The following is a 72,089-nucleotide window of genomic DNA, read 5'->3' as shown; positions in this document are numbered from 1 at the left end:
GAAGGAGGGTTTTTTTAACTTCTGTCTGTACATCTCCTGTTTCAACTTCTGCTTGAAACTGCTTGAAAGTTCAGCCTTTTGCTGTGTAGCGCCAGTAAGAGCCCATCTCCATAGTCTTGCTGAGCGCCCCATAGGTGGTGGAGGGCTGCTGTCTGAGGGTCCCTGAAGCTGTCCCTGCTCCAAGCTGGAAGTGTCACAGTCCCTCAATTTCACACAGAACCAATCATCCAGCTCCAGCCATCTCGGTGTCCCCTGCTCAGCTTGTTTCAGTTTGTCACCATCTCTCCTATAGTGGGCTGTGTGCCCCAAACTGGGTACAGCATTTAGATGTGGTTCAAACCAAGCAGAGGGGTATAATCATCTCCCAGCTGTGCTTCCATCTCTACCGCCTGCTGGCCATCTTGCAAGCCCACCACATTCCCAGTGCATCTGGAACACCCAGTTTCTGTCACTGGGTTAGTGATAAAAGTGTCCCTGTCAACATTTACAATGGGAAGATGTTGCAGGCTCTCAGGCAGGCATTTTAAACATGCACAGCCATAACAAGCAGCAGTAGTGCCAACGTGACTAGAACTGCTCAGGGCTTTTTATCAAAGATGAAAGGAAAGCATAAGGTGGTGCAAGAAACGACTTTGAGGCAAAGAGTAGGATTTAGGTTTCTGTACAGATGCTAAAGTCCTTGTTTAGTATAGTGCTGCAATAAAACCAGTGTCTAATGCTTAACTTTGGCAATTGTTTGTTTTCAAGGTGTTTAAGCAGTTAAGGCCACTTAAATGTGTTTCTCTTTCCTGATAATGCTGTCCTTACAAAGACAGCTAAAATGCTTCCAACCTATGAAGCAGTTTATCTGGGGATCTCCAAACACTTTAGAGGAATTAATTACAAAATTTTCCTAAAATTCCTCCAGTGCAGGTAATTGCTGTGTACCTCCTTTAAAAGTGTCAAGGTAAAGCTGTGGAAGAAGTGGGTTCAAAGTGAATTGGTAAGTCAGTGCCAGAATCAGTCCTGGAGCCTCTGACTACTGATTCCCTGCTCCAAGGCTTTCAGATTCTTGTTGTCCTTCAGCACTTTATTTTCAAAATCTCACGCTGGGATTTAGCCAAGTGGTAAAGGCAAATATACAGTTGATTTCCTCTCCTTTGATTTTGCCAATAATGCTCCCACAGGGGTGACTTGATCTGGGGTAAAGAGGAGGTGATGTGTATGAACCCCCACGATTCTCTCAGCACTGCAGCATTCAAAGACTGGTTAATGGTCTCTGTTTCAAATTCACTTCATTAACTGAAACAAGTTAAAATAGAAAAGAAAACTCAGAGAGGAAACTGGTACATCTTTACTGCTTAGAAGGAACACTTTATGGCTGTGCAAGTCAGTAGCTTGCAATCGTAAGTGTAAAGTGCAGATAACACCTGGTTTGCCCGTAACAGGAGCTTTTGGCAAATATGAATCATATTGGTTGACAGAATCTCATCTCATCCCACTTGTGGTCTCTGCAGCCCATGACAGGACTCATGCAAGCAGTAGGTTTGTTGGTAAGTGATAAGTTTCAGCGGATTTTCCATACCTTCTGGTACATTTTTCGGTTACTTGGTTGTCTGAGTAGGCAAAGGAACGTTTAGATGATACCTTGCTTTCCTGTCTGGTGGGAAACACTCATGGAGCATTTTGAATAAAAAATGCAGTGTCTAATGGGATTTTATTGCAAATGAACTGCAAATATGGGGACTTTTCCCCACTTTTTCTGTGACAATGGTTGTTCACCTCAAGGAAAAAATACAGATGTCTTGAATTTTTAACCACACAAATATGTTTCTACTGTGCAATTCCCAACTCCAATGAAATCTGCTAGGAGCACAATGGAAAAGTACTTTGACCTGCTTACTTTCACCAAGTGTCACTCATCTCTGTGAGCTGCCCTCATGTTCATATGTGCCCTGGTACATATGATTCTGGTTTTTCTGCTTACAACAATCCTTTATTTCCTCACAGACTTCCCAGAAAAAAAGGAATTGGAAATTCCTACACATTTTTTGTTCCCCTCTGCAAGTTTTCCTGTGTTTTTGTAGCCATGTTGGCAGGAAGTCCCTTCAGAATTTGTTTTTCTGCTCCAGCTTTCCATAAATACCTGTGTGGAAACCTGGTGATTTCTACAGCCTGTATTTGCACGACTATATAGATAATGTCTTTTAACTGTGCATCACTTACCCTACTCCAATCTTTATTCCTGTGTTGTGCCTCTACCTCAAAAGTTAGTGACAGTCTCTGACTCTTTGCCACTGCTGTGGCCATAAGAAGCTAGTAAAACAAAAAGAATAGTGTTTTTATGCTGTGAAATTTGCCATGAATATTGTGACCTAATATTCCTGGAAACTACTTAGCTTACTGCTCTCTACACATATTGAATCACTATTTGCACTGTTTCACAGAGTAATGTTTTCAATTCTGTACCAAAGATCCAAACACTGTGCTTGAATCCTCTTCCTTCTCTTCATTTTATCACCTTTCATTGTTTATTCCTTCCCTTTTTGTTCTACATGACTGAGAAAGAGATGTTTTCCCTATATAAATCACAATCTAAACTATTCATGTTGAATTCCTTATCAGTCAAGCCACACTACAGCACATTGTTTGTATCAAAATACATGTTTGTATTAAAATCCATATTCCTACAAGAGCTTTTTTCCCCTTGGCAATTCTTAACCATTCTTTTCACTCTTTTCTCTTTAGTCTTACGGATTCTTTCTATTGTGTGTTGGTGATGGCTATGTTATGTAATATTCCACAAAAAACTGCCATTGATCCAAACAAAAGCATTCTTAAATGCATTCTATTATTCACCGTTCTCTTCCTCATGTGTCAAACTGTTTTGTTCTCCTTCTGACCACAGCTGAACATTAAGCATAAACTGCCCTTGAGCATGTTGTACACCTCCTCTTTTTAAGTTCATTTGCAGCAACAGAGCTATTAAGTAAATCAGTTGAGTACTTTCCACTCCAAATGTTATTAATGAAAATTTAGCTACAAAGATGCATCTGCTTACTCTTGTCTTACCTTATGTCTTGAAATGATGCATTGGAGAGAAGACTTTACAGACACTGCCTTAGCTATGGGTTAGAAAAGTGGAAAATTGTTGTCTTGGTAAAGAGGTAAAAAAGAAAAGGGAAAGCAACATAAAATAAGTTTATTAGTATATTTTGGAGGATATATGAGTGCTTTTCAATGCTGGTGCAGAGTAACACATGAATGCAATGCAAATACCAGTCAATGAAATGCAATGCACTAGGATAACATGGTCACTAGTTTAAAACTAAATAGAGAATGGAAAAGTTAAACAAACAAAAAGTGTGCAGCCACAATGGAAACTTTCTTAGATTCAAGGGTGATGTCCTCCCACAAAAGATTCATCTTTGTAGCAAAATATCTTCTTCTGGATGTGCTGATGCATGTTGCTCCATGTGAAAAAGCTTTCAAGTAACTCCCTGTAGACTGATGTGAGTCATCTGTTTTTTATGTTCCTACACTTCTGCCAAAACTACTAGAAAGCCCTATAATTATAACTGGTGTGCGTGGCACCAGCGAGACCCAAATTAATTTTTTTTTGGATGTCCTACAGGTGGCACTGTAATTTCAGTGACATGAATAGTAAAGCATGGAGATCTCTCTGTATCTCCTTTACCTGACTCTGGACCCTAGATTTTTGCTATGACAGGGAAAGAGATCTGAGAAAATAAAGGAGAATCCCTAAGCAGCAGTATCCCTCCATCCTGCTTTGAGGAAACTGGTCTGTAATATTCGAGTGAGTTAAAAGGGAAAAAATAATTTCAAAGTATGTGATGGCCTGCCTTATTTTAGCAATATCTATCTCTTTGAAGAAGGGTGAAATTTAGCAGAGTGCATACTCTGGCTTTATAGACTAATGTGATATGTGAAATAAGGGCTGTGTAGATACAGCGATAAAAAGTTACTTGGATATTTATGCTAGATGTTTATTCATTCTTGAAGTCCATATAACTTTAACTAAAACTGTTGAATATATAAGCCAGAGAAGTACCCAAAAATACAAGGTCCTGAATTTTCATTTCCTTTTTTCCACAAGCCTAGTCAATATGTAACTTACAGAGGCATCTGTCTCATATTTTTAACAGGGTTATTAATTTTGTCTTACCACTCTGTCAGTTAGTTGAAAAGGAAATGTGGTGACTAAAGAAGGTGGATCTGAAACTATTAGATCCGTGTGCTTCTCTGCAGATCTTGCTGTCATCCCTGCTTGGATGGGGTTTCCTGGGACACACCTTGCAGATGACCCAGAAAAACCAAACCAACAGCACTTTATGTCCCATCTTCCCTTTTGTCCCAAGAGCTCCCTGGCCTTGGTGTGGCTGGGTTCAGGCTCTACCACGCCTTGGGGTTCAGGAGTGAAGGCTGGGGCCCCCAGGAGACTGGGACTGGAGAGGTGCTCTGAGGAATGTGTTAGCAAGAGAGGCTCTGCTGAGGCTTTGAGAGTGCCATTTGTCATTGGGACTGTTGCGTAATTTCTTCTGTCTCCCACAAGACTCTGCTCAGGAATGTATGACAGTACATTTCTTAAACCAATTTCTATTTGGGAAACAAACAAACAAACAAAATTAGCTATCTGGGAATATTTCTAATATTTTATTTGCATCTCTTATCGCATTTCCACGTCTGGGTTCTAGCATTAACACTTCTGGCAGGCAAGGCTTTTAGCACTTGCTTTGATGTCTGACTTGTGGTTTGTGTAGTCACGGCTTGTAAAAGAGACATGAGTTTCCTCTTTGGCAATTTCAGCATTGCAACTGAATTCTGTAAGAGTTTCCTCTCTGCTTTGCAAGGTGTATGGAGCTGACAGGACAAGCGTGGCTATTCGTCAGAATTCCTTCCTGGTAAGGTTGTGGTTAATTTTTTTTTTTTTTTTTTTGCTTAAGTGACAAATGTTAGTTCTGTCTAGTCACGTCTATTTTCTTTTTCTTTTTTAAAGACAATATAGTTTTAGCTGGTAAGAAACAATGCTCACTTTGTACAATAAAGGAAGTTCACAGGAGCAAGTAGCTGCCTGTTTTTAAAGGCCTGTGTAAAAGATCTCATGTTCTCCCATCCTCCTCTCTACTTTGGTTAAAAATGCAAATGGATCACTAAAAAATAATGAAATAATTAGAAAAAATATTTGTTGAGTGAGGACAAGGGACAACATGTATATGAATTACTCTCTTCTGGACAACTTTAATTCAGTTAAATTTTAAGATCCATCAAGGGACACTGTGACAATCTATTCATGGCTGTTCATGTATATCTGATATTTGGGAAGACAAATGTGTAATATGGAAATTGAAGCAATTCCCTTATTGATTTTGGGTTCCTAGAGAAAAATGTGCAAATACAGTGCTGTGTGAAGAGAATTTAGGGTGCAATATATGAGTAGATTTTATTGTGCTGTGATGACAGCACTGAGCAGAATTATTTCTGCTTTCAATGTGAAAAAAAATTTAGAGTCCATTAGTTTTAATGTTTCTCTCATACACATAAAATTGAATGAGTAAAGACATGGCTTAAGTACTGTGTGAATGAGCTTACCCATATAAAAGGACAGCTGGAATTAGAATCTCCTGTCCTTTGTGCTGAAACAGAAAACCCAAACCCCTGTCTTTATCTCTGGATTCGAGTTTTCCTCAACAAAATGTGCCTCTGGAGAAAGTGGAGATTAGCATCCAGTTTAATTATTCGCTTACCTACTTTCTTTCAACAAGTTCTTTTGAAGTGTAGGGCTCAGTAGTATTAATTGGGTTTCTTGGATGGTTTATTATCCCTATGCAGGAGCTGCAGTTCAGTTTGACAGGATATTTCCATCTGCCAGTTATGCCAATATTCAATGGTTTGTGACAATTCAAAAAGGAGAGAGAAATTGTTTTGTGATGCAAGAGGAGAAGAGATTCCCACAGTACCCCTCTCTTGGTGTTGACCCTGGTGGCAGAGCTGCACACAATGTGACCAGGTCTGAGTCCTGTGGCATGTGGAGGCTGTGTGCCTCAGGCCAGGCATGCTGAAGCTGTCTGCTTTCAAATGCTGCATCACCTTCACTTTGCCCAGCATGCTGCCTCCCTGCTGTTCCTTTTCCATCACAGGGTGGTGGAAAGCTCTCTTTCATGTTATAAATGGCAAGAGCTATTAATGCCAGGATGCTAATGTTCATGTGAACTTTGGGTTCTAGCCGTTTGCTACTTGTCCCATGCACACTGGGAGATCTGATTTCTTGCAGCGCTCTCTAGTTGCCAGAACACATTTCCTTCTCACCTCTGTGAGTGTATTTCCTTGTAGGTGCAGCAGCTGGGTGCTGCCTGCTCGGCATGGCAGGCTCTCCAGCAGCCCTGTGCAAGGTGATGGGAGAAAGCATCAAGCCAATACAGGCTGAAGGGCTTCTTCATTTTTTGAGATTCTCTCCTTTGTCCTTGTTGATTTCATATGTTTCCCATTGCCCCACAAATCCATCACTTACACCCCCCCCCCCCCCATAATCTCCCTAAAATAATGCTGATGTGGTTGTGGGTTAGTGGGACAAGGTTTGCTCTGGCTAAAGACACAGCTGCAGGGCACTGTAGAGACAAGAGTATTGTGCACTTACTTGATTCAATGGCATGGATTTGCAGCCTGCTGCTCACCAGCTTGTCGTGGGGGGATGTTAGGAGATTCTCAGTCACTGTTGGATCCTGTGGTAGGAGCAGTAACCAAGGAAAGGGCTGTCACTGCATGACAATCTGAATAGTTTCACTGTTTTGTGCACAGATCCGTGTGCTTGTTCTCTTCAAGGAGTTGAAAAACTCATGGGGGGCTGTTTACAGACCAGTGTAGCTAGTACTGGTTTCATGTCTGGAGAAGATGTCCTTCCTGATGCGTCACTTAATGCTGATAAAATCATATGGCATGTTGCACCATCAGTAGACAGGGAGATGGGCACAGAGGTAATGTTGCATGTGAAACTATACCTATTACCCTCTTCTGCATCTCAGTTCCTTCTTGCCTGAAGGAGAGCCACATTTTTTTCTCTTAAGAATTTCTCTGGAAAGCAGTATATGCAGTTACAGACAGCTCATCAAAGTGTGTGCACTGCGTTTATGCCTTAGCGACATGCCTTTCTAAAAATATTTCCCTTTTGCAGCCTCCTCTACTCTTTAATTGCTCACTTCTCTTTCCTATCATCAAGTTACAGTCTGGCTGTCCTCCAGTATCTGTTTCTTTTGCTTTTGCTGTGGCGCATCTCTGGCATAAATCTTGTGAATAGGCTATGTCTGTCCTCCTCCAGCTCTATCCCCTGCCTCTGGCTTAGCTGAGTCATGTTTTCCCCATGCTTGTGCTTTCAGTTGTCCCCATATTCTTCTGTCCTTTCTCTCCAAACAGCTCTTGTGGGTTGCTTCTAAGGGGGAAGAAAAAAAAAATCAACATAATGACATGGCCTTGACTCACCTTCTACTTCTTTAACTGCTTCTTCTGCAGATACAGCTTCCTCATCAGGGCAGAGCTCATCTTCCTTTGACTCCTCTACCTTGCTTTCCTCCAAAACCTCCTCTAGTCTTTCTCTCTTTCTCTGCTAGCATGTTCTTATTTCTTCTATTGACTACAATCAATGAACAAAATCCTGTCCACTCTGGCTTCATTTTATCCTGGCATTTGCCTTCAATTTTATCTGAAAATATCTTCTTGATACCTTCCACATGTGATTCTATCTGCCAATGTGTTCTGAAAATATGTGCAAAATGTCTTTCAGAAGGTCCTGATATCCCTCAACATGCTGTTTATGATCTAATCTCTATTGTACTCTGATCCATTCTCTGAACATTTTGCCCAAGTGATTTTATTCACAAACATCCTCCTATGAATAGATCTAATCCTAAACACAGAGTTGTTTTTCTGTTTGTTTGGGGTTTTTTTTCTTTTTTTTTTTCTTTTTTTTTGACCAAATATAGTGTTTGGCCTGTCTCTCTGGTATGTCATGGCTCACTTGAATCCAGCCAGCATGATCAGCTTCTACCTTTCCTAAGTCATACTTGCTCATTGCTGGCAATGATATCACACTGATAATGCTATCATAGTCTAAGGACTTCCTTTAGTTCTTTGTTCTTGTTTCCAAGCTATTGTTTAAATTTCACACAAACTTTCAAATGCCTTCACTCTCCATACACAGAAATATACTCTTATCCAAGTGTCACTATCTAATGTCACTTCTACTGAAATCTCCTATTGTCTGGTCTTGACAAAAGTAATTTCATCACCTCATATCAGTTCAGAAACTCACTGCAAGAATAGTTTTCCTGCTATGTAGGAAAATGATGAATCTCTTATCTTATTTATTTATATTTTTGAGCAGCATTAAACATACTGAACCTGAACTCTCATTTTGAACTCCCTGGGATCCCTCTCTTAGTTTCACAAGCATTTGAATGTATACCATCTCATTATATTTCAAAGCCCTTGCCCTGGTGCTAACACAAACTTTTGACATTGCCTGTCCTCAGGCTTACTGAGACCCAAAATATGATCCTGGTGGTTGTTGTCCTACTGTTATCTTGGAGTCTGTCTGATTCCTGCCTACATCCTCCTGCTGTATCTTGTCTTGAACCTGCCAAGAGCAATTACCTTTTCTTCCCTATTCCTACAGTACACACAGTCCATTGTAATGGAAGCAAGCATACTGCAATCCCTGTTGCTAACTCTTCAGAGAAGTTTCTTCAAAAATATTTTGTGTGGTGATGCTGTGAATCGCTTGTCATAATTCTCTACTTTTTTGCATTGTGTAGCTGTTTTGTTATCCTTGTTCCTTATTGCAAGGTCTCAAGAGAGCTCTTGCTTTATTCTGTGGTGCATCCAGGTCTACCAGGTTCTTCTGGGAGCAGCTTCTGGGTACAAGCACCATCAAAATACCATACCAGCTGAGTCATATTAATTGTGCTTATTTTCTCTTAATCTAAAGCAAAGACAACTGCTGGCAATTCAGTTTGCCTTAAAGCTCCTTCGTAGTTAATGTGTCTCAACTAATACACGGTAATTTGCTTATTGTCTGAGCTTTCTGCAGCTCCCTCTAATAGAGTCTTTAAATGATTTGTGTGGATCTTACAAAGTGCAAGGAGAAAGGAGATGACGTCAAATTGTCAAATTTTCTCAGAAAGCAAAAGTGTGAAGATGTTTGTATTTAGTAAGATGCAGCATTTCCCAAATTGGTTGTTTAACATCTCTACAGATATGGGCAAAATAGGGAATTTTAGGAGGGAAGGGAAGAGAGCTGAAATATAGAACCAGAAATTATCACTATTTTTTTTTTTACTAGAAATTTAGTTAATTGGATTTTTCCCCCAGTTGTGGTTTTTGTATTGTGTCTCTGATTGGGGTTTTGCAGGTTTTGCCCAAGTGCTACCAGCACATTTCAAGCAATGCTGAGATGAAGATTGAATCGATATTCTAAATTGCCATGTAGTACACACTGTTGCAGGGTTAAGTAAGACCCTCCTGCAGTTCTCTGTGTTCTGGATGGGCTGTCTGTACCTGGCATGCACTTCACTTACAAATGAAGAACAAATGAAAAGCAAAGATGCATTGTGAAGATAAAACCCTAGAAACACAGTGAATCAGAGCAATTTAACTGCGGTCTTGGGTTTCTAACCCACAGAAAAGACTTGGTCTTGTACTGATTAATTGCTGAGTCCACAGGGCTTTTTCCAGTTCCTCCAGTGATTTCTGATCAGATAGACTTCCAGGTGGTGGTTGTCTTCTGGCCTGTTTTTCTCCTGATGGAAACCTTGGTACAGCTTCAGAGACAGCTGCTCAGCATGTGGAGATAAGTTGCTCCTAATTTTGGGTGATAATATAACTTTATACTGTGTCAGATGGGTTCTGTACTGCTGCCTGTGGATGTGCAAGGACAGTGGGTGCTCAGTTGGAGTCCACAGCTTTCTTCTGCTGCTGCTTCCTCTTTTGCTTTTAAGGGTGTGACAAAGTAGGAACATATTTGTTGCAATACAACACATTATGAAATGTGCTGAAAACTTGACTGACATCCAGTTTGAACAGCTGTTCAACCTTCTGACCTGACTTGTGGAGTTTTAGCCTTGGCTACCTTGAATTCAAAATTTTCAGCATTCTTTCATCCTATCCCTGTGGCTAGGTCTTCTTTTCCTGCTATGAACTGAGGCTTAAATTCTGGAGTGGCAGACATTTAATAAAAAAAACAACACAAGCATATTGAAAGTGAGTGCTCCGAAGTGATTTGGAATAGCTTGCATTTTTTTTCATTCTCATTGATCTCAGTAAATCACAGACTGCTGGTTAAATGTTTGTCCAATTTATGAGAAGTAGGTTTCTTGTGCCAACCTTCTTATGAATTTGGATGAATTTTATATTATTACTTAATTGTACATAAGTTATAAAATTGAAATTTAAGGACAGTAATAGAATTTGAAAAATAAGTAGTTTCAATCAGAACATGCTTAACTTCAGAAGTCATATTGTTATTGGTATAAATTAGAGCTCTGCTGCAATGGGAAATACCAAATGTGGGGTTTCTTTTCTTCAAGCATTTACCTCTCATTTATTTTACTACCATGGGAGTACTGTTGCCAATGAGAGGAAAAAGTGAAGTAAAAACTTAAAATAATTATTTAAAGAGGATCATAGAAATAAGAGTAACTATTGAGGCTGCAGTTACTGTGAGATGTAAAAATATGTGATAATGTTAATCTTATTGTCTTGATGATTATTTTTTATGACTGAGAAGTCAAGAATTTATTTTGACTATTTGCTTTTCCTTTAAATAGCTTCAAAATACGTGTATAATAAGAATTATGAAAAAATGGAGGGGCTCTATATTGAAATACACTCTTTTAAATATACAAGGACATAAAGAGCTGGGAACATTTTAGGAAAAAAACAGAGAAGACAGGAAGTATCTCCTTAGAAGAAAAATAAGACACACAGATCAACTTTGTGTAGACTTTTGTGAGAACAACCATAGGATGGTGGAACATAAGTACAAAAGTTTGGTGAAATACAGATTATGACATAAAAGAAAATCCAAAACCTTCTGGGAAAACTTTGAAATTGTTTTTGTGAAAGAAGAAGTTTAGTTCTTAGTTCTATGTAAGTAATTTTAACATATGGGTTTCTCCTTTGGGAAAAGGCTCACTGTTTTCATTTCAGATTTTACTACAGGAAAGGGCAACACTACAGGAAAGGAGTACAGAAAAGTGTTCATTTCTGTAAGATTCAAGAAGCAAGTGTCTGATGTAGCCAGATCTGCATTTGCAGGAGCAGCAAATAGTTATCTCTAATGATTTATTTCTTTGTGCAGATGTTCTGGCAAAGCCTGTGGTGTTTAAAAAAGAAGAATCTGTAAATCCTGAATGCCTACAGGTGCTGGAGGCTGAAGAAAAGTACTGCAGCCATCATTTGCATGCAGCCATCATTTGCAACCAGTCATAGGGGCTTTTTAAAGTTTTATTGCTGCTCTCAGGGCCAACTAGCTTGTTATGCTACCCACCTTAGACAAGACTCACTTTTCACACTGGTGAGGGTCTGTATTCTAGCAGATGTTACTTACTGTGCTCTTTTTGTGTGGTGAAGAGGCTTTTTTCTCTTCCTTATTGCAAATGTAAGTCATAGTAAATATGGCTGGTCACTACTGAAGACGAGAATTAATCTGTTTAAAAGAAACACAGATCTACTGCTGAAGCAGTCTAGAAGCTGGCAAGCTACTTGATAATGAAACTGGATTTCAGGGAAAAATATTTCTAAGAGTACCTTCTCAATATATCTTTGAGCTTTCATCCTAGAAATGATTTTTTCTGGCTCTCAGTATCTGGTCTGACTCAGACATGCTGAGAACAGCCTTTGACTCCCAGTTGCCTGCCCAGCTCGTTGGCCTGCCTGTCCTAGACCTTGGAGAAATCCTATGCTATACATTAGCACATGGATGTGGAATGAAGGAATGGGTTCTGGCTAAATTTCTCTGGAGAAGCTGTGATGTCAGCAGTCCAGTTTTTCCATCCTCTAATTGCTAGGGAAATGCCTTTCAGACACAGGAAGAAGGAAGCCACTTGCAAATCTGTATGGCTCAGCAGATGACACTGTGAGCAGAAGCAGTTCCACCGTCCTTTGGTGAAACCTGCCAGGGCAGTTTATCCTTGCTCTGCCTCTCCCCACTGGGATTGCCTTATTGCAGAGGTGATGTTTGAGTGCAGCACATGTATTTGCTGTGCTCTGATGTGTGGGAGGAAGATAAACTCTTCATTGCTCCTGCTCTTTTAATGAAGAATCAGACAGGACTCTTGAGACTTCAGTTTCCTGAGAACTTTATGAATGTGGAGTGGAATTCTTTGATGAAAGAAGCAACAAGTCCCCCAGATATTTCTTACCTATTTCATCCTCATAATCATCAACATAATGATTTTGCTTTGATTTTAAAATCTGTTCTCTTGAGATTTCCCTGGAAGTGTGACTGCTGGCCTTTTGTGTAGTGCCATTGATACAATGAATGCTTTCTTGGTGGAAGAAACAAGACTTACCTCTAAGTTTCACAGAGTGCAAAGAGTAAAAATTTTTGCTGGCCTCTTGTTCTCAAATGCAGGAGTTGAAAGCATGCTCCTGCAATTTTTACCTTCCACTGGATGTATAAACCTCCTGCAATGCCATGACAGAAAATGTTATTCAGAACTGCCTTCCAGTGAGAACGTCTCAGGTACTTGTCACTGTAACAATCCAAATTTGCAAATAGTGCAACTGTTCTGTGCCTCTGTGCTAGGGTGATTCATGCCCTTGTTCTCTCTTTATGTACTGGACCTTGCAGTGTTCCCTCAAAATGTCTTTGCTGAAAAACTGATCAGAAAATATAGAGGAGGGAGTGATGGTTCCTCTCTCCTCATCTCTATCTTTTCACAAGGGACTTGCTTTAAGAGAAACCCCTTAGATTGTTGTCTCAGGAGGGTCTATAGGCTTTTTATTTTTTTCCCCTTCCTCCCTTCTGTGTTTCATCTTCTAGCAAAAACATGTGCAACTTTGCAGGAGAGCAGAATATCAGGGAAGTGCTTCTTTATAGGAGTGTTTCCTTACTGTTTCAGTGCACTAACTCTTCATCCAGTTTTGCAGAGAGCTTAACCTTTCCCGCTTTCATTGCCTGCCACAGCAAAAACAAAAAGCCAGCTAGAAAGCAGTAGGAATTGGAGCACTGCACTCAACATTTCTGCAAACTCGTCCTTGGCCTTCAAGCATAGCAGCACTAGGAGTCAGTTCAACACTACAAGGAATGTGGGGCAGACACATTTCATTAAGCATGCCATTTTGTTTTCTCATTTCAGTCTGTGAGGCCATAGAAGCAGCTGGAGCATGTCTTCCTTTTGCTGAACTTCCTCTTTCTTTCCAGCCCCTCGTCTCCTGAAGGCAGAGAGCGCTGACTCCTGCAACTGCTTGCTCGGAGCTGTCAGCACATATAACCTGCTGCCCTTGGGCTTCCCAGCTGGGCTGACAGGACCTGGCCATGGTCCAAGCAGGGCGATGTCTCCAGACCCTTTCTGTCTCCAACACAGGAGCAGTGAACTTTGTTCCAGTTTTTCCTGGCCTTCTCCCAAACAGAGTCAGAAGTCATCTTGTTGAATTGCTTTCACATGAGGGGATGGAGTAATTCCAAATGCACTTGAAAACAATGTTATAACCAGTGGTATTATAAAACATAAACCTATTAGATATGAAAAATGCAATTTCTTGCTGCTAAGCCTGTGAAAAGAACCCTTTGGTCTTTTCAAAGTGTAAAGCTAATTCAAAAGGTTAAAGTCATCCATTGTGGCCAAAGCTGAATGTATACTCTGACAATTATGTCTTATGACTGTATCTTCATAGACTTGCTCTTTCTGATGCCAGTGGTGAATCTGTAGTTTCATCTGCAATTAGTAACATGATGTCATGGGGACCAAAGTAGGTGGGGCAACCTTATCCAGGATGGGAATTGGTCCATGAACTTTTGTGAAAATTACCTTAGTGTATATTTGTCTTTGCCCCAAGGCAAAGTACCACCTTAATATCCATCTTCCCTGGTGAGCCTGTATGTGAGAGAAAATCTGCAGGCCAAGAAACTCCTAGTACAAGTTAGACATTCAATTTAGATAGCTGATTAACCAGTTAAGTACCTGACTAGAGCTGACTAATTAGTGGTTAATGGTAAGGTTCTGTCTAACTAAATTGATCTCTAGTAAGCCTAAGGACAATTAAGAGCTTGCAATCACTGTGATAATTTTTCCTCTGCATTGTTGCAAGAACCCCAGTTAGAGGTAAGGTGATAATTTAGGACTATTATGTAAGGCTGTCTCCTTGCCACAGGACAGTGCTTCAAGCGCTGCTGTAAATTGGGGCAATGTTATTCCTAACGTCTGGTGAAATATGTGATTAAATAATCATTGATTTTTGGTGGGGGAAACTTTTGTAGCACTCTGACTAGTTTCATATTCCCTGTCAATTCATTGCCCATTGAAGCACAGATTGTTGCAGGCAGCCAGACGAACAGAAAACAAGCACGGGGGTAAAGCTGGTGACCAGTGTGAGAAATGTAAACAGAAGGCTCAGAGCTCATTTTCCAGGTTGTCCACAGCCCTGGCTTGGTGCTTGGTAAAACAGAAATTTTCTTTTGGAGTAGTCTGTGTCGATGCCACCTGAACAGGAGCTTAGCTATGCACATTTTGGGTGCTTCTGTGACACAAATAGTCTGAGTCACGTTGCATATATCAAATATTTTGCTCAGAAGCAGGAAGGCATATGTCCACTCTGAATGTCATCTGACAGATGCCTGGAAGGCATGTCTGGCAGGCTTATGCCCTGATCATTGCAGATTGACATACTCACTGTAGCTTCTAATTGGCAAGAGACAGCATAAGGCCTTGTGGATTTTGATTTTCCCTAGAGGAATATTACTAATGAATTAAGATTGATTTTTGCAATTGGAATCTTTGGAACCTCAATGCCAAAGTTCTTTTTTCCATTTTTCCACCATTTAAAATGAAATTTGATCTTTATAGAGATATTTCTATATATTTTAAGAGAGATGATGAGTCAAACAGACTACCTCTATCTATTATTGCAAGATATTTCTGTTAAGACACCTGTCATGTTTCCATGTTTGTTGCATCAGCTTATTGCTCACATACCTACTTGTTTATTACTCTTCTTGAAAAAGCAAGGATGAAGTGAGACTAATAAAACTATGCAGACTGATACTTAATGTTCAGTTGCTAAATCAAAATTTAAAAGGCCTCAAGAACTTGATTTGGAAATCTTTTAACTGAAACCACATTTGACACTGTATTCAATTCAGACTGAAATAAAATCAGGTGGTTCAGATAGCTCCTAGAAAAGCCAAAGAAATATAGATATGGTTTACAAACTGGTAATATAAATCCATCCCCTTTGCTTTTATTGAGTACTTCCATTGCAGTTTAGCCTCCAGTAAATGAGAGATTCAAATTTGTTTTACTGTTGCTGAAGCCATCTGAAATGGGAAAGGGTTTACCGTGTTTAATTTTGTCTCTTTAATTGATTCCACATTTTAATTTTACCAAATTGAGCATCCATTATAGCAGACTGTAAATCCTGTTGCAAGTCTTCCATGTGGGTACCTTAGTCTGTAGGCTGGAGGGTTTTCCTCTCCTTCTCTTCCTAGAATTTAACTTGTTGCAAGTGGAGAGTTTTAGGAAGAGGGCTAGAATCCCACACTCACCTTTCAGGGTGACATCTCTCTTCAAAGTCCATGTCCACCTAAGTCAGGACAAGGATGCACACAGGTCCTGAGGCTGTAACACAGCACTGCAAGTGCTGTGTAATGGGCCGAGTCTTCTCCTGCTGCAGCTACTCCAGCTAGGAGTCAGGACACCTTCCTGACAATGTGAACTGAAGGTTTGTCTCTTACTAACCTCTCGCTGACTTGCAAAGCTCCTGAGCTCAGGTGTAGCTTTCCTGGCCTGGGAAGCCTTTCTGTTGGCCGAGCTGCCAGCCCTGAGCACGCCCCTGGGCTGCTGTGGTGTGACCACTGCCTGCACACAGAGGGAAATTGAGGTCACTGCCCATCATGAGATCCCAGCTGCAGCCTGTGTGAGGGGCTTTTCGAGGGGCAGGGGCCTGTGCTTCCCAGAGACATGCAGAGTCATGGTGGGACATTGATTGGCTCTACTTGAGTGACCACATTTATCCAGCTCCTCCTCCTAATTCACCTGACTGTTTAGAAAGGATAGCTTTCCCACAGTAAACCTGCACAAAATTGAAAAGAATCACTTCTTTTGCTCTACTGTAGACATAAGCAGGTTATGCCCTTCTGAAATGTTAGCTTTGAAACAGTTGAGTACACTTGAGTGGATATAAAAAATCCTAATCCCTTTTCACAGAGTAACTACTCTCACTCAGGCTGGGCTTTCTTAGGAGAAATAAACTCAGGTTAAGTGTCTAAGAGTTATTTCTGCAGTTGCTGTGTGATTTTTTAAGTGTCTTTCATTACACAGGGAATAAATTATATTCTTTAACAAGAATGGGACAGAAGTCAATGCTGCTTTTGAACACTGGGTGCTGGTGCTGGCTCAAAACTGCTTATCCAGTTTCTGGAAATGAAACAAACGCTTGAGTTAAAGTTACAGAGAATGGTTAGCTGAAATCCATTTCAACTCCTTTGGCACAAAGCACACAGGAGGAAACATTGCCTTGCCAGTTAACTAATGCTTCTCCCCTTGCTCCTGGTACTGTGTGATTCAAAGCTGTGCAGTTCCTCCCCAAACCCAAGGCACACATGAAATTAGGAAATGGCAGGAAAAAGGCCACATCACAATAATTACTGTGATATGGTCTGTTATTCCCTTTCTTTCTTGCTCTGTATTTGAGGCTCAATGTTAATTTACTTGTATAACTCAAGGTGTTTCCTCTGCTTGTTTGTACTAGCTATGATTTCTAAACATCCTTGAAATTATTGGCCATAACATCTCTCCTCATCATGATATTATTTCAACTTGAGCTACTTATAGAAAGTGCTTCTTTCTACTTTTGAACAGAAATGGCTGGCAGCCAGAAAAATATGTATTTGTTTGCCTTTCTATTTTTGGTTTGAAATTGCTGGAAGCCAGTAGGTGGGTTTTTATTTTCTTTTTTAAGATTTTATTTTCAAACTAAGACAAATATTATGTATAAGGAGTGGCACATATCTTAAATAACTGGTTCTAGTAACAGGAAAATGTTCTCGTTAGAAATTCTTCTGAAATGTGGCTCTACTTCTGGAAATCTTTTCTTGCTTGCTTGAGTGGAGTTTTGTGTCCTCTCCCATTTTCCTCCATGATTCTTTCACATGCAGAGTTTTATAGGAACTTTGCTGGCACCAAAACATTGGTATGTTTTCATTCATCTTGTACTGCACCAATTTATCATCTGCCCATTCTACCAACCAAAGGAAAATCACACAGGGAGCTGACAAGTGCTTGTGTTAACCAAATGAAATCACCTCATCTGCCACCTAAATGGATACCTACTAACCTGGTATTTTTGGAAAATAGAATCCAGTGTCTGTTGTTGGACTGCACAGGTTTTGGTCTCCAGAAAGGAAAGTTTCAACCCATTATAAAATGAGTAGTCCAGTATGAGGTCTCATCCCATTCAAGAGAACCAGAAGGTTACTTAATTTTTATTCCCAGAAAATGCTGGGAATTACTTAAACAAAGCAGGAATCCAAGTCCTATATATTTCTTTCAGACTAAAGACCAAATTGAACCAAAAAATTCACTCCCGATTTTATTTATTTATTCTCTCTCTTGCATTTCTTCCTAAAACCTCAAAAACCTCCATTCCCACCCAACTCCAAAACCTATCACAACCAAGCAAAAAGCAACCCTCAGGCCAAATCTATGAGCTTTGTTGTGTTTATTTCATAAAAATAAGCTTGGATACTTCTGAGTTAATGCTACTTACTGCTTGTTGACTTCTAAATCAGTAAAACCAGTTCACATAACATAGGATTGTCTTTGGAAAAATTATTTTTAGGGGTTGGGAGAAGTCAGAGGGTAGAGCTAGAAAGACAAAATGTTTGAAAGCATTTTTTTACTCTACTGCCAAGACTTATGTTATATGAAAATATAGTACAGAGCTTAAGTACACAAAATTTTCTCTTTTAACAGCTTTTCCATTGAGCTTTGAAACCATTCATGGAAGCTGATGGCAATATTCTTGTAAGTATACTTGTAACTACGATTGAGTTATTGATCATCTGAAGAAATCATATGTTGGGATTATATCCTTTTAGTCACAAAGACCATGAAGAGCATAAAAGATGCACAACAGCATCAGTATTCAAATAGGATCTTTCTTATGGGGCAGCCCAAAGGGAGAGGTTGCCCCAGTTCTGCTATAAGGATAAAATGAAATCTACTGCACATGCCTGATGCTAGGGGTGCCCTCATTTCCAAATCCTACCCTTCAATGGATGAGGTAACTGCAACCCAAGATACATGAGCTTAGCAAAGGATTTTCTTAGCCACACAGGCTAACCCTTGGTAAGCTTAAAGAAAATACAGCTCTGTGGAATATAACTGTTGATCATAGTTGCCACTGGTGCCTTCTCAGACTTATGCGTTGGGAGTCAAACTTCATGAGACATGAAGCCTGTTTTTTTAGTATTAGCCCAATGCCCCTGCTTTTCCATGTAGACTTTTCTTTTTCTTTCCCCTGAAACAGCTTCATGTACTTATTTCTTCACCCCATTTTTATTCCTGGGGACTTTGCAGGCCGCCCCTGACCCAGGACACCTGGAGCCTTTGGTGCAGCTTCCTCTGACTAGGAAGGGTCAAGAGTCCTTTAACTGGTGTTTGGGAGGGACCTGCCCTGAGAGCAGCCAAGAGTTTGTGTAGCTGGGTGTGAAGAAGGAGGGAAATAAGGGAGCCTCTGTTGAAACTGTGGGGGTGTAGCAGTCTTAGACATGGTGATAACAGGGCAGTTTCCCCAGAAGGTGTAGGAACAGCTGTCCCTGCTTGGGCAGAGTTTTCCACAGAGAGTGGTTGCAACTTTCCAAATCCCAGACTTCAGGGGGTGTCAAGAACCTCTCCCTAAGGCTGAGGGAAATGTGGCTGCAGGCCATCTTGGAGGAGCTGTCCTGGGAGGTGGAGGAGGTTCAAGAGGAAGCATGCAAACTGTGCAGCATCCGAGAAAGTGGAAGGGAGAGAGATAGGGTCTCCTCTGAGACAAAACAGCATGAAGACCATCAGTCCCCACCTGCAATGGAGAAGCAGGCAGTGTCAGTGCCCCTCTATCAAAGTAAGAAAAATCTCTGGAGAATTGGAAGAGTGGAAATTGATGACTTCTTGTATGAAGAGGAAGCTCCCACCTCATCTAAGAACAGGTGGGCTGCCCTCAGAATTGAGGAAGAGCCAGATGCGTCCCCTAGAAAATGATGTGGTTCACTTGACTGTAAACTATGCAGGTCTACCAGGAAGAAAAGGTGAGACCCTGCAGTGTGTTACTCCCTGCTGCAAGGACAAAGGATCCATCTGTAGGCCTGACCAACCATCCAGAGATGTTTGCTTCCTCGGAGGGGCCAGGATCCAGGATGTTGTGCAGAGACTGCCAAAGCCTGCCCAGCCCTCTGATTTCTATCCCCAGTTGTAGGTGGAGAGTAGACTTGGATGACCTCCTGAAGTTCCTTCATTCTTAATCATACTGGGATTCTGTGGAAAAAAAGGACACCTGGACTGACAGAAACCTCTGCTGGAGTTGTCACTTCTCTCATACATTTTTGCTCATTGTGGGAGCCTACCTGGCATGGAAGTGGCAATGAACAATGCACAGTTGTACAGGTTCCTTTGCAACTCACGGTGTGTTTGCCAAGTGCAGGAGTAACACATGGCAAGTTTGAAATCTGTGTTGTTCAGCAGGATCACTAGCCCATGCTGTTCAGTCCTTAGCAAACCAATGACCACCAAAACAATTAAAACCTACTCTCTATTACCAGTCTTGCGCAAAAGTGTATGTTTTGCAGTTATCCCAGAGCTTTCTGAGAACTACTGCTCTCAGATTTGCCTTGGTAAGAAGAAATAGAAATGCATCTGATGTTCTTGGCTTGTTTTTCAGTTGGACCTGTGATAATGAAATAAATCACTTCCCATTAGGAAATTAAAAATTATAGAAAAATATCCAGGATTGTTAAAAGCAAAATCATGACATTTGGTTTAGTTTCAGATTGTTCAATGGCTATGGCTGCAGTTACAGTATATTCACATCTGGAACTCCTGTTATACCCATTGTTTTATTGGTAATAACTCTGCCTTCCACAGTTTTCTCTTTGCTCTGTGCTGGTAAGAAGCTCTAGAAGAGTGAAACTTAAAAGTATCTTTTAATCAATGTTCACCCCGTTCCATGGATATAAAAGATTATTGACTTTTTTATAAAAGAGTTTTCAGTGAAGGAAGCTTTAATTCACTTCTTGAAAAAAGGTTTGCCACTGCAGACTTGCTGATGTGTTGTATTCTCATGGAAAATTGAATCCAATCTGTGCTGGTGAGGCATTTTATGAATTTTGTGGTAGATTCATTTAAATATAAGTTTTCTATTGGTTTGAGATGAAAACAGTTTTACTGATAACTGTTTATTTCATAAAGTATCTGACTCCAAACACTGTGCTTTGGAGAAAGAGGTTGTTTTTATTTGTTTATAGATCAACAAGATTTGAGAAGGCAATTTTGTGAATCATGCTGCATTTTATTGCTGCATTTGGGGATAAGAGCTTTCTCTTGTGTGGAGCAGAACACATATTTTTTTATAGGATGAAGCTGGCTTTCTTAACAGCACCAAAACACAACCATAAGTTGCAGAATTCCAGGCTTAGTGCTAATTTGTTGAAAATTTACCTCAATTTTCAGGAACACTTGGTAAGATAATGAGAAATATGTCTTAATTAAAAAAAAATATAAATCTTTAGTCAGTTATTTTGTTAGAGATTTACCGCTGATTTTATCCAGGCAGACTAAATACAGGTCTGGCTGTAGAGAAACTGCTCTTCCTTCCACCAATAATTTCCCAGCTCCTCCCACAATATATGAAGAAAAGAGGGTTGGTTCATCACCCCGATCAGCTTGCAGCAGGATACCATCATTGCTGCAGAATAATACACATAAATTTGTAAAATATTTTAGCTAGCTCAAGCTCTTACTAGGTGATCAGTTTTTGCCTCAGTCTGATATAAAGTGGGCCCCAAACGGATGTCTTACATAACATGGGTATTAACTCTTTCCTGGCAAATGAGCAATAGACCATGCTATTTTTTTTTTTTTTACATCATCAACAAGGTTAGTGGAAAGATTGCTTCCTCCTCAGTTGTGTAGAGAGAGCCACATCCTGTCTCAGTATTGCTCTTCTTTTTTATGACTTTATATTGGTTGGAGATGAAATGACCCCAATTTAGTGCCATGGCAAAGTTGTGATGTTTCTTTACTACACACTTTTTGGACCAGGAGACCAGATTCATATTTGTTTTCCTTAATATCATTTTGGATAGCTCTGAAGGAAAGCAATTAGTTTGTGTGACCCATTGATTTCCTGAGACCATAGATTATTTCCATGTGTCCTAAATAGGGTGTAAGTTTCTTTGGAATGAAGACATGAAAAGGATGGGGAAATAGCAGAATCTCTAATAGAGCTGATGTGTTTTCTTATTGCTTTTCTTTGTGTGTTGTCATGGAGAATAGCCTGAGAGAGAGAAGCAGTGGTTGAGTTTAAAAAAAAATCCAAAAAACAATACGGGAAAAAAGAATACTCAGTGATTAGGCAGGAGTCTGGGATTATTCATGCCTGGTAAAGCCTCCCACAGGAGTGTTGTTCAGGTCATGTCAGACAGGCACTGGATAGGCACAGGACTGCGAGACGCGGCTCTGTGCCACGCTCTGCAGAGATCCCTGCTTCAGAGAGTTGTCGCTCTTGTAAATACTGGTGACAGTGGGCTCTTCTATCAACTTGCAGATGGTCTAGCTTTACTCACCTTTAATTTGCCTGTGAGAAGAGCCATCACATTTTTCAAGAGGGATATGAAATGGGGTTTTGTTTTCCTGAGAAGCAGTCTGGTGAGGTGGAGGGGTTACATTAGGGATGTTCATAGCGTAGCTCTGCAGCGGATCAGGTAGCTAGCGGCTTTGCATAGCAACATTGTGGCCAGCGTATTAAATCATACCTCACTTTATGCTGCATTTGTCATCTGGGGGCTTCAAACCCTTCCTAAAAATAGAAAAAAGTGAATGCTTTAGTTCCCACGCTAGAGAAGGAAAGGTTGAGGCAAAGAGAAGTCAAGTACTTTGTCCGCAATCACATAACCAACCAGTGTGTCTGGGGAGAATTTACTCCAAAAGCCATACCTTCCATCTTCAATTACCTCCTTTTTTGTTCTGTGGTCTTCTCTTTTAGTTTTGTTTTCTATGTGTTTATGCAGGATTAAATATATAGACTGCAAATGCATAAATAAATTCAATTGTGTTATTTTTGCAGTGACTAAATTGCCCATATATTTTGTGTGATTTTTTTTTCTATAAGAAATATTATGAAACTATTTAATAGGGAAAAAATACATGTTCTGCATTAAATAAAAAAGGCAAAAGTGAAGATAATTTTTTTTTTATTTTTCAGGATTTCTTGGAGTTAGCTAAATGACTATCAGTAATTTAATCTCCCCGTGTTTGTAAACCCTCCTTGTGGAGCCTAATGAAGCATTAAAATGCTGGAGTTTTAACTTCTATTTTTTAACTTCAAAACACAGAACAAAATTTGGGCAAACACAGCAAAGTAGAAGCTGTCTGTGGATGTGAAACAGGAAGCAGTAGTAGATAGACATGTGTAATAGAGCTGTGTTTGCTCTTGCTCAACTAGATATACATCAATTTTAATTAACACGTTTTTTGCTTCAGCTGCTAACGTCCCTTCAGCAGTGAGTGGGTTATGTGTTTCCATCCTGCATATACCACCAGCATCACCACCACGTCCTTCTCTAGCTTCCCCCTCCCCTTTCTACACAAATGTTGCAACACAATCTGAAATTTCCTCTTTTCTTTCCTTCCTGCATTTCTTACAGGTTCCTTTGCGTCAGAAGGCAAAAAAGAAAAGCCAAGGTAATGAGAGATTGTTTTTTCTTTTCTCTCCTGCATTCCTCTTTTGTTATTTTCTTAGTATGTCTTATTCTTGGGAGGGTGAGGATTTTGTACTGCTACTCATCTGGTGAAAAGCTGCTTTTTAACTCCATTGATTCTTACACTGATTCTGAGAAAAATGACAACGGGCTGTTCCTTTGGACTAAATCCTTGTGGTATGTTAATTGAATCAAAGCTGGAAATCAGTGAGGTAGAATCAGCTGCCTGCACAGACATACACACTAGTGGTTTTCATGTACTTGGCATAATAGTTTTCTCTATCTGACTTAAATAGATGTATCCTTTTCAGTGCAGCTGTGTGAGGGAAAATATGTGCATGCTTCTCTTAAAAGGATCAAAGGCTGTATTTTTAATTTACAAAACCTAGTGTACGGTTATCTTACCATTAATTAGTATCTGCATTATCTATATCTTACTGTTTAATTTCTGAACATCAGCAAGCCTTTCAAATGAATATGTGTTACTGTCACAGACATTATAAAACTGAATTACTTCTAAGTATATTTTAAGATGTGCTTGGATGACTTGCTGAGGTTCCTAAGTAAGGATGATATCCTTAATTGGCAGCAACATCTTTCCTGGTAATGCAGTTTTAAGCAAGCACAACACTGTATTTTTAATGGCACAGGGTTCTTTATAATGAGCCGACGGAGGATATCATGCAAAGAGCTGGGGCAAGCCGATTGCCAAGGATGGCTCTACAAAAAGAAGGAAAAAGGAGCTTTCATTGGCAACAAATGGAAAAAGTTCTGGTGTGTGCTAAAGGAGTCATCGCTGTATTGGTACAGCAGTCAGCTGGTGAGTACAGCGTACAGGCAGCTCCGGGTGCCAGCATCTGCTGGGACTGAGAGAAGGGAACCTGGGGTCGCAATTTAGGGGCACCCAGGACGAGTACAAGTAACTGGGTTTATTTCTCAGCCCTGACACTTCTTGTGAGCTGGGAAGTGTCTATATGAATTTGAAATATGCAGAAAACTGTGTATTTTCTAGTTCAGCAGGTACTTGTGAAATGTTAACTTGCTGTCTGTTTCGTCCTGTAAAGAGCTGTTCTTTAAAGGCTCTGGTGGCATGTGAATTTGAGAAATGTTTTCCTGAGTAGAGACAGTTTGCAAACACTTATTGTCAAAACTCAAAACAGGAATGTTTCTTCACTTATTATTAATTTAATTTAATTTAATTTTCAGTAGTGTCGCTCCTATTTCTCTTTCCTTCCCTTTCCACACTGAGATTATTCTGTTTGTCTGCTTTCTTTTTCTTTTTTCTTCTATTTTTTTCCTTTCTTTTTTTTTTTTTTTTTTTTTTTCCTTTCCTCCAAATAGTAGAAGTCAGCTGGCTTTACTCTGGGCTTGTTTGATTGGGCAGACAGGGTGTCTTGCCCATCCTAGGAAGATTCACATATAGTTATATAGTTATTTCTTTCACTTTGCTGTCTGGCACTGCTACCTCTAAAAAGCTCTTATCACATTCAAATGATGGAGTGACAGATCTAAGAATTAGGGTGTGAAGAGAATTAGGGTATGCCAGCAAAAACATAGTTTGAAACTTAGCAGCTTCAGTGTTGAATAGTGGATGGGCATGAGGTTCCTTAAATGCAAAGCAGCTGCTCTGGAAATCAGCATGTCACAGGCACAGCAAAGGATGAAAGATTAAAGGAACCCTTATTAATTCTTAGAGCATTTAAAAATATCAAAGGCAATCTGCATGATTTCCACTTGTTTATTTCCACTGCAGTAATCCCCATCAAAATTTTTGCTAACTGTTTTTTAAGCCATTAAAAAATCCTTGTACCCTAAAAAAAGCTTTACTCATGCAGACTATTTCACATTCTCCCTTCAGTTGTGAGTGTTAGTGTTAATGTTTTTTTGTGAGATGTTTATTTGCTTGTGTGTGTGAGAGAGAGTTTTTTTGTTTGCTTTTTAAAAATCCAAATAAAAACTTTGACTGGTACTTCAAGATGATATTAACTATTTCTTCTTGGGGTAAAGGAAAGCAACTTTGCTAGTCTTGGGCTGTTGTTCTTTATGATGTTGTGGTAGCCTGATAGAGATTCTTTTCAAGACTGTCAAATACATGCATACTAGAAAGAAAATAAATAAAAATATTGGGGAAAAAAGTTTTCAAAAGGCACTTTTTTCCTTATACTTACAATATTTCTGCTTGAAAGACATGGTGAGGCAGTAATACAAATAAGCAGCATTAATACCTTGCAAAACCTTACTGGCTTTTTAAAATCTATGTTTGCAGTGTGCTTCTGGCCAAGCAGTTTTAAGAAAGGTGAGCTGGCTGGCTGACGTGACTTTTTAGACACAGAAGATATCAGAAAGGAATAATCCCAAGGAGTAATCAAGATGAGAGGAAATAAAAAAGGCGAGACTAGGAGAAGTTTGCCCCTGGGAAGAGAAGAGTGGTGGGGGAGAGGTGCAAACTTCCTCCACTTCCTTCAGTTGTTCTGGCCAGGTTAAATTCCACTCCTGAGATCCAGAGAAACCATGATCATGCTGGTTCCAGTGCTTCTAGACAGCACTCACCCTTTTAGTCCATGCCTGCTTCCTGACTGTCACTGATTGCCCCCAAAAGAACAAGGCTGAAAAATAAATGTCAGGCTCATTCCAGTTTATTTTATGTCCTCTGAAGAGCTAATGTGGCTTCAATATATTGTTGTCTTGTGTCAGCCCTGAGTTCTCACCTATCCCAGCTGTGCTTTAAGCATGCTAGCCAGTAGCACCCCTTTGCTTTCTACTTCTGTCAACTCTCACACATATTTTATGTTAAAAACTCATGGTTTCTTTGGGCAGCTTAAAGTGCAGCCTATTTATTTAATCTATTTAATTATAATGTAGTAGTATATATATAATATATAATATATATAATATAATATATAATATAATCTATTTAATTATAGATTCAATCAGTGTTTGCAGAATGTCAGTAACTGTGGGGTTTGGAAAGGAGGAGAGGTGTTCTTTGCTAAGGCCTGCACTCTTAAATTCTTGAGACCAGAGGCATGCTCAGGGTTGTATGTGGGTCAATTAGACCCAGATATTCTTACTTCAATATTGATGAAGGAGAAATAGCAGTGACACATTGGCTTGCTTGCTTGACAAGTCTCTGGCCTGGCATTAGGACTGCCTGCACTTCCACTGTCTTCAGTAAAGTTAATCCTTGGTCCCAAGGGGGTGTACAAGATGACAGTCTCAAGTTCTGTTGAAACAGGAATCCTGCTTCTCACATGCCTGAGGCTTCCTGTGACCAGCCCTTTTACAGGGGCTGATGCCAAAGGTGCTGATGAAAGAGTAGGGCTGACATCAAAGGGCCTGGGGCACACTGAATACCTGTAGCTCTGCTTGACCAGTTTGGCTCTGGTGAGAAATGAGCTTGGTTTGTTTGTGGCTGTGTGAAAACCAGACACTGGCAACTGTAGCATAGCAACAGGGAGCTGGACCTTTTTTCTAATGGAGATGGAGAAAATAGAGAGTGGGTGGAATTTGTAGGGAACATGCATTATCCTGGATTGGGGTAGATAACCTCATCTGCATATCATCTTCTTGGTCAAGTTGTCTCCATCTGCCTGTGGAGCTCTGGATGTTTCTGTCACTCAGGCTTAATTTTTCAAGACACTCTGGTTCTGGGTCTCTCATGAGAGATAGATTTGGATACATGATACAGGACACTTGTTGTGACATTTGCAGCTGATATTTCCTTCAATTTAACAAAAAATATTTTGTGAATGCCACAGCGCAAATGAGTAAAAGAAAATAAATGTGTCAGCAGTAGCAGATCAGACACCCTAAGAGTTAAACTTCTCCTTCTGAAAGAAAGCCAGAGAACACAAGCAAATGTGAATAAATTTTTGATGAGTGATTTCAGCAGGCTTGGGTAGGCTGCCCTGGAACTTCTTTCCACACAACCTTCTTCTTTCTATAAAACGTGAGGCAAGTAAACTTCTCTTTGCAGCATGGAAGCACTCCCAGTCTGGGGAGGGGAAGCTGTTTGGACTAGGAGGAAGCACGGAAGGGCTGGTTTTGCAATGAAAACACAGGACATGTCAGAAAATATATCTGGGTAGTCAAAATTTCTGGGTGCATTCAAGAACACCAGACTCCTTGGACAACTGCTCTTCATTAGTGTTTGGGTTTTTTTGGTTTTTTTGGTTTTTTTTTCTTTTTTTAGTACTGCTCGCTGTAGGCAGCTGCCTTGAAGACAAGTGCCTGACCCTTTAGCTGTTTCAATTCTCATACTGAAACCCCAGAGGGAATTAGTACTCCTGCATAGGAAGAGGGGTGGTGGGGGAGGATTGTCACGTGTAATCCCAGGCTCCTGGCTCTTTGTGCTTGTTTTGACTGTGTTGGATAGTGTTGGCTGGAATGGGACAAAAGACTAAATGCCTCTGTCTGGTGGGTCTTTAGGGTAGCTTAACTGGTTTTCCACATAGAGTTGAAATAGATTTTTATAGACTGTCTTAACGATGGTTGTCATGGGGATTCAGGCTGAAAAGAAATATAAATATAAAATTAAAGAGATGTCACTATTTATCTTTGTATGCTTTTTTCCCCTCATTCACTGCATTTGCATTGGTCCTCACTCCAACAGCTTTGCTGGAAGCTGTGTAATTATGGTCTTTTAAAAGAAAAATCTTTTACCTTTGAGTTGTAATAGCTGCTTATGTGGATGAGAAAAAGCCATTGATGTCAGCTGATTGAACTGAGAGGCTTAGGGACCTATGGCCCAATATCTTACACAATTTATTCACAGTTCTATAGGATGCCTCATTGGTGTACTTGCAAAAAAATAAGAAAAAAAGACTAAAATGCTGAACTGCTCCTCCAACATCCATAGTGTCTTCTGGGGGCAGTACTGAAACACTGATGAAGCCTTGAGGACTACCCTGATTTGCAGATTGGAGCTCTTCCACAATAACAAGATATTTCATTTTTTCAAGCACTGTTTTTTAAAATCTTGCTGCAACATTACACTCACTTTAAATGACTTACTAAATCTCCTAAAGCCACAACATTTAGATAACATATTGAGGCAAGCTCAAAAGGACATTAGCCTCTTTCACTGGATTCATGCATTGTGTTTCATAAACAATTTCTTTTTTTTTGAGTGCAAAGCTTTTCCTGTGAAAAATGGCTACTTTCTTTTTTTTTTTTCCACAAGAATTTGCAGAGACTGTTGTTATTAATGAAATTATTTTTCTACAACTTGGAATAGCAAAAGCACAGATTTATGTTAGGCTAACCTCCATAAAACCCACAAGAGATAACAGCTTATTCTTTTAAACATCCTGATTAAGTAGAAAACAGGTCAAGGTTCTTTGTATCTGAGTTTTTTAGGGCTATTTTACAGCTTCACATCAAAATCTGAAGGAATCTTGAATGAAACATGTGAGTTAAATAATAGCATGCTAAAGCCATGTTAGAGATAACATTTTGGAAGAAAGAAAGCACTTAGGATTTCTATATGCTTTAAATGTTTTAAAATGTCATTTTTAGCCCAAGAATGACTGAAAAGATGACTTCCACATGTTCTGTTCCTAGGATTTATTTGGAATTCTATTTGCTGACTGAAATAACACCCTTAAGATTTTTTAGTGATTTTTTTTCTTTTTTCCTTTATTTTTTTCCTGGTAATTATGAAGCTACATACCCCATCAAACCCCTCTTTTCTGTTACATAGGTGGCACATTTTAGACGTGAACAAATAGTGTATTTCACTCATACATAAAATGAAACATATTTTTTTCTTTAAATAAACAAGTATGAAATCACAGACAGAATTAGTATAAAATCTGAGTGCATTGAGAGAGAATGTGTATGTGAAAACACAATCATTTACCAACTAGAACAGGCCAAATACTGCATAAGAAATAGGGGGGTTTTCTGTTGTACAATTGTTAGAATTAAAGAATTGAAATCAAGGCCTACAGACCTATAGACATTTGTAATTTAGAGGGTACTCTTCTAGTTTAGATAGAGGAATCTATTTTGATCTAATCTAAATTACTGATGGATTAAGTCAATGGTTCAAGTCCAAGTTCCATTTCTGGGTGGGAGTGTTCCAGGTGAGTGTCTCCCCACTGGCTTATGGGTGCTGGTAATTCACTAGTCCAATACAAAATCCAAACACTCAAATACTTTTGTACATTGACAGTAGAAACAGTGACTTATCTAAAGGCATTTCATGCACTTAATCCCCTCAGGAGTGCTTTTGCAGCACTCTAGACTGTTTATAGGGTGCAGTCTAGACCAATGGTCACTGCACTGATGGACAGAATTGGCTGAGCTGTAACTGCAGTCAAAACATGGAAGAAAGGCCAAACCTGTCCCAGACCCAAGTCACCCACTTACCCACCTGATGGCTTACCCAGCTCAGGCCACAGATTTATTGCTGTGTGGGTACCTGGGTATATTCCTTAACCCAGGGTCTCATGGATAACTTTTTCTTAAACTGGGAGTATGGATTCTTACTACAGAGAAGCAACTGGCATTGTATGCATTTCTCATCCAGTGGTGTGTGCAAAAGTGATTGTTGTACCTCATGGACAGCTTTTTTGAGTTTGGTTCATGGTATTCTCAAATTTGTCTTGGGAACTAAACAGGAATTTTGGTGTTCCAGATCCAGTAAGTGATCATCTTTTTGTAACAGAAATGCTGGATAATACAGTCTCTAGCTTTAGTACAGTGCAGCCCAAAAATAGTGCTCCTTCATTACTCACCAGTATTTATTTTCTCATTCCTATATATTTAACATACTATGCATCTGGGATGCTAATACTAGTTAGTTGTCATTTTATCACAATGACTTTAAGCTTATGAAATTCCAACCCGTGGAATGGAAACAAAAGCTCTCCAAGCTAGTCACTAAACAAGTTTTACAGATACAAATACAATCAGAGAGTGTTAAAAGCCCACAGTAGCAAATAAGCACTTTTTCATACAAATATTACAAAATGAAACTTTTTCAGCTCCAATGTAAAAAATATTTTTTTTCTCCTGTACTGAAGTAAGGAAAACCCCTTCCACTGATGCTGTGTCTGTGTCTTGGAGCAGCAAAACCGTTTATTGGTGATGATATGAAATATAAACTCCTCACATTAATGTTTAATACATGTAAATGACAGGAATGATGGTTAGGTCATGATTTATTGTACGCCATAATATACAGATATGAGGGGAAGCCACCCACTGAAGTAAGCATTCTGTATCAATATTTCAGTTCTTGGAAATTCATACTTCCAAGCACTAAAACTCAAAGACTTGTCTTGATGAACATCTTTTTACAGTCTGATCATATTCATGCTTAATGAGACTTGAGATACTGTCAGTCATCTTCATCTGTCCTCTGCCTTTGTAATTGTTGTGTGTATTTTATCTGCTTTAACTCAGTGTACACTTTCAGAATTTTAATGTGCCTACTAGCAATGGCTGGGAGCAGCAAAAATGTAATTCAGGAATGAGAACTCTGTGTTTTGGAAAGTGCCTTTTTTTTCCCTGATATTATGTCCTACAGACTTGTCTACATTACATATTCATCTCATCTTAGGAGCATCTAATCTTATTGCAGATGGCCAGGTGTATGGAGATAGATGTAGTAAGGAAGATCCTTCTGCCTCAGATGTTTCAGGCAGCACAAACAGGGATTTGAGGCTTGTCACTTCATTTTTTCAGCTCTGACTCAGAGTCCTGCTGACTGAGAGCAGAGACGTCAATGCTCAGTGAAGCTCCTTGCATGCAGAAAGGGCTGACTGCATATAAACAGGGTACTGTGAATGTGAATGTCTGCCTGGATATTGCTACCTCTTGTACCATGCCTGCAACTTTCGGGGGTAGTGATAGCTGGGAAGACCAAAGCCCTCCGAGGCAGGTCTGCAGTGTTTAATCACAGAACTCAGCTGCGTGGGACGATCCCCTTGCACCTTGTGGCATGGGAGCAGCCAGCATTGCCTCTGCCTCGCTTGCCCTGCAAAATGGTCCATGCTGCAATTACACAGGGGACACCCTCCTCCATTTCTACTTAGAATCATCTTGGGGCACTTCTGAATTGTATTTTTCAGCTACACATAAGTCATTTTATATGTTGCTGTTACATGTCTGTGTAAGATACCCACATGCTGTATCATGGCACAAACACGCCTTTGAGATTGTAGGTGCCATCCAAACCTGAACAGATGATATAACACTTTTTCATCCTTACTAGTCAACAAAATCTATGCTTACACTCTGCCACTTGCACCAAGAGGAGTGATGGCTTTCCAGCATCCTGGATTTGCACAAATATAGCTGGTATAGAAATATTTCATCAGGGGTTAATCTGTCCCCATGGTGATGAGCATATATTTTCACAGTATAAAAAGCTGCCAAAAACAAGCACTTGCATGTTGAATGTTATTCAGCATTGGAATCTACTGGTTTACCAGTTGGTTGATGTGGTGATATTTAATTTTTTTTCTTTTATGGAAGGCTGAAAAAGCAGAAGGATTCATAAGACTTCCAGACTTCAGTGTGGATCGAGCAATTGAATGCAAAAAAAAGCAGTAAGTTTATCTCTTGTTCCGAGTTTTGCATAATTTTTACAACATTGTAAGGAATGAGTCTCAGTAGTCTTTGACAGTGAAGCTGTGGGGAGTTCTTTTGTGTTGTATAAATAATGAGATATTAATTGAGCTACTGAAAGAAAACCATATTGCAAAAATATTTTTGAAAAATCTGTACCAGATGTGCTTTGCTAAAACCACAAATAAAAAAAACCCAAACACATGAGTGTTCCAAATGCTTTCTTTTTCTTCTTCTTTTATTTTTTTTTTTTTCATTTGCTGGTTATGAGTAGACTGTTGTTCTCAGATGCTCCCTCTTAGTTGAGGAGGTCAGCAGTGGTGCAAGTAATGCCGCATCCCTCCAAGCCTGGACTATTCTTTAGGCTGCTGTGATGCAACTGAGCTTGGGCTGTACTTGGGGCCTTTGGTTGTGCAGGAATAAATACTTTCTTTAGCAGGGTGCACATTTAAAAATACTCTCTCCAAACTCCGTATGCAGAACTGACTTCCAGCTTCTTCTGAGTACACTTCAAAGGGTTTGGAGGGGTGTTGCGGTTGCTCAAAGTCATAAAGTGCAGCATGGTTTTAATTGTGTCCCTCAAGAGAAAACCTTCATTCTTCTCATGGAGAAGTCAGAAGAGCCAGTCACTGTTCACCCACTGTGTGCTGCTTGTGATGTTACTGTGTCACATGTCCCTTCCCTCAGCCATCAGTTTTCCATGCTTTGGGGTCTTAGCCTGATTGACCACAGCACACAGAAGCTGTTTCATGTCTTGTGTCACTACTGGTGCTTTCTTCCAGCATTTTTCAAGTTTGCTTTACATCTTAGAGTTGGAGGAAGCAAAACTGCACATAGTATTTGGGGTATGAGAAGGCAACAGAATTATGTAATGAAATAATGGAAGACTTTGTTTTATTCTTTATTCCTTCCCTTTTAGTTCCTGTAGTTTATACTCTCTGAATAGCGTGTGGCCTAGGAAATGAGATAAAAATAGACTAGAGTTTTAAAGAAAGAGCTGTATTGATGGACAAGCTAATCTGGATTCATACAGTGAAGTGAATAAATATTTTAAGTAATTCATTCAGCTATTATTTTTTCTTTCTTATGGAAACTATTTTTCTTCACATCTCTTTTTTTTTTTTTTTATTTTCCTAAAGTGCTATTAAGATCAGCCACCCACAGATCAAGACATTTTATTTTGCGGCAGAAAATGTTCTGGAAATGAACACGTAAGTAGGAGCGACTGGTCATGTTTCATCCTGTCTCATGCCTGAGAACACTCTTTGACAGTTCATTCTTTCACTGTCAAGCAGTCATTGACAAAGTTATTTGGGGAATTACGGAGTCTAATTTTTCTGGTCGCTAAATGGAAGAAAACTATTGCTCTTTGTTCACTAATTATGATTGAAATCAGAATTGCATAGTTAGGCCAATTTTGGTGCTAATCTTCCCATCATTTGCTGGTATAACTCCCTTTTTGTTAGAGTGGTGATAAGATTTGATAGCAAGTACAGCACCTGGGAAGAAGTGAGGGGAGAAAGGACAGAGAGGGAAAAGCTCCAGAAGTGTTCTAGGACTAGAAAATAACAGTTTCTGATTTCAGAGTATCATATCAGCTAACAAGGAGGGTTAGAGGGATAGAAAGGTCTGTTTCCTTTATATAAATTTGCACTAACTTCAGTATCAAGATGTGCTGTAGTTGAATGATCCTCATGGCAGGTCAGACATTTTCATTCCACAAACATCCAGAAGATTAACAAATAGCTCTCAATGGAAGAAGTAAAAATGGATATCAATGCTGCCATTTTCAAAACCACTGAGCTATCAGAAAGATATTATTTTCTACTGATCCAAATTTGGCTGATTTAGATATATCTCATGTCTTTGCCCTTTTTTTGTCAGATCACAGTCTGTTCTCTGTGCTATTGCATTAAATGGCCAAATACTGGATACAAAGCAGTACAATTTAAATGGGAATAAAGCTCCTACAATAGTCGGGTCAGGATTTTAATCATGGCTCTACTGGTGATTTTTCACAGGGCAATGACTACTCATTCCCTCTATAAATGAGAGACCTCATACCTATTTACCACAATAGGAAAAGAGAGAGGTTGAGAGAATGTGTGTGACCTTCTGAAAGATGTATAGATACAGAAATGTACAATATTACAATAGTGTATGTACATAGGTATGTATTAATAAATCTGTACTGTACAGATGCCTACAAGTAAATATAGATGAAAAAATCCATTGCCATTTGCAAGCTGGAGCAGCATGGAGCATTCTGGTGGGGAGATAACCATCCATTTCAGTGTTCCTGCATTTCCCACCAGAGCTCCTGAATGGAGTGACAAGATCCTGAGGCAGATTGGATGAGGATGACTGAGAATGAGGGACAGCTGGACAGGAATATTTCAGTAGAGAGGGTAACCCTGGTTAAGAGAGAAGAGATGGAAGAACGTTTGGAGAAGGAAATTAATGCTAATGGAGGATATTAGTAAGTGCTAACAGCCAGTTTGGAGCCCAGCTGGAAATTCTCATGTGAAAAATGCTTGGTCTCCTTTGAGTCAGTGATTGAAATCTAAACAGGTGTCTCAGCTTTTATGCCTCTGGAATGATTTTGTTCAAACTCCACTGCTTGATTAAATTTCATTTTGGCTTAAAGCTAGGTAGCCTAATGTTAGAGCAGGCTGCACTATGCTGTACTAACCCCCCACTGTTGTAACTGATGATGTTTTCCTTGGCAAAGTACAAAATACATGCATTTAATACATAAAGTACACGCATACTCATGCATATGTTGAAACAGACTAAAAGACATCTGTTCTCTTGGCTCCAGTCCTGCAAATGCACGTGTGAATGGTTCCACTGAACTCACTGGAGCATTTGTGTGTGTCAAGTTACTAGTGTGCATAAATGCTTGATGGATCATGACCTTTTGTTACTCTTCATGTGTATATCGACATATGCATATACCTGCACATATATCTCTATTAAATCAACAGTAGATTTATTAACAAAGTCATTTATTTCACTAATTTATCATGTATTTGCTATTGTCATGCACACATGAAAAGAAAAGCCATGCATTTAGCTGGCCAGTTGTACATAGTTATTAGAGACTTGTCTGCCCTCGTCATTAATGAAGACCTAGAAATTTTTTAGCAAATCTTTTCCTTGTTAATGTGGATTTTCATTTAAAAAAATCATTCTGTTAGGATTAGCTGTCAGAAAAGAGTCAATGGACCACTCTTAAAGAAATGAAACTTTGTTTTTCTGATGTCTTTGTAACTCTATTGCTCAGACTGCAGTCTAAAAGTGCAGTTACTTTGATGCTGATCTTACTATCAAATTCCCTATTGCTTTAGTAGAACCAAAATCAAACAAAATGTTTTTTTTTCCTGGTAATGAATTCCTGCCCTTCATACTTTCTCTATATACGCCTTGAGTTTTAATCTTAAAAGCTGGAGCCTTTTCAGTTGTTATTTACTTAAAATGTGGATAGATCTGAGTGAACTACAGGCAAACACAATATAAAAAATTATGACTAGGGAATGTTTCTAGCACCATAAGAGTGCAGCCACCTAGGAAGACAAGTGAAAAACACCCCAGTTATAGCAGAAACCAACACAGGAAGTGAGACTTACTAAAACCAAAAGTACATAGCAAGTTGAAAAATGTGATATGTTATGATCAAAAACTTTGGTTTCAAGTGGTGCAGACTGTGCTGCAATAATTGTGGCCAGGGCAGCTCATATTATCTTCTGAGGCTCCCATGCCTGTTTCTTCCTCTCAGGTGAAAGATGACACCTCAACAGCTGGACGAATTCACTGACATGGTCTTACAGCACAAAAACTTCTTCTTTAGCTTACACAAATGGGTAATCGGTACACTACTGGGTCATCAGTAGTACATTTCTTTCAGTATCAAGGAAAAATGTCCCAGGCAACTAATCCTGTTCACTACAGGGAATATTAAAACAGAGTTGACTGGTGCCTTTCTAGAAGATGATCGAAGAAATAGAAACTTTGGCATTTAGTCATCAGGCTAATGAAAACAGATGTGATGATGTAGAAAACAGCTGAAAGGAGCAAAACTCAGTCTGAAGAGCATGTGAGTGTCCCTGACTCTGTGTTCCCTCTGTTTCAAACACAGGTGGCTAAGTAAGCTGGGAATGGCTGTAGACCCTCAGGCACCAAACAGGAAGAACGAAGAAGGTATGCTCCTGACTGGTTTCAGTGTATAACTACATTGTGTTCGCTACAGTTTTTGCTTGGCCAAATTTTTGTCGTGTATTTTGTTTCTTTTGAACTGTCATCTTGGGTCTGCCTGCTGCCTGAGCTCAGAGAAACCACATTGTCACGGTACAGAGTAACCACAGGAAAAGAAAAAATGGTGAGAAACAGTGTCAGTGAGAGACACTCGCAGGTGATCTTGTGAGAAGTGTGTAACTACTTTCTGGCAGTTTGCTGGCTTGCTGAGCCTACCTAGTGTGAAGAGGAAAGCTGTGCTGCTCTGGGTTTTGAGCTGGTGATTGTGCTGCAGCATGGCAGCTTGCAGGCCCAGGAGCACCTTGTGTTCTGCAGACCCATCCCTACTGTATCCTCCAGTCCCGGGGGTTCCAACAACTGCAGTGCTGGGGGGTGAGGGGGTGGTACTGCTGGTCTAGAGCCTACAATTTTTTTCAGAGCCAAGCCCTAGTTCATTATGGGATGAAAAACTTTAAAATTCCTAAACAATTTATTTCTTTATCTTAATTTGCACACTGACCTAATATAACTCTTTGCTGGGAGTATACCAGTACTCAAATCACAAATCTGGGCAGAGGGGCTGGTTTAGAGTGAGAAATGTTCTGAGTAATATCATGTTACCAAACCAGGAATAGACTCTAACCTGAAGAATCTGTGTCATCATCTGAGCTTTTAAGTCTCCATTTTTAGAGTATTGGTACCCAGTGCCCTTTCTGGAATTGCTGAGCTTGTGAAGGAGCTGTCATTATGAAGAAGAAACTGGTATTTGCAGTTGTATGAACACTTAGGTGATGCAGTCTGTTTTGTCTAAACAATGAAGTGTTCCTCTCTGCAGCCCTTCTACTCTATCACAAAATTCAAGATTGTGGTTTATGTCCAGGCCTGGGACATGTAATTACATATTGATTAATTTGATCTGGCTCCATTTATGCTCTACCATAAAAAGCAGCTTTTGTTTTGGTAAACACAGATGCTACTGATTCCTGGAGAATTCAGCAAGTCTCATCAGTTTCTTTGTTTTCAGTTCACATTTGTTTCTTGTCAGGAAACTTGTTAACTTGCACACCATCTAATTCTTCCTGCCTGTATCCTGTCTGAAGCCGACTTTATCAAAATACTTTAGGATAAAGGGCTATACTGAATATTAAGTTGTGTAGCAAGAACTGCAAGATACTTGTACTCAGGAAGGAAGTGTGCAAATATATTGTCCGTCTTTTCATGAACAGAAGAGTTTAATGGAAAATGGGAATGGCCAAATTTTTTTACATTAAACCAATTTTTTTAAACCTCAATAAAACATGATACTGGTTGTATTGGTTGAATCAATAATTATGAAGCAATGAAAAATGAGTTATTCCTCCAATCTTAATCTAAAAACCAGAAGTCCATAAGATATAAAATAATACACTCAATAACCTCTGCAACAGGTTGTCTAATAACTTTGCAATAACATAACATAGCCAATATCTTCAGCTTTTAAGGGCAGTCACCTGTTTCCCCCTCAGAAAAAGATCTGATTTCGGTACCAAACACCTTCTTGTCTTTTCAAGCATTTTGTCACAGGTGACCCAGCAGCTGCCTTCAGTGTGGGTGCAGCACCCACTGGTGCCTGGGTGAACACATCCTTACAGAAGCAATGCTATGTTTCATTAAAACACTGTCACTACCCACAGTCACTTCTGTTCCTGCTGATCAGTTCCTGCTCTCTGTATCACACACCATAATTCTTCAGAAGTATTGCCTCTTTTTATGGCATTTCTTGTTTATTCAGATACTTTCTGTGCATTTTAATGCACACCCCCCATTGCCATTTGCCTGTTTAGAGTATCAGAAACAGCTGTTGAATCTTTTTCAGTTTTTCTGTGTGCCTAAAAGGGGAGCTGTAGAAAGCAAAAGCTTTTTACTGAGTTACTCAAAAAGGCATGAACAGAGTCTTAGAAATTTATATAGGTCTTGTTGCAGCCAGTTTCAGTTCTTTATGCTTAGATGTGCCAGCAGATATTTCCAGTAAACAGAACAGCATCTACACTACTCAAAATCCTATGATTCTGCAAAGAGTACAGGGAGAAACAATAATGAACCTCTTCAAGTTTCTCTTTGTTAACATGTTAGAAAATTCTCTCTCATGCAAAAAATTCTTCTCTTACAACTTTATTCCCCTCCCTCTGTGCTTATTAACATCCACCCTCCCCCAACAATGACATGCAGAAAAATAAAGTGTGTGGGTATTAAATGAGCTGATTTTAAATGAAATAATCTCAGGTGACTGTCCAGAGACCATGCTAACCAACTGCTTTCTAGCGATGTGAGCCCCTGAAGTCCAGCTGTGATGAGGAATCAGAACTGGACTTGAGCAGCCCCTGCTCTCTGGGTCAGAGCTGGGACAGAGGCTCTTGGACAGCACAGGCTGCTGAGTGCTTGTGGCCAGCAAAGGGCAGTGCTGGATCCCATGGACACCACAGCGGCAGCCTCTGTTCTGTGACCCTTGGCACTCAAGTTGTCCTCATCAGGCTCTGACTTTGTCTTTGTCTTTGCAAACTCCCATGTCCCCAGTTCAGTGGGGTGGGGGTGAGTGCTGTCACCCGACAGAGGTGGTGCAGGGCAGGATGCAAGCACTTGCTCCTGTAAAGGTTGCATTTGTGTTGGGAGATGTAAGAAAACTGATCTTTGTGGCCTTTAAGTGCACAAAGAGGACGCATAAGAAAGATGGGGGCAAACATTTTAGCAGGGTATACTGAACAAGGGGTAATGGTTTTACACTGAGGTCTAGTTTAGACTAGATACAAAGATGTGATTTTTTTACCATGAGGTTGGCAAAACACTGAAACTGGTGGCACAGAGATGGGGCAGAAGTTACATCCCTGGAAACATTCAGGGTCAGGCTGGACAAGGCTCCAAGCAGCTTGTCTAGCTGACAGTGTCCTTGCTCATTACAGAGAAGTTGGACTATGTGACATTTTAATGTCCCTCCCAAACCAAACTATTCTATGATCTTGTCCAGTGTTTACTATTGCCAGGTCCTGGGCATAAGAACCAGTAACACTCTGCCTCTGTGTTTCTGTGTCTCATTTTATCAATGACTATCACTTATTTAATCTACCTTTAAACAAATTTGTGGGAAATATTTTCTCCTGCTGCACAGATAGTTGAAATAACAGAATGACTGCCTTTGCCACATGTCAGTGAGTTCAAACTCCTATGAGTTTGTTAAAAAAAAAAAAAAAAAAAAAAAAAAAAAAAAAAAAAAAAAAAAAGAAAAGAGACAAGTAGGATATTCCTATGGTATTCCTAGAGTACTGTGTTTACTTTTGGTATTACTTCTTCATATGTACTGCCATGCTGTATGCTGTGTCTATATGAGTTACCATGTGTGACAAAAGACTCTCACAAGGCTGCTCTATAGTTTTCAAAGCATTATGTGAACAATCTTTTTATTCCAAAATTGCAGCCAAAGCCCCAGTGCCTGTTGCTAGCTCCAGGAAAACTTATCAGTTACAGAATTAAGGGATTGCCTGTGCTGCTTGCAACAGCTCTCCAGCATTATCACAAGTGGATTAGGAGACACCAACTTGTTAAAGTGTAGTCCTAAATCCAGACCACCTCCTTGGTGATCTTTGGATGCCACAGTGCTGCAAAGAATAATATGTTGGTCTAACTCTTTATTTTTGCTCATTTTCCATGTCTACCTCAGAATGCTACAGTGAAAGTGAACATGATGATCCAGACATCACAGACACGCCACCTCCTCCCTACACACTCCAGACCTCACCTCCTCCTTCGGTAAGTGCTCAGTTATTACCTTGTTACTTGTTGCAAGCAGGTTGAAACAAAACCCTCCTGAGGTGGTGGACCACTAGGAATAACCTAAAACATTGTCTGGAAGTGTCCACGCGGTGTTCCTGTGAGACAGGGAGACAGACTGCCCTCCCCATGGCAGAGCACACAGCTGGCACATCCTGCACCACAGGGAGCTTTGCACTGTAAAAGATCAGCTCCTTCCTATTTGTCTTGCTGGAGAAAAGAAGGTGTTGTTCTACCTCATAGAAAAACTCTGTCTTTTCTTTACAAGATTTTTAACACACCGCTAACAGCTATTTTTTTATACTATTTTTTCTCTTTTTTTTTCAAAATCCATCCTGAAACCTCTCTCTTTTTGTGACCTTGGTAGCATATTTAACAGCTTCGTATTTATTTATTTGAGTGGGCTGTTTTTGAGACTGCTGAATTTGAAGCTGCTTTTGTGGCAGTGAAGTGAAGGGAAAGAGGCCTCTTCACACAGAAATAAAAATCTGGTTTTTTCCTTCTACCTCTGAAAAATAGACTATGAAAAAAGATAATAGGCATGCTTCCAAAATCTATGTAGCATATCGTCCCAGAATATTCCTTCCTGTCTCACTTCATTTCATAAATTAAAATAAGCACTCTGAACCCTCATGAGTCTAATCAAATTGGCTTGCCTAATTATTATCTACTTCTTGCCCTATTAATCCTGTTTCTATATAATTGTTTTTCCCAGTGATCTCATTGCCCTTATATGTGATTTAAATGGATATTTTAAAAAGTCTTCTAATTAAAAAAAATATTTTCCACTTTTAATTTTTTTTTTAAATAAAGAAAGAAAAGTTGTTGATTTGCTATAACAGGTAGCTTCACTAGTAGGTTTAGAGTGGGTTTTTTCCCTCTCTTTGTGGCCTTTAAAAGAAAAGTTTAATTTGTAGTAGAAGTCAAGAAGAGCTGTTGCAAGTAGCACAGGCAATCCCTTGATGTTTGTGACCAGTAAGTTTTCCTGGAGCTAGCAACAGGCATTGGGGCTTTGACTGCAATTTTGGAGTAAACAGATTGTTCATATGATGCTTTGGAAACTACAGAGCAGCCTTGTGAGAGTCTTTTGTCACTGCATTTTTAATTTTTTAAATTTTTCCCCTTAAAATAGAAAGTCAAATTTACTTAATTCTGTTTTTAGAAATGAATGATCTGGTTTGGGTTGGTAATAAGGAATCCTGATTCAAGCCTTTCCCTTCACTATCTGAAGGTTAACACTGAGAGGTGTGCAGTAATGTACTTAGTACTAAATATTCTCGTGGCATCTCATGGAAGGGAAGTGTGTGCTGCCTCACTGTTGTGGTACAAGTTCCTCTGTGGCACACTGAAATGACACTCAGTAGCTGGGGTGGGCACAGAAGCAGCGAAGCAGGAGCAAATCTGAAATATACAGATGAGCTAGAGAAGCTTGTGCAATCACAGGCATTAATAAAAGGAGATGTGGACAGAGTTGCCTGTCTGGCCATCTCTAAGTAGCTCACATAAAGCTGGGAGCACATGTCACACAGTCAACCACTCGCCTCCCTCATTTTCAGTCAGATAAGTCAGTCTTCACTTCCTCTCCCGAAACGTGTGATGTTTATCACCAGATCAATCCGCCTGGCACGCGGGGGTGTGAGGCTCTCACTGCTGTAGAATGTGGCTCTTTATTGCCTGTATTAACTGGAAATGAAACATGGCTGAGTGGCTATAAATATCAGAGGAGAGAAGAACTTTGGCAATATTTCTCCTGCAGCTATTCAGGGCCATGGGTCAGTTAATGAAGCGTCTTTAATTTTATACCTCAGTGGCTTGCCTTTAGGAGATGTAGGTATGTTTTCCGTCTGCTCACCTCTGAGTGAATGCCTGCATTTTTCCAGATGATGAGTTTTAAACAGGTGCTGGTTTTAGTTTTCTGTTTTTTCTGGTTTCCTGCTGCCTGTTGGTCTCTTGCTGCAATGGCCATCTCCGGTTGTCTCCTTCCCATATGCTCCTCTGGAGTGCTGGCCTCCTCATTTTGGCAGGGAACACATGGGAGGCAGGCAGTGGTGCAGATGCTGAGGGATCCTGGTTTCTCAGGCTTTCTCTTAAAGGGAATCTTCCCTTCAGCCTTTACCTTTGTCAGCTGATTTTCCAATTCTTCCTATCCTTTAAAATACCTTCACTTGTGGACAAAGGTTAGTGTCTCCTGAACAAAGGTGTCATCGTTTCACCCCAGAACTGGCTACTGGATCTGGCCACTCCATTTGCTGTGGGTCTGCCCCGTGCTCAGCTTGCTTATATAGTGAGTAGGAACAGCTCTGTTTCACTGCAAGTCAGAGTCTTTTAAATACCATATTTAATACCTCTTTCACTTCTGGACAAGTGCTGAAACAAGAAAAACACTGGAAGGATTGGGAAAGTGCAGCTTCTACTAAAAATTCTAGATTTGCAGCCTGTGGTTTTCTCAGGGAAGGCTGGTTAAACACAGCTCTCTGCCTGTTTATTTGTTGCAGAGTTCTTGAACCAAGCTGTGAAGTCTCAAAAATGTGGTGGATTTGGTTTCATATTCTGTGGGTGCAGCACTTGGCCTATTTCAGTTTTCTCAGATTGCTGCTGGAAGTGACACTTATCCTGTCAACTCAGCTCAGTGTCAAGGATGCCACAGGCATTGACTGGAGTTCATTTTTTGTGGAGGTTCCAGTTGTTGGTTTCTCTAGGTCTGGATTGAAGGCACTTGAGACAGTCATGCTCGGACTCGGGTGTTTATTATTTCTTATCAGTAAAACAGTCTCACTACTGTGAGTTTGGCAGCTTTGCATTAGAAGGCACAACATAGCTAACAGTCTCTTGTTACAAGGTCTTTTAAGACTAAACTATCCAATTAAGAATTGACACCTAGATTATTTTCCCTTTTAACCCAATAATTGATCCCAAGGAGCCTGCAATGCGGACTTTTCTGCCCAATTACAAAATGCTACTCAAACTCAGGAAGAAGGAGGAAGAAGAAGTATGAAGACGAAACTCAGGACAACACCCTGTGCCCTCCATCTTGCTTCCATCCACAACATACTAAAAATCCCAAAACCTAAATTTCTCACCAAGTGATACACCTACACTACTCTCTATAATCTATTTCACACTTTTGTGGATTCTAGTTTATCTTGAAGTCTAGAAAACTCTCTCCATGAATGAGGGTCAAAGTCAGTGCTCCCCGGCGGGTTAAGGCACCCCAGAGCAAACAGAGAAACATTCCCAGTGCCCTGGGTTTCCACAATTTATTTTTATTATTTTAAGCAGAAAGGCCTCCAAACTTCTTGACATCAACTCCAAAAAAAAAAAACAAAAAACCAAACCCTATTATTCTGGATACTAATAGAAACCCAGGTGTAGGCTTTGTTACATTTTAGAGCAGCAAACACTTTGCTGTACTTCTAGCACCAAGTTTGTACTTGCTGTTCTCTTCTCTGCTGGCTCAAACCATTTTGAAATTTGCAGAAGAAAAATGTAGTGATCATGAGGTTCCATGTGTGAGTTTGTGTACTGTGGAGGAAAAAAGTAAGTGAGGAACAAGTAAATTATAACATCTGTAGGACAAAAGTTAAACTGACCACCTACATTAATTTGTCCACGTGTGAATGGATACGTTAAAAAATCAGCAGATGTGTTGAGACAATAGATTGCAGCAGCAGCCAAAAAAGGAGTTGAAGAGTTTCATGGTCATAATTTGTCTCTAAAAAATATCTAGAGACTCATTAATCTCCAGTAAAATTCTTATTATCTGCTTTCTAAAACATGGAAATTTATTATATGGATGATTGCAAAACTTCCAGAGGAGCCACTCAAATAAGTTATGTAAACAATTGTCATGCCAAAAAAAAAACCAAAACACAACACATATGCAGAGAAAAAGAAACATCTTCTGGCAGTCATATTTATTCTCACTCATATTTTTTAATTAACACACAATGCAAATGAAAATAAAAACATATTCTCCTCAGTGAGGCACAGCCTTCATTTCAATAACACTTTTTTTTTTTTTTGTATATACAAATGCCAGAAAAATAGAGGTGAGATCTAATATCTTCCTGTTCCAGCTTTGAACAGCTGAAATTAGACCATCTACAACATTTGGGCAAGAGCTCTTAATGTTTGGTTGCTGTGCTTGACTTTATAAACGCTTCAACAACTTGTCTTTGTGGTAGGAGCTCTTAGATGAAATGCTTCATATCACCTGTGTTCCCAAGGGCATTTTTGGCACTCCTAGTTTACTACAGCATCTCCTTTGCTTGAAGATGCATATGTGAAGATTTCTATTTTAGAAATAAAAACACACCTGAAACACAGTGCTGTAGTTTTCATAGGGGAATGTAAATGTCTGGGTCCTGAAATCTTTGGCACAGTGGTATAGGAATCATGAAAGGACCAGAGAGCATGTCTTATGAGGAATGGCTGAGAGCTGGGTTTGTTCAGTCTCAGGAAGAGGGGGCTCAGGAGAAACCTCATTGCCCTCCACAATTCCCTGAAAGGAGTTTGTAGCCAGGTGGGGGCTGTGCTTACAGTGACAGGACTGGAGGAAGTGGCCTTAAACTGGAACAGGGCAGATTTAGATTAGATATACGACAAGGTTTTTTTACCATTAGGTTGGTCAGGGATTGGAATAGTTTACCAAGGCAGGTAGTGAAGTCACCATCCCTGGTAGTGTTCAAGAGGGATCTGAATCCAGCGCTGGATGACGTGGTTTAGGGGTTGCAGTGGAAGTACAGTGCTGGGTGCTTGGCTGGACTGGATGCACTTGAGAGTCTCTTCCAACCTAGACAATTCCATGATTCTATAAATGGCTTCAAAAATTTACAAAAGTGAAACTTCTATAAACAAATAGAGCTCACAATCTGATATAGATCCTCCTCATCCTCTGAACTGACTCCTTGTTACACGATGCAGCTGTATTAGAAGCATAGGAAGGCTTTGCTGTTTTTAATATGAGAAGGAAGTAGTATTCATTACAGTATACAACACTGAATGGCGGAGTTTAAAAATCATAATAAAAAAATTGTTACTCTTGGTTTGGTTTATTTGAATAAAACTTATTTCTGATTTACTTTATAAATAGATATTCCAGGCTAGCCCCTTTACTGTGTTTTCAGATTTTCCAGGTTTCCCTAGCAACACCTTTTCAGTAAGTTTCAATATTTTCAGTCTAGTTATCATCTGCTTTAGTCCTTACTCAAATCTATTCTACACAAATATTGAGGACAGAAATTTGCCAGAACCATGGTCCATCGAGTCTGGTATTCCAATTCTGGCATTGGCCAGGAGGAAATGATATGAGAAGGAGCGAATTTCTGCAGTAGCAAGTCTGGCTTTCATATCATGATGACCTCATCACAATTTCTGATAGTTCCTGCTAAGCCTTCTTGCCCTGATGAACGATTATCCCTTGAATGGACTAGGAAAAATACTTCTTTACTGTACTTCAGTGCTTGGGACCCCTTCTGTCTATCCCTGTTTATTGCATTGATGGAAGTGTTGAGTGCCTCATGTTTAATAGTTAATTTGGGGTTTTTCTTCTTCACTCTTGATTAAGCCAATAAAGTGAAGAAAAATGAAAAAAAGAAGGTGAGTGTGAGACCTACCACAGAAGGCTACATTCAGCATAATAGTTTTCCTTGGTCTTTGTTTCTGGGCATTGTCAGGTTTATATCTCCTTTGCCTTTGGCTTCCTGGGGGCTTGGTTTCTGAAGTTACTGCTCTGTAGGAGGTTGATTGCCACACCACAGGCATGTTTGGTTGAATACATAACTAGATTACATCAATTTTTGGGTCATTCAGCATTTGAGCTGCATATCTATACATCATGTATAGATATACATCATGCTGAACCTAGAAACAGGAGTAATTAGTAAATAATTTTTCTTTTTCTTTTGTTTCTGGAAAGCAGGATCAGCAGAAGTCATCATTCACCTCAACTCTGTCAAGTGAAGCATCTTGTTCTCTCTCCTCTCCTGAAAGCACTTTCAATTCCCAAGAATCATCGTCTTCCTTGACATCCAAAGTGGTTTGTTCCGAGAAGCAGTCCTGGCTTGACCTGGTTAACAGCTCTGCCATGGAAGAGGGTGATCAGCCTTTAACGTTCTGCGTGCAGATTCATTCCGACGAGGCGCCAGAAGCGGTCTGTGCAGATGCAGCAGAAAGCCAGGAAGTCCGGCTTTCTGAACCCAATGGTGGATCCCAAACCTCTTACTTAAGTGCAGATACACATTGTCTAGCTGTGCCAGATGCAACAGGACAGCGATCACTAGCCAGAGGTGAGCTAATGAGAGAGGAGGCTTTTGCTGCAGAGCCAAACAATACAAGAGTTACAGGTTTCCTTAACTTCCTTCCCTCCTTCCTTCCTTCATATTCTTCACTGAAGAGTTTTCCAGTGGCACATAATTCATAACATTTAAATTATTGCACATTAAATATATAACCTAGTATTTGGTTTGTAGGTACCTTTACAACTTTTCTCAAATTGTATCTGTTAGACCATAACCTCTGTGCATAAATTTAGCATAGACATAATTTTATTAACAGTTCTTTTTTTCAAGGCAGATATCTTTTATTAGTCAGGATTGATTCAAATGTTAACAAAGTGTGTCACAGAATGGACACTGTAACAAAACTGTAATGTGTAGGGAACAGTGAACATAGGAACAGTGAACACAGGGTTAAGTCAGTCCAATTATACAAATCTGTGCTACTGCATTTATTCAAAGTACATACTCCCTATTTGCTTCATTAAGCTTCATTGTAATCAAGAGAAAACAACTGAAATCCTGAATCAGAAAGTCTATTAAGACTGGATTTTGTTTAAGCAAATAGGTGTCTGCACAGTATCCTCCTACTGAAATTTACTGCTAATTGAAAAAGGTGGCATGGTTCCAGAATTTGGTCATTGTTACTGTTCGTAACTCTCCTGTGTAACGAGGAAATATCTCCTGCCTTTTGAGCAAAGCTTCTTTCTGAATTACAAGCAGTTAAAACCTAAGAGTTGTTCCTGGCATACAGTTCTGAGTAGAGAGGTAATACATAAGGGAACAACAACATTCCAGTGCCTCAGCTCTTCCCATGATTCCAAATCCATGTAAAGATTTGAAGTGAGTACTTTGTTGCTGAAAGAGAAGGGTTGTCTCAGCACAATGCAAAAGAAAGGTGCATCTAAGAGCTTAGACTGAAAGTAATGCAGTGGTGGAAAGAAACAACATTGGAGTTGTTGGGAAATCAGGGCATTTCTCTGTAGGTGAACTTGATACAGAAAGATGATACTATGAGGCACATTAGTTACCTGGTCAGTCCCCTGTTTTACAAATATTGACCCTTAGCTAACACCCCTTCATTTTGTCATACCTTTTCTGATTTTACATGAAAAAAAAAGGACATTAAGAAAAGTAAAATTTTCATCAAAAGTGGAAATTGACTCTGTGTTTTATGCTCACCTACCTTATCCATTTTCTAGGCTTTTCTGCTAGAAAATTCTGCAGCAATGAAAAGCAGAAAGAATTAAAATCCAGAGTGAGCATATGTGCTGTTTCTGTGCATTGGAAAAGAGTGCTGTGCTTTGAGTTACTGTGGAATCTAATTCCCCTAATTCTGGCTTTTCAAGTTGTGAAGAGGCTGGAGCTGGCAGAAATGGAGCCCCTAATGAAAAAGTCACAAAGCCATACTAAATATATTGCTTTCTGTAATTTTACCTTCTGAGATAAATTTGATAAAATAATCACTTTGGAAAACATCATTAGGGATATTCAAGTGATTGTTGGAATGTAGGACATAAATGGCACAGTGGCTTATAGATCCTGTTGACAAAGATTCAGTGGCTGCTCTTCAGAAATCTGAACTTTTGCTCAGAATATATTCCTCTGATATCATCAGAAATCCTGCAATAATGTGTAAGTTATTGCTTTCCATTGTAATGTAAGGGTGACAAATACTTTTATGGATGTCATAAAATGTGCATGATCATAATCACTTTCATAATCATTTAAATAAGTTTGATAGGCTCAATCATACTAAGCAAATGTAAATCAAGGCACATTTTGGTATGCTCCTGCAGAGTGAAAATTGGTTAAATTTTGATATGATTATTCCTGGGGAAATGAATTCTTCTGTTGCTCACTGCTTAGCTGATGGGCAAGCCTGATGGCAGAACACAGAACAATTCCATCCAAACCATGATGGTGATTGCTGACAGAATTCCAGAGATAGATCATTTCACCAAGACAGTCACTATGGAAACTGTATACCCTCACTAGTTCTTGTCTGCATCATAACCCATTGCTGACCAAGTAAACTTACACCAGACTCAGGTCTGTCTCTCCTTTATCAGTCTGCATATTATGGGCTGGGTGTGGAGAGTGCTGCTGTGTGGGGCCCTTCCCTGCAATGGGCACTGAAAACATTAAGGAAATATTCTGCAAGGAGATTAAGCTACTTCAATTTTAGCATGAAGTAGGAGAAGAAGTATTAATGTAAAATAACATTTCAGTTCCAAATGAAAATTATCAAAAAGGATGCAATTCTGGCTCTGTGGCTCATCCCCCAAGAATTGCCCTCTCCAGCTAGTTGATAAGCATGTGCATAAATACTAAGAGATGAATTCAAGTTCTTGGGTAAAATCCATCTGCAAATTCTCCTGATTTGCAATAACTGGTAAGAACACCCTTGTTATATGTTGCAAAACAAGAAGGCATACCTCAGTGCAGTGGGTATTATTTGCTTTACAGTGCTTCTGAATAGTGTTTCTGACATGTTTCAGAGTTATGAGACTGCATCCAGGAGGAGACAATTTGTCTTTGGCCCACATTTGTCCTGAAAGCACATGTTCCCTGTGTGGAAAGATGCCTCTGCTGTCATCAGAACAGCTATGTTCTTTGATAGCCTTTGATCCCAGTCCCCCACAGAACCTATGGGTGTATCTATGCTCTCTCTTTCTCCTGGTGAGGATAAAAAACCCCTGCCACACTGTTTTCTAGCCACATTCTTCAAGGTAATTCTTCAAGGTAAAACCACAAGTTGAATTTTTGGTTGTAGCTGATAGGAGCCTAGAGTTGAGGTGAAAATTTTCTAGAACTGAAGAGCACTTTTGCTGGACAAAGTCTAGAAATGGAGACCAATGTGAGAAAAGTTGGTACCTAAAAGGAAGAAAGAGTGGTTGTGGTTTTGTGAGAAGAGCTTACCATGAAAAAGTACAAAAAGAGTGAAGAAAAATAAGAAAAAATAGGAAAAGCTACAGATTCAACTAAATGATGATGGTTTATTTTTTCTACAGAAATTATTTAATGAACTCTGCTAAGCAACTGTGAGAGTCTTGTGCAAGGAGCCATAACACATAATATTCTTAACAATCTTTCCAACCACTCTTAGTGGCATTATGAACTTTGTCAGCATTAACTCTCTGCACCAGTTACTGGGAAGATGTTACATACCAGAGAGTGATACAAAGAAGGGGAGTTTATAATTTTTCTCTTTTGAAAGGAGACCAACATTATGCATCCATTTACTTTTTGGGAATATTTAAGACTTTGGCGATGCAGCTTGCTACACGCAGAGTGACAAAGGATTCTAAGCTGCCTGTGATGCAAAGAAACTGAAAGATAAACAAGAAACAGCTGAGAATACAAGCAGCTGTCTGACTACGTGCACTGTATCCAGAAGCTGGCCTTGGCCGCTCCAGGATGGCTAGACACCCTCTCCAGCCAAACTCCATCCTTTGTATTTCTTCTGGCAACCACTGGGAGAAAAAGTATATGACCCTGACATAGCACCATTATGATCAAAAACCTCAACAGCTAAAGGAAGCCACAGGAACTAAGAGGTTATATAAGAAAATAGGAATGTGTGTTCCTATTTATTTAGGGATCTACTACTATAGCAGTAAGATCCATCTTCCCTGCATTTTCCAAGGGTTTCATGATCGTATGAAGTTAATGTACTTTGGCAAGGCATTCCTATTTTACCACTTGTGGTTTATTTTACCTTAGCTCACAGTAGCTGTGGAAGATCTGGTGTGTGATGATATTTTCAAACCTGGACAGCTTTTCAAATACCTCTTAGATTTTATCTGGGTTTGTTTTGTGGGAAGGAGTTGGTTAAATAGGAGCTGGATTCATTCAATTCCTTCTGTTCTCACGACTGACATCCTCTTCCTCTCCGGAGTCTGCCTGTGCCACTAATAGCCAGAACAGATCCTCTGGTGTGCTCTGGCCCCTTTGTTCCTTCTGCAAAAGTTACAGAAAATAGCTAGATCATAGCTGAGACTAGATAAGAAATGTGCTTATGGTGAGAACAACTATGTAGAGAAACAACTTCAATAATTATTTTTTTTCTCATCAAAAAAGCTTTAGAAATCACAGTGAAAACTATGGTGCTATGATTTTCTGAACTTTCTGAAAAAGAGATATTTATTTATGTTGTTATTTATTTTTATTAAAATTCCATCCATCACTGCTGAGTCCACTATACTGTCAGACAACAGCATCTAATTGTGGTAACATAGTTTTCCTATTATTTTTTCCAGTCTTTCCTCCCTTTGTTCTGCATTTGCCAGTGAGAAGTTTGCTTGAGTTATGCTCTCCTAATTGATTTTTTTTTTTATTCTTGGAATAGATATGGAACATTATTTTCTGTTCCATAATTATGTGGGAAATGTGATTTCCCTGAGGTGACTTCATATTCCCATCGAAAAGTCTAGTACCAGTGTGAAGAAGGGCTAGGGGGTGGATAGGTAGGTAAGGGCAAAAATAATCTATGACTTTTTTCCTTCTGCTCTTTTCAGCCCTGGGTGTATGTGTTCTCTCGACTGGTGTAAAAAATTTTAGCAGAATCAGAAACAGAGGTGCTGGCAAAGCTACAAGATGCTTGTAATAGTAGCAAGAACAGGAGGAAGAAGCAGAGTTTTTTCCTTGGGATTAATACACAACTGGGGGCCTGTGAGATCTCATTTACAAAATGGGCGAACAAATATTTACATTTCAGATAAATTTAGTCAGATACGTTCTGTTGGAGGGGGTTTTCAATGCAAAATGCTCTTTCTGCCAAATATTTCCAATTTCTTTATCTTTACTACTGGGAAACAATCAACTTTATTTTTCACAGATGCTTTTTGAAAGTTCTGGATAATTTCACATATTTAGGCCTAAAGAACATTAAAGCTGAGATTTCAGACAGGCTCCTGTACTGCTCCAAGATGGAGAGTCTCAGAATCTTAATGTCTCCAGCCTCTGGCAAGTTGGCTGACAGGAGAGCGGAAGCTGGAAATTGAGGAGGTGAAGAATAGCCATGTTGACCCTCTGGGAGGTTGTTCTCATCTGTGGTACCTCCTGTTAGAGGGAAAATCCACATAAATGGCATCAAGCCTCAGAATTGTGTTTTTAGTTCCCCTAAATCAGAATTTTTCGGTTCCTCCATTATGTCTCCCCCTTTCAGATTTACAGCATCAATCTAATGCATTCAGTGGCAGCTTCAAGCCTGTAAAATGTGGGCTTTTCCTTCTGAACTTGGCTCAGGATTACTCAGGATGCTGAAGGTAAAATTCCAGATAGGTAACAGATAGTCTGGCCTCAGTTTATAGAGGTTTATTGGCAGACATATCCTTTGTCAACACCAACAGTGTTCTACACAAACACACAATATTAGGATGCTCTCTTACTTTTTAGTTGTAGTTGAAATTCATCAAAGATGGAGACAAAAGTGCTGTGTAACTTGTACCTGGCTCTATACAACCTGTAAGTTCCGCTCACCCTTGTTTTTCAGTAGTTTGCTGAAATTCCAATTAGTCCTTTATTCACCTGATATGAAGAATCTTTCCCTTTGAAATTACCTGACCCTGATTAATCCCTTGGAGGATGAGAATGGTGGAAGAATAAGAAGTAGGAAAGGAGTTTCAGGTAGAAGTCTTGAAAGTCTGCAGGAGCTGAGTGCACTTTGCTGGGCAAGTGCATCATCTGGGAGCCTTCCCCTGGGTTTTCTGACTTTGGCTCCATCTTTCTCTGTGCTGAATGTTACTGTGCTCCTTACAGTTTCCACAAGTGCATGGAAGATATCAGATTATTCAGCATGAAAGAAGAGTGATCAGTGAGGGTGTTTTCTCAGGCTTGTTGCTTTGTAACCCTCTTAGGATACTGAGGAAGTTCATGAGTTAGCCTCAAAAGGTGTCTGGAGCAGGGACCTTAAGTCCCCTCTGGGCTGACTTTGTGTAAAAGTTGCTGAGCAGGACTGAAGCAACTTTTTTCCCTTCTTACACAGTCTTTCTTGGATAACTGATAAAAATCAATTTATCTCTCAAAGTATTACTGTGCACAGTCCTGGTGGGTGATGTCTACAGCAGAGTTGAGCCAGTCCTGTGCAGAAGCTGGCTAATGAAACAAACAGCTGCTTCACCCCAAGAAAGTAGTCAGGAAACTAGTTATTGCAAGCCTCATGGCATGTACCAACAGCTTTCAGGAAATACTATTGCTGTGTATTATGCCTTACACTTCCATATTTTTTCCCTGTTTCCTGCAGCTTGTTAAATATACAACAGTTCTCCTTTTCCTCCCCCAGCAATGTACCAATGTTAGAAGTTATATTTAGTTTTTGTAAAGTTACAGTAGGCTTTTTATAATCACACAGTAGTGAAGAATAGGCCAGAAACACAGAGAAGGCAAATATTTGCAGCATATCATAAACCTTTCTTGTAACCTAAATATTTAGAAAGAACAGAGATGTAGGAGGATGCTGTACTTTATAAAACATGGAAAAGATAAGAAGCAGCCTCCTTAGAATGCTGACATATTGCAGATTTATTTTCACAGCAGCATGAGTGAGCAGAAGGACTTGTTCCTTTTGTTCAGGATATATTTGCTGACTGCAGATGATTTAGAAAAGTAAATGTTTAACTTAAAAAAAAACAAAGTGCCAAGCCAGTTCAATGGGAATACGAAGGACTGCAGTATAGAAGAACCAGCACCACTATCCCCAGTGATATGACACCAATTGTTATCCAAAGTGGATCTTCAGGGATTCATTAGCACCCTGAAAAGAGCAATAGCTGTAAGATTTTCCTTTAGAGATGACTGAAGCTGTGTGGACTGAAGGACAAGAAGTGAGTTGTGCAGTCTGTTGCTAAAAATGGCCTTCTGCTAAAACACCCCTACATATGCCTGGCACATTTTTAATTTCCGTCTGTTCATTTTTAAGTTGTTTTATTCTGAGAAATGCCTTTGGTTCAGTTTTCATCTTATTTTTTGCTATTCTCAGTTGTTACTCACTTTTCCTTTCGTGTACTCTCTGTCTTGGAAGATGGTCCTGCAGCTTGGGAGCCAACAGAATTATTAAGGTGGAGATAATCAAGATTTTGTTGTGAGGCATTACAAGGAAATTATCTGTGGCAATCTGTGAAACTCAGGGGCAAGACATTGGATGCCCCAAGGGTTCTTGCTTTAATCTGTTTTCTAGGGACCTTCTCCTGCAGCCCCTATGTTTCTTTTAATTGATCATTTTTTAAAAACTCTGTTTTCAATGATTACCAAAACCTGGTGATGAATAAGCACACCAAAGAGAATTTGCCTTGTGAGTTGCAGGGTAGAAGCATAATTCACTGCGTGTAGCATGCAGGGAGGGGTGAATGGGTGTAGATGCTATCAGAGTTGTTTCATTCAACTTAGAGCTACTGATAGTCGTTCAAATTCAGTGATATATTCAGAGCATTAAAGCAGCACTCTATTAGTGGAGATACAGGCTCACATCTGTTTGGATCATTAGCTGATTGTTAACAACATGTGAGTTTGGAAGTATGTCTTTCTCATAGGCATTATTAGCCTAAAAATTACCCTAATTGACCTTAGTTTTAACTCTAATACAATTATTTTTTGAGTTGGTTGAGAGCCTTCCGGATGGCTGAACATAACTTTTCTGTTATCTGCTGCCACATTCATGCTCTCGTACCCAATTTATTCTTTTCCTTGCAGACCAGGAAAAGTGTGATGATGATGATGAGATGGAGCGACTTTACAAGTCATTGGAGCAAGCAAGCCTGTCTCCCATTGGTGATCGTCGGCTGTCAACTAAGAAGGAGCTTAGGAAGTCATTTATCAAGCGCAGCAAAAACCCCTCCATTAACGAGAAACTCCACAAAATTCGAATGCTAAACAGTACATTAAAGGTGAGTTTGTAGATCATGCCAAGGAAAAACTTGAGAGAAAAAACCAGTTTGGCTGAAAAAAAGCAGTATAGGCTTCAGCCAAACTCTAATTACATATTTACTGAAAGCCCCAAAGAATTCTCTTGAGTTTTTGATTTTTTTTTTTCTGCTTCATTGTGAACACTGATCTGTGTTATGTTGTTCAGCTTGAACTGGAAGCAGAAGCAATAGCTCAGGAGGGACTCTTCTTGCAGAAGTTCCAGCCCATTTGGAAAATTTAATAAAGAAAACTCTTAGTTAACTGGAAAACTTGCAAGCTCAGCTAAATGCACTAAACAGGGGGGCCTTAAAAAAGGGAGAGCAGACAAAGTATGTTGATGATGAAGGACATGAAAATGACCCCGAGCCAAAAAAAGTTTTCCTTATGTGATTATCAGAGAATGTACAGGATGTGCCAAAGCTATTGTAAAGACCTCCTGTAACGAAAATATTTCTAATAACAAAAGCATCCTGCTTTTATGTTGGAAATATATCACGAACTGGAGGGGTACATGGGTTCAGGAGACATTCCATGAAAGGGCCTGTAAATCTGTCTGGAATATGGGAATTTATGTAGTGGTTTACTTGCCAGCATCAAGTGTCATGGGATTTCAAAGCCTGCTTCTGAATGGTACTGAGGGAAACAAAAAGCTTAACCATAGCATTTATATTGTAAGGAGAAGACAGAATAAATGGAAACTTGAGGATTCACTTGTTTCTTTTCGTATGCATTAGAAGCAGGAATTGAGTATCTTGTTTCAATGGATGTATTTGGCTTCAGGCACCGTAAAATGGTTGTACTTGATGATCTTGGAGGTAATTTCTCCACAGCTGGAGAAATGAATGTAAAATGGTTGGACTTGATAATCTTAGAGGTCTTTTCCAACCTTAGCAATTCTATGATTCTAAAAAGTTATCCTGCCAGGACAATCATTGGTTTGATTATTAGTTGCAATGGAATGCTTGGGTTTGGCACCTCGGCCTGTATTGAAATTCCTGAAAAGTAAAGGGGATTGGGAAGAGAGGCATCCTTCTTGGCTCTAAACCTGGTGAAGTCTTTCCTTAGTATCAAAGAATTTTCAGAGATGTGGCAGTGACTACAGAAGTATTCATTTGCACCAGCAGTAAAGTGAGCTCCCCACATAGCAGAAAGTTGGTTTAAAAAGTACACCTACTTCCTAGAATAGGAAGCTACGTACAGAAACATTCTGCAAGGTTTTCCCTGACAGGACCCTCACTAATAAATCTAAGAACCAGGTAGTGCAAAATGGAGTTGTATTTTTTGGGACAGTCATTTTCATTAATATGGAGCTGAATGGAAACCTTAATGTCAGACATGAGCAAGGAGGACAATGGTGCATTGATTTAGCATGGGAGTATTATATAAGTTGTAGTTAACTTAGGCTTGTCTAACACTTGTATTTAATAAGGAAAAATAAGATTTGGAGTGTTCATAACGTATAATATATGTTGATCTCTTTGGGGTTTTTTCTTTTTTTTTTTTTTTCTCTTTTTCTTTTTTTTATTGGTTGTGGGTTTTTTGTTTTGTTTTGTTTTGGGTTTTTTTTTGGTTTTTTGCTTTCTTCAAACTAAGAACCTGGAGTATTGGCAAGACAAATAAAAAAGCACAGACACTTGCTCATAGACAGAGTTCTCTACACAGCAGTCTTTAAGTTAGCCTCTCTGAAAGTCAAGTGCCTGCAGTGGGAAAGTGACATATTAATTACATCAGTGGAATTATGTGCTTTTAGAGTCAATTTTCTTAATATATAATGTAAGATGTAAGATAATTGGAAATGATCTACTGGAAATTTAAAAATCAGGATTTTTTAGATCCACATGTACTCTGTTTTAATTAAAACCCTGTTAGTTTGAGAAGTGATTTATGCAAGTCTCAATGCAATTTTAATTTTAGACTTTTGACTCCATGTATTTAACAACAGATTAATGTTGCTGCCACAATATATTATTAACAAAACGTGCTTTGAATACTTTGGAAGAGAGGGAATATGTGTGCAAATGCATCACAGTCTTAGTGAATGTGGGAAATAGTTTTAGTGCTACAGGAGAAATTCCATAGCATGACTTCTTGCTGCCAAGTTTGTCCAGTCGAAATACTCCTCTTCTTTCCACCTCCCTATCTCCTCTCTTCTTCTCTTAAGCTAACTGCACATATCCCTGCATCAATGCCAGATGTCTTTAAAGAGCTGGCGCTGGGTCTTAAGGGTAGGACGTGTGTAAAATACAGTTGAAGAGCTTTTGGGTTTAGAAAGCAGCTGAGGCATGACAGAAATTGGAGCAGCTGAAGCTTCATTAGAGTAGCAGTGGGATATGGACGTAGAAACAGCTGATTGCTGCTATCAGAAGGTGAAATGAATGTGTGGGAGTACTTTCAAGGTGTTTTCAAGGCAGCCCCCAGCACAGGGTGTCCTTGGGTATGATGAATGGGTGGCAGCAGGAGAAGATGGTTAGAACTATTCCATTGCTTTCACACACGGACTGCAGCGAGAGAGCCCGGCAAAAGTAGCCGTGTTGTTAGAGCAGCGTGGTGCCTCCATTAATAAATTATACCTGTTCACTGGGTCTTCTCTGTCCTGTGGTCCATGGATAGGCAATGTGGTCTGCAAAAGCGAAGTGGTTGATTATGCCACAACATGTGAGGACATCAAAGAACATCAGTGTGTGAAAGGAGGATGTAATGAAGACAGAGCCAGGCTATTTTCAGTGGTGCCCAATGGCAGAATCAGAAGTGGTGGATTCCAACTGAAACACAGAACGTTTCCCCTGGATAGCAAGAAACACTGTGAGGGAGACCAAGCACAGGTTGTCCAGGGAAGCTGTTGTGTCTCTATCCTTAGAGATATTCAAAACTCATCTGCACACAGTCCTTGGCAGCCTGCAGTAGGTGGCTCTGTTTGAGGAAGGGTTTTGGACCAAATGACTCCCAGAGGTCCCTTCCAAGCTCAACCATTCTGTAGTTCTGTGACATACAAAGTCTTGGTGTCCCTGCATCAGTCACTGCTCACATCTTACAAGTGAAACAGGGTGCCTGCAATGTATGGACTGAGCTGCTCTTGCCTAAAAGTAGATACTAGATTTATTAACAGTAGCTGGTGGTAGATGGCAGACACAGGTACTGTAGCCACTCTACTGCCAGTGCACAAATTATATTCAAAATTGTGTTCAGTCCAACTCCCAGAGAAGAGACATTTATTACATGGAACAAGTGTTTTTTGAGAAAGTTTGAACTGCTGTGAATTACAGAAATAAATGCTGTTGTGTCTCATTTCATGCAAGTACTGTCTTGTTGAGAGACAAAATAACAATGTGTAATTTTCACATGAATCTTCTTTCATCAAGTTCTGTTAAGAAGCCGATAAAATATCTACATGAAATCATACCTTGCCTTTAACTGGGAAGAATTTTTACTGTAGCATATCTTTGATGACCTGTGCTCTGAAAATGGGAACAAGCTGCCAGGAGGATGGCCATCTCCCTGTGACATGAGTCTAGTGTTCCCAGAGTGTTTTTGTTAGGGACAATGGTCTTGACATTTTCTGTGGAAATAACCACTTATTCTCTTCCTAGTGTAAGGAGCATGATCTGGCCACAATTAACCAGTTGCTAGAGGACCCAAAGTTGACAGCAGTGAAGTACAGAGAGTGGAGGAGCACAAACATCATGCTGGTCCAAGATATTTATCAGCAGCAGGAGGTCCAGGACATGTCCACAGAGAAGAGTGAAGAGCAAGAAATGACTCCACGGCCAGTCACTGAAAGTGCTATTTGATCAATGGCACATGGCAAGATTTTTCTCCACGGGTCTTCACGTACATACAATTTAAGCTGCTGTATCTTGAGGATTGTTTTTTGTGAGTGTGCTTCAAAAGGAAAACAACCCATTCTCCAAAGTTTTAAATGCTTCTGCAGAACTCATTTAATGTCAAATGGGCAATTTCCCCAAATTGCCCAAGTTGCCAAAAAAACATGCCTGAATGTGGCCTGCATACATAAGATTATTTATCAAAGCAGCAAAGAAACGTTTTTCAGTTTTTGGAGAAGAAAATTATAAATGTCCAGCTTCTGGAGGACACAGAACTATGTAATATGTACTGTATAAATATGAGATCCTTGGGATTGTTTTAACCATACAACTTATCATGAAATGAAGCTAAACTGATCCCAACAGGATGTAGTCTACTCTACCTTTTTACCCTTAAGGTAACTCAATGTATACATTTTCATCTCTGTACCCATTTACTTTCACCACTCAACCAGTTTAAACAGAGACAAATGGAAGAGTAATTATGAATGAGTTGATACTGTAGACAGCTGCCAGGCACCCAGTTTGGGCTCTACCTGATGTTTTATGAGTTTCAAATTTATTTATGGTCCAGACCAAGAAGGTACTGTCTTTCTACATGAAGAAGAGATCTCTAAGGTTTTGCTAACATGTAATTTACTCTTCAGTGAGACAAGATTCAACTTTTTTTATGGACTTGGCAGAATTCCTCGGAAGATTATGTTCTTCTTTCTTATTTTTGACAATTGGGAGTATATAAGGTACAAGTTCATCCCAGAGTCCAGCTTCAGGAAGATGATCATATTCGCAAGCCAGAAGCTAAATGACTCAACTCCTAATGTGGACCTGGAAATGTAAAACAAAGCTGCAAATATTTTTGTAAATATATGTAATTTTATGACTTATATGAATGTGACTATGTATTGTATAGACGTTTTATTTATATATTTATATATGCTGAATTTCCTAATATAAATAGGCACATGTGGATCAAGCCCACCCAGCTGTGAGTGCTTACAGATTGACTTGAAATGCCTCTTTATTTTCTGTTCCATTATAGATCACAGTAATGTCTCTGCAGCTGAGACTACCCTGAGGCATATGCTGTGACTCTTTCTTCTGCTTTTCTAGCTTTGAGTTTTAGATGAAGAAAACCTGTACAAGTTAGGGCCTGAAAGAAGTTTTCTAGAGAGTTTCAAGATTTCCCTTTGGGGGAAAAAAATAAGAGGTTTTGCTGCAGGATCATGTTTTTTTGGCTTCATTGTCCTCAGTACAAGGTTTTGGGCTTTTGCCTTCCTCTCTTCTGCAGGATTTTGCAGAGTGCTGAATTTTTGAAAAGCAAGAATTAGTCCACCATTCCCAAATGAATGTCACTATAGGAACTGTGACAATCTGCAGTTGTGTTGCTATTTCACGAAAATACACCTTGTCATTATTTTTCAATACAGTATATCTTTTAAAGCAAAATACACTATAGAGATGCAGCCATATTCATCTCTCTTTATACATTTTATCTTTTATCATAGCTTGATTGAGAAAACAAAAGATAATGGTGTTAGTGGGAACATACAAAATATTTTCCACCTGTGTAGTGATTTATTTGACTGTTGATACTGCATTTATAATACTCAGCAGCTTTTCTTTTGAAATAGAGTCAAGGAAATAGATGAAAATAACTAAATGGGGAAGCAGACACAAAACCCTCGAAGGTTAAAAAGTTATTCTTTTCAGGAAATCATCATATGAACAGTGATTTTATCACTTCACTAATTCTAACTAGAAGTTAAGCAAGAGAATACCTGGTGCAATTTGTTTGGAGTAATTGCATCTTAAAAATGGAGCCCACTTTTAGTTTGCTTTGTTTGTTCTTCTTCTTTTTTTTTTTTTTTTTAATAATTCTTCCACCATTCCCATTGAAATGCTGTCAATTAACTGCTAAGAGCACCCTGAAGATTATGAGTGTAGGGATTCATCTGCTTGGTCCACTTAATTTTAACTACCTGGTGCTAAGTAATGGATAAATATTGGAGGACAAATTGCGTGTAGATTTTCTATCACACATGTGAGTTTCTCACGAAAAAAAGCATGTAAACACTGTTTTCCTTCAAAATCGTCTTCACTTAGATGTTGAAAAGCAGCACATGCTTAAGTGGCCTGTTGAGCTGGGTCAGATAAGCCAGTGCCTTGCAGTTCTGAGCAAAGCCTGCGTCGACTCCATTTGCTGAAGTAGATTTGCTGTATACAAAGAAAAGTCTATGTGGCCTGCACATGCTCAGTTGTCTGTTTTCACACTGCACTTGTGTAAGCATAGACAAAACAGCTTTCCCAAATCTAGAGACAAAGAGATGTCCTTGGACTGCCCAAACGCCACTATTGGTTTTGACAGATTACATGGCCTGAAATTGCTTTTATTACTCTCTTTCAGATGGTCAGTAGATACTTATTGTTGATAGAACCCATGATCAGTAGGTCTCCGAAACTTCAATAGTTTTGGAGACCTACTGATCGTGGGTTCTATCACCACTTAGAAAAGAACAAAAAATTCTTGAATGGGGTTACTTTAATTCCAGTTATAACTTTAACAAATTTCTTTGTTCAGGAAAACAAATATATGGGTTTATGCAAGTACTGTGCAGAAAGTCTAACTACTACTTGGTTCAGCTACTACTTGGACTCAAAATAATGGAAAACTTGGAAAATGCAAAGTGAAAATTGCAGTGAAACAGGATTAATTTTCTGGCATTGCTAATTACTGTGACATTTTTTGCCTGGGTTTATCACAAGGGGCTGCCCAGCAGCATGAAAGCCATAATCAGAGACAGAATTATGCACAAGCTGACAGCTACAGTGGGGAGCCACCTCAACAGGAGAAATTTGGGCAAGTCTGTGCTCTGCTCAGTGATGCTTGGAGTAACTGGTATTTCTTGGCCCAGATTTGGAAAATCTGCACTATTGACTCATAGCACAGGGAGCTGTGCATCCATAGTGTGTGAATGTCAAGAAGTCTTCAGCCATCTGCCTCAAGGGACATGTTTTATATACATTTTTTGGGGAAAGTATGTATGATTTGTGCACATGCACAATTTTTCTTCTGTCAGTAAAGCCAGCTGGTGCAGAAAGTCCAGCAATGGAGATTTTGGAATTCCTGGTAATAATATCTAATTTTAACAGTTTCTGCAGCTTTTCTGGAAATCTAATCTCTCTCTTCTGGCAGTGTACATCTCGTGAGATACCAGAATGAGGTGGGATCACATTTCCTTTCCTATGATGGAAGAGATTTCATGTGGGGATTGTGAATATTTTTACATCTAGCTCTGATGATTCAATCAATACTAGGGTTTCACCTTGTCATGGTTCTAAGTGCAGATGGAGATGAAACACCATGCAGTTACTTGCTCAGCCCCCCTCTCTTTTCCTTCCCCATCCCTGTGTAATGGGGAGTAGAATTGAAGTAAAAATTGTAGGCAGAGACAAGAAAGGTTTTATAATTTAAAATAAAGTAAAATACAACAGTAATGGTAAATAATGATAATGATAAGGAAAGAAACCCAAGCAAGTGATATACAATGCAATTACTCATCACCCACTGACAGACCCCTCTTCCCAAACTCAGATCAGGCCCCCCTCACAGGTAGCTCCCCCCAGTTTATTTACTCGATATGGCATTTAAAACTCCGTGAAAATTCAGAATTTAAAATTATTTCTAACTTGGAAAAATTATGGGTGCGTTACATTTATTGTGTGAGCCTATAAGCTTACCTGTCTCTTACAGATTTAATATGAAAAATGTGCATTTTTAAACTTTTCAAGTAGCAAAGGAGCCCATGAAAGCATACTTTTATGAGGGGAACTCCATGTACTGTGATTGGGTTTTGGGCTTTGGCCCTTTTTTTCACTCTTTTGCTTGTTTAGTCATACAAAAGTAGCCAATTGTAACCAACTGTGCCCAAGTGAGGGCCTGAGTTTACTTCACTTATATGAGACATGCCTTTCTGCTAACAGGAAGCCAAAGTGGTTTTCTTGTAGTAGTACAGCCCAAGTGGAATTTCCTGTTTTGTGCGAGGCGTTCAAAGCAGCAGACATTTTAAGATGTCAGTGAGCATTTCCTTGATGCTTGAAGATTCGTCCCATTTTGGTTTGCTTCAAGCTGCAACATTATTGTATTTTTTAAAAACTGCCTTCATTCTGAACTGAAAGAAAATTTGAGGTGGAAAAAGGAAAATAGAACAGAAAAAAGCTTGGAGCTAAGATCATGCTGAAATTCACATCTCTGCATAGGGTAGTAGGAGCTGAGCTTGCCAAAAGCTAAGCATTTCAACATTGAAAAAAATTGTAAGGTGTTGAAAAGAGTACTACATTCCTTGAAATTTGCTATGGGAGAAGTTCCAAGACCTGTCTGCTCTGGAAAAATGAATATTTTCCTAATTTATTTCCTCCTGATAAAAATCCGGAGGGAGTGGTTTATAAGATGGCAGCAAGCTAAAGATGAAAGATGCATGTAATTCATTGATAGCTCAACAACCTTGATGTATGATCTGGAAATGGTTGACTTTAGATGACTCAGCTTGTAACACTCAGCCTGTAAAATCCATTTCTTTGGGAAAGCATTGTAGCTAGCAGTGTCTGAAGCTTATGCACCGTATCTGGTCCACATTAGGTCCATTTTGAAGATGTAGGTGAATGGCCTTTCTATAGGGCAAATACTTTGTGTCATCATGCCATAGCTTAGGAACCACTCCCTGTGTCCTAGATGCCTTAAGAGCTGCCCAGATTATTCTGACTCTTGAAGCTGCTTATGGCAGTTTTATCTTCTCCCAACTAAAAATGAAAAGAGGATATGAAAGCACATCTCCCACTCCCATATGAAGAAAAACTAGCACTAGTCTGGCAGAAATTAATGTAAGTCACCTTATTTATGAATGTTTACCAAAATAACTCACCTGGTGAAAAGCCATTTGTGCATACAAATAGCAGTGCCCTTGTGCCAAGCTTTCAGTGCTGAAGACTGGCCCAAAGGAAGAACGGATGTGTCTATCCCACTGTGCTCTGTATAGAGAGGAAAAGTCATGCACAGAAGAAGATTTACAAGGACTTCTCTCAGGCATTGGCAGGGCCTGCAGCACCACAAAAGTACATGGGATTCAAATTCAGTATTTTATCTGCTCAGTAGTTTTTCTTTTTTTTTTTTTTTCTTCACTAGTTTAAAACTCACAGCACAATGTTGCACTCAGCACTGCCTTTTTACTGCTTGTTGCCTACACGTGTGAATTGATTTTCATGGAATGATACACACATCTTGCAGAATGAGAGCCTTATGTTTGCACTTGTCAATTAAACACTGAAATGAGAGAATATTTTGCTCAGCCTTTTGTTTATTTCTTATTTTCACTGCAGATTTTTCAGTTTACTGCTATAAAAAGAAATAATTTTTTGCTCGTTCCTTAAGCAAGCAATTTCCCTGTGGGACTAATGTTATTATTAATTTGTGTAATGTGAAACCAAGAAGAGTCAATGAGTAGTTTGACTGAGGAATGCCTTCTACTGGTTTACAATGTGATATTTGAAACTGCCTTTAAATTAGTTAACTCTAACTGTTACTTAGTTATTTTAGGCACCCTTTAGGAAGATCAGTCTCTTCTGACAGATATGGAAAATTACTAGATTCTTTTAAGCTCACCGAGCAGCTTGCTTCAATTAAAAGAAGATAGGTATTTTTGTCAAAAGGTTTTGTTTCAGTTTAGCTGGATAGGCCAGCCAGGTAGCAGTATGGTGAAAGTGTGTTTCCTAGGAAATGAGCTTGTCCTAAGGGTTCAGCTGAAAAAAGAATGTCCCTGTCTCTGTCCCCTCTCTTCCCCCAGCTTCCTACATGCTCCCACTGCTTGCCTTGGGCTAATCAGCTCATCATTTGGCACCTCTGTCAGCTCAGCCAAGTCAGGCAGCAGGGAACAGACACAGCAAGCTGGATGTTCATCTACAGTGATGATTACTGAAATTGCCTTATGGAGACGTGTAGTGCCTGACAGAGTCCTCAGAAGGGATGCAGCTGCATTCTGTAGGCAGAAGCAGGAGGAAGAAGAGCTGTGTAAGTGGGAAGGAAGAGAGAGACTCTTTCCTTTCAGAAGTAAAGCATTAGCTGGCTCAGGTTCTCACAAAGTTATACCTTTGCTTCTACCAAGCAATGATTTCTCTTTCTTCCCCCTGCTAGACAGGGAGTTGTGAAGACAACCTGAGGAAACAGTTTTGACGGGATCCCAGCCTGTGCTCTTGCTTTCAGTGCCTAATGCACAGACAGACGTTTGGTTTCTGAGCCTGAAAACAGGATGATAAAAGCATCCAATGATACCTTTAGGATCCTTCCTGGCATGCTTGCTGTGGGAATGCTGACAGGAAAGGCACTGGGGCACCATATGTCTACCCTTATGCCTGCTGTAACACCTCACCTCACTGGCTTGGCTGCCTCTTCTTTGGCTCTTGCTTTTGCTTTACACCCTCTTGTGGTGGTACAAAATATCAGCTGTTCCGACGTTTTATAAAGGTATCGTTGAGTTGCTCATTATGATTGGGACACTTTTCTTTTGCCTGATTAAAAAAACCTCTTGGGCTTTATTGGGCTTGCTTCCTGTGAGCTTAGGATAAGCATGATCAGAGGGCAAAGGCTCCATTCCTGGCATTTGACCCTATTTCATCACTACTTATTTTGGAAAGGCTCAGTCATCATTCTTCTTATTATTGTGCCTTTTTCTTATTGCTGGAAGAAAGTGCCTAGAGTCAGTGAGAAAGTTCCTGTATTATCTTCCTGTTCTCAAGAAATATCCTCGTTAGCACTATGGGATGTTTCAAATTGTCTAACAGAAGCCTTGGCAGTACATGAGATACAGTGTACAGTGACAAACTGCTCTGTTATTTTGGTGGGGAAACTGTATATTTTCCCCTTCCACTTCTTGGCAAAAAGTGCTTTTGGTCTTGGGCAGACAAACAAGTTCTTGTACTGCCTGTGAGAAAACTTCTGCAAGCGGCTCTCAGCGTGTTCCTGAAGGAGAAAACTGATCCCTCAGCACAGCCTGCTGGCTGCCGGCCGCACGACAAGCAAGGGGGGAAATCACAGGTTCGTATGTGAGAGGGGAAACAAAAAATAAGAGGGTTTGCAGCAGGACCATGATTTTTTGGCTTCATTATCCTCAGCACAAGGTTTTGGGTTTTTGCATTCCCCTCTTCTGCACCCCTAGAAGTTTTTGATGGTCTCAGCCCACATTTGAGGAAGTTTTGCAGCGAGGTGACAGCATTTATAGCAAGTGTGAAAATGGGAGATGCTGTCTGGGACACTGACCCTCTCCAGAGCTGAGCAGAAGCAGTAAAATGAAACTGAGATCATTCTGGAGATAAAGATGCTCTGTGCGAAAGAGCAAGTGAACACCTGAGCAGCAAAGGCAAGCACAAAGAAAAAAGAGCTGGTAAATTAGGGGATGTGGGAAAGGGGTAATTATTGTCTGATGAAAAATAGATGGCATGGGATTAGTGGAACACCTCAATTGGCCATACAATGGATGGGGATGATTTTTAGTATCTGATTATTTAATATCCGTGTATCTCATCCAGTAATTTATTAAAGCTGTTTTGCAGAGCACCCTAAAAGTTGAGGGTTCAGATGTCAGAGATTTTCTTTGGTGTAAAATGCACTTAAGGACCTAATTTCTGTCCATTGCAAAATGTTCCGTGCATGCCTGGTGAAACCCCAAAGCCACTGTCATGGTGTGTCACAAGAAAATAGCTGAAAAGTCAGAGGCATTTCCAATGTCCTCAACCCTCGCATATCCTGGTAATTGACATGCCTGCCTGTGCTCTTGCAGTCCTGCTGCTGAAGTAGAATATTTGTTTCTAAGGTGCATTTTCCTAAATCTTATTTTTTTTACAGACAATAAATTCAGTTCACCTTGGCTAGCATTTAAGTTCATATGTTACAGCAGCTATGAAGATGACTCTGCTAGTGGTGTCATTTGCTGTGAAATTTGGAAATTTTTCTCTACAAATGTCAGGAGGAGCTCCAAATCAGATTTTATACTATTGTAAAACACACATATTACCTTCCCAGATGATGTGATACTTCATCATGAGCATAATTTGTTTTCTGTGAAACAATTTATTCTGTTCATCTTGCTGCTCATGACATGAGGCAATTCAGGCAGCTGTGCTGTTTCTGAAATGTGTTTTATAACACAAGAGAAAGAATGACTTATGATGCTGGTACTTTTTGGAAGAAACAGATGAGAGCCTCAGGACTGAGGCAGCAAACAAAGCTCAGCACTTTGGAGAGAGTGGCACAAATGGCATCCTCAGAAGAGGTTGTGGGAATTTCACTCATTAAAGAGAGAGAGGAAGCCTATCCCATAAGGAATCAGAGAAATTAGGAAGGCAGAGTTTGTGTGACAGCGCTGTTCACACAAAAAATCAGTATGTGGAGTAAACCCTGGCAATAAAGTTCAGATGCAGGAAGGTGTGGACAGGTGTAGGAGCACAGGCGCTCTGGAGGATTGTAGGGTGACCTGGTTGCACCACAGCCCAGGCAGGACTGGACAGTGCATCAGTTGACATCTGGAACTAGCTTAATGACACAAGGCAAGAGGATCCCATGGAGAGAAAAAACAGGCCGCAAAACTGCCTTAGTTCCCAAGTTCCATTTGTTTCATAGACACCACCTGGCAAGGTAAGCAGAGCATCAAGACCATGATGCTCTTGGTGAACCATGTCTTGCTGTCAAGGATGGGATGGTGACACGACGGAAACCACAGTAGGTTCAATTCCCAAGGATATGTTTGCACACAAGAGGCAGCTGCAATAGGTCAGCACCTTGGGCCTGAGCTTTGGAGTGTGGCCTGAACAATGATGCCACTTTTGACAATGTTCACAATTCAATTTCTCCAGCCTTCAGTCTTCCAGTGATTTTGTTGCTTTGGGAGTTATGAAATTTTACTCTGTGGGTTTACACCTTCCCTGATATGCTATCTACCTCCTGGATAGGATACAATGATAAATTCTATTTATAGTTCAAGAAAGACATAGCTATCTCTGGGATCTTATGCCACCTGCAGCCTCCCAGATTTTCACAGTAAAATGACTTTGGATGAGGATCTTTAAAACAATTTCATACTCCTACTTTGTCTGTTAAAATTTACAATAAACAGCAGAAAAATAACTATACACATACCTGTATTCCGTTCTTAATGTAGCAGCCAATTAATTCCACTGCACCAAATTCACCTTTGGCATTTCATTTTTTGAAGAAAGAGATTTAGTTTTTTCTTTGATTCATTGAAAGTTTTGGAATAATTTGTAGCTGTAGTATCAGGCTAAATTCTTAAGTGCTACATTAGTGAGGATTATAAAAGTAGTACAGATCAAGATGAAAGAGAGACATTTGTTCTGTGTTGCTCCAATTAATCCTTTCAAATCCAGCAGCAGCCTTTCCTGCAGCACATACCCACAGATTCACAGATGAAGGTGCTGATATTTGTTTCAACAAAACACCTTGAGCTTGAAGAAAGCCTGTACAATATTGAACACCCACAATACTTTTTTTCTTCATAGCACTTTTTATATAACAATTTATTTCACTGCTCTTTGAAACAGTTTCCTCCCATTAAAACCACCACAATCATAAACTTTTAAAAAAGTAACACTTCTTCTAGCACTCTCATTGATATCTCTGCTGAAAGCCCAGCAGCACCCATCAAATACATTATTAGAAAATAAGCATTTAGAAGGAAGACTCATTTCTACAAAAGAATAGGACAAGAAAGAGGATTGCTGCTGTGCTGGAGAAGAGGCAGCAGTAGTTCCACTGAACTTACACCAGACAGGAAGTAAAATAGCAACTACAAAGCAGAGGCAGTAAGGTTAAAGGAAAAGGGATGGAGGAGTGGAAAGGGGAAACCTTAGTAAGACAGCCTGTGCAGATAACCACCTATGTGACATTTAAAATTTGCCCTAAGTTTTACTCCATTATAAGTTATGGAAAATACTTATTTCACTGAATTTTCCTGCAATATAAATTTACTTATGCTGTTTGCTCTCTTCTTCTCACTCACTTCTAGACTGTATTTTATTACTGACGTGTGCTAGTTTAGGGCCTGAAGATTTGCTGTAGTTTTGCCATCATTACCTAGAATCTACTGCAGCTAGTGACCTGTATTATTAATTTTAAACCAAAACACTGTGAGAGTTTATTTAATGGTGTTTTGCTCATCCCTCACAGGCACCAATCCAGCGATTTGAAAGCCAAACCCAAATGCTATAACCTTCTGTTCAGACTGTCTACAAAGGCTGTCTAGTCTTTTACCAAGTCCAAATGATCCCAACACATGTTTTGCTTTAACAAAAGTGTGGACAGAGGGTATTCTTGGTCTAATAAGTTGAAATCCCATTATACCTTCATGATACTTCTATCTAAAATGTCTCTAGTAGATATGTGTACAGGGGAGCCACCTGAAATGGCCATTGCTTCACTTCCTACTGATTGCAATTCCTTTTCTAACTGTTTAAAGAGCCCCTGCCATTAAAAGAGACTAAAACTTCCAGCTGGTGAAGGGTCTGGAGCACACGTCTTAGGAGAAGTGGCTGAGGGAGCTTGTGGGTGTCTAGCCTGGAGAAAAGGAGGCTCACGGCAGACCTTATTGCTCTCTGTGACTGCCTGAAAGGAGGTTGTGGACAGGTAGGGTTGGCCTCTTCTCCCAAGTAACAAATGATGGGATGTGAGGAAATGGCCTCAAGTTGTGCCAGGAGAGGTTTAGATTGGATATTAGGAAAACTTACTTTATGCAAAGGCTGCCCAAAGAAGTGATTGAGTTCTGATCCCCAGAGGTATTTAAAAGATGTGTAAATACAGCCCTTGTGATGCGGTTTAGTGAGCAGTGCTGAGTTAATGGCTGGACTTGATGATCCTAGAGCTCTTTTCCCACCTAAGTATTCTGTGGTTCTACTTCAGTTCCTCCAACAGGCAGAAGCACAGGTAGTGTGTACAGTTACAAGCACATGTGTAATGCCACTGCTATTTCTACTTTCACACAATTAACGTGGGGTTTCCCTGCCACATCTAGTGCATGCTTTTCTTGGGAGAGAAGAAGAGCTTTCTTCTAATTATCCCATATTCAACTTCCCAATTACAGAGATGATTATGATGGCAGTATAAAATGCAACACAAATGCTCTAGCAAACATTTAAAAAAAATTAATTTTCTGTTGCTCTGTAATGAACTTCATTAAGCCAGAAACCATCAGCACAGAGGGAGGCTATAGTTATTAGCAACACTAATGGGAGGCCCCCCGTTCAGCGTTTATCTGGTGATGATATTCATCTTCTCCATGACCAGGAATTAATGTCAAAGCATGAAATTTTGATCCATTGTAAGTGGATATTATGATATGGTCTGATCCTCTCTTGAAAATAAAAGTCTCATAAACATTGCATAATAACTTTTGTGTTAGTGTCATGATGCTACCATTCTCTGTTTTTATATAATTGCATTATGGTATATAGAAGCAATCTTGATTTGCAAATCTTTCAGAGCAAGAAGCTTTGTCTGCCTTCATCATCAGACCCTTTATCACATTTGGGTCTAAGAGGTTGTATTTATCCTTCTGACTCAATGTACAGGATTTTGAGAAGAATGAGCTCTTCTGATGCTGCCTACTGACAGCATTACAAGGGAAAAATAAAATAGATATTTACAGAAAGAGACTGTGACAGTAAATTGATGTGCAGAAACAATGTGATGCATCATTTTCATGTGAACAGTGTATGCCTGGAGCCTGCCTGTTCCCTGTTCTTTTGTCTTCTCTTCACTGGAACATCAGATACAAGAAAATATCACCTTGAAGGAATATAAAAAAGCAATTAAATTTGAACAGCCTGTATCATCTCTGCATTATTCAGTAAAGCAAGCAAACATTTAATATAAGAGGTTTGAATATGTACATGTGCAGAATTGGTAAGTGAGAGAGAATTCAGATGAACCTGAGCTAAACTGCATTTTATTCACAAATATCTGGCTTCTTTGGAAAGTTCAAAAGAAAATAACTAGTTATTGGAAATCTGTGGGGTGCAAAGAAAGGAGAAGAATATGATCCTGTGTCAGGTAAAAAGTTCAGCCAAAGTTAAACACTTTCATGTTATTTGACAAAATGTAGTACATGGAATCACTAATCAAGAGAAAATTTTAAAAGTTCAGGAGAAACAGCAGCTGGTCAAATTAGGAACTGGATACCAGTAGAAAGTAAAGTGCTGATCTTATCACCTGGTTTGGAGATTTCAGTACTGGCAATTCCCAGATGATGTATTTTCCAGGCAGTTAACTGTTCTGACACAAAAGTCATCACTTTGATCCTACACGTTGAAGAAAATGTTTGATGCAAAGCAAAAACTGAAAGAACATCTTTCAGTTTGTTTATACAAAAAGGCTTTCAAGAGAACATGATCTTAAAAATATAGTTTTGAGAAAATCAAGTAACACAGAAGTAGGTCACTTTAAAAGAAAAATAAAATTATTGAATGGTCTTTGGGAAATGAGAGCTAAACTGTTTTTTCATAAATTTGGCAAAACACTGACCAATATAGAAAACTGCTTTGATCAAAAAGATCCCAACACCACCAAAACCTGTGAAAAATAAGTAGCAAGGACAGGGATGCCCCCCGGAGGACTGTGTCTGCTGGCAGCACACAGTGGGGCAGGGACCCACCGGAGACCACCAAAACAGTATTATTACCACTGCAGTGGCACATAATTGATTTCCAGAGTTTTTCCTGATTACCTGAATCCTTATGATTAATTAGCAAGGATTAGTTGAGACTGTTTTGCCCAAGACACAATCTAAGTGCCCTATTTTTTTTTATTAATTGGGAGATATGGAAGGGCATGATGTAGATTTCTAAAGTTTCTTCCCATTGTTCAAAATGAGAGCCAGATGCCTGTAGCACAGGTAATCCTACTCATGCTGCCTTGACTGTATTAACAATAAAGCCAAAAGGATGCGATGTTCAGCTGTTGAGCTCTCCCTTCCCTTTTTTAGCTGAGTGAACTGGCAGAAGTCAGCTCAAAGCCAACTCAGCTGCATGTTTCTTCTCCTAGAGTATCTGCAATTAACTCAGCTACATTCCAGCTTCAAGAGAGACAAACTCACACAAAGTAACTTGGGTTCATGGAGACTATCTCTGCAGTGGAAAATGTCAACTCAATTTTCCTCTTCCTTCTATAGACACTCCTTCAACTAAACAGGGAATTGGCTGATGTAATTGCTAGGACATTCTCCATCACATTTGAAAAGTCATGGCAATCAGGTGTAGTCACAGGTGACTGGAAAAAGGGACACAGTGCACCTGTCTTTAAAATGGCTAGAAAGGAGGCTCCTGAGAACCAGCATATCAGCCTCACCTCTGTGTCTGGGAACATCATGGCACTTCTAGAAGTTATGTCAAGGCACACAGGGGTCAGGGAGGTGATTTGGGACCTGTATGGCGTCAACAAGGGCAAATCCTGCCTGACCAACCTGGTGGCCTTCTATGATGGAGTGACTACATCAGTGTGGATTAGAGAGGGGCCTTGGGTGTCATCGATCTGGACATGGGCAAGACTTCTGACATATCTCCCACAATGTCCTTCTCTCTAAATTGGGCACATACAGCTTTGATGGACTGCTCAATAGATGAGAAACTGCTACACCCAAAGAGTAGTGGTTTAAGGCTCAATGCCCAGATGGACATATGGTCTCCCTCAGGGGTCTGTTTGGGATCAGTGCTATTTAATGCTTTCACCACAAACATGGACAATGGGGCTGAATGCAAATCCACAAGAAACAGAGACATTTTTATTAAAGGTTTACAATGCAGATACAGAAGTTGTGTAATAATGTGCTACTTACTGCAAAGCACTACCGATGAACATTCAAGCCTTATGGAAAATAAAGACATTTTTCTTACTTTTTGCTAGTGCTCTGCTAATAAAATTTACTTCTTCATATCCTTAAGCCATAAAGGCTACAATATTATTACTGCTAAACATATTTACAGTCAGGTTTCTCAATTGTTGGATTGCAGAAACAGAAAATGTCCTTAAAAGAATTTGGTTGTCTGCTGGCAAGTCACAGTATTTTGCCTGTGTGCTTCATGCAAAGTAAAGAAGAAATAATGGTTTCAATTAATTACGTAAATTTTGTGAAAGCTGAACTTTTGACTACTCACAAAACAATGATCTTAAGTTTACTTTAAAATGTTTTTGGTCTATCAGTTAAGACTTTCCAAATATTCATTCAATATTTTAAAATTTTTTGGTTGTGATCATGTCAGATT

General features: G+C 39.6%; 1 protein-coding gene across 1 annotated transcript; it reads left to right on the top strand.

The window, feature by feature from the left end:
* The first annotated feature begins 18,209 nt into the window (after nt 1-18,209).
* On the top strand, nt 18,210-58,208 carry IPCEF1 (interaction protein for cytohesin exchange factors 1). Its single transcript, XM_041423854.1, has 10 exons — nt 18,210-18,233; nt 23,111-23,147; nt 23,815-23,984; nt 31,649-31,722; nt 32,881-32,952; nt 35,880-35,941; nt 39,666-39,754; nt 45,696-46,062; nt 53,743-53,936; nt 57,543-58,208. Exons 1-10 carry the CDS (start codon nt 18,210-18,212, stop codon nt 57,741-57,743), a joined length of 1,290 nt encoding a protein of 429 aa, XP_041279788.1. The 3' UTR covers nt 57,744-58,208.
* The last annotated feature ends 13,881 nt before the right edge of the window (nt 58,209-72,089 follow it).

This window comes from Onychostruthus taczanowskii, unplaced genomic scaffold (assembly GCF_017590055.1).
Source record: "Onychostruthus taczanowskii isolate IOZ18803 unplaced genomic scaffold, ASM1759005v1 scaffold8, whole genome shotgun sequence".
Classification (NCBI taxonomy): domain Eukaryota; kingdom Metazoa; phylum Chordata; class Aves; order Passeriformes; family Passeridae; genus Onychostruthus; species Onychostruthus taczanowskii.
This window is presented reverse-complemented; position numbering and strand designations above follow the sequence as displayed.

Excerpts from the sequence above, each read along its gene's own strand:
- IPCEF1 (XM_041423854.1), top strand. The coding sequence starts at position 18,210 with ATGGAAGCTGATGGCAATATTCTT. Across the intron at positions 31,723-32,880 it reads ATTGAATGCAAAAAAAAGCA|TGCTATTAAGATCAGCCACC; the intron begins GTAAGTTTATCT and ends ATTTTCCTAAAG. Across the intron at positions 35,942-39,665 it reads AAACAGGAAGAACGAAGAAG|AATGCTACAGTGAAAGTGAA; the intron begins GTATGCTCCTGA and ends TGTCTACCTCAG.